At 41.7% G+C, this 71,895-nt stretch overlaps 2 protein-coding genes and 1 pseudogene across 3 annotated transcripts; 1 reads left to right on the top strand and 2 right to left on the bottom strand.

Moving 5' to 3' along the window:
- Positions 1-11,308: 11,308 nt before the first annotated feature.
- KBTBD3 (kelch repeat and BTB domain containing 3) lies at positions 11,309-23,641 on the bottom strand. Its single transcript, XM_049778558.1, has 3 exons — positions 23,633-23,641; positions 15,275-15,519; positions 11,309-14,150 (listed from the first exon to the last, which is right to left on the bottom strand). The coding sequence occupies exons 2-3, from the start codon at positions 15,505-15,507 to the stop codon at positions 12,548-12,550; spliced, it is 1,836 nt and encodes a 611-aa protein (XP_049634515.1). The 5' UTR covers positions 15,508-15,519; positions 23,633-23,641; the 3' UTR covers positions 11,309-12,547.
- A 333-nt stretch (positions 23,642-23,974) lies between these two features.
- Positions 23,975-39,323, top strand: AASDHPPT (aminoadipate-semialdehyde dehydrogenase-phosphopantetheinyl transferase). Of its 2 annotated transcripts, XM_049778581.1 has the most exons (7): positions 23,975-24,206; positions 25,323-25,548; positions 33,415-33,536; positions 34,224-34,385; positions 37,630-37,698; positions 38,358-38,502; positions 38,621-39,323. In XM_049778581.1, exons 1-7 carry the CDS (start codon positions 24,024-24,026, stop codon positions 38,623-38,625), a joined length of 912 nt encoding a protein of 303 aa, XP_049634538.1. In that variant the 5' UTR covers positions 23,975-24,023; the 3' UTR covers positions 38,626-39,323. The 2 variants fall into 2 exon arrangements, with proteins under 2 accessions (XP_049634538.1, XP_049634537.1); XM_049778580.1 differs by lacking the exon at positions 38,621-39,323 and having other exon boundaries at positions 38,358-38,516.
- An 18,541-nt stretch (positions 39,324-57,864) lies between these two features.
- Positions 57,865-58,700, bottom strand: LOC126016072 (vasculin-like protein 1; annotated as a pseudogene).
- Between the last annotated feature and the right edge of the window lie 13,195 nt (positions 58,701-71,895).

Here is a 71,895-nt window from a genome sequence, read left to right as displayed (position 1 = left end):
TTGACAGTCTCATCAGTTGGACTACCTAACCTCCTCAGCCCTGCTTGCAAATAAATGCCTCCCCAAAACAACCAAACTTGAGTCTCTCTTCCCATTCCTTCCTGAAAACATAACATCAAATTAAACTAAGCAGAAACTGTACATAAGTATCTTTAAAAATAAGGAAGCAACTGAAAAGCAGAAGACACAGTCTCAGCATTTTGGGAATGATTCAAAGAGGAAAATATGCATGAATATGGAATCTCAGCATTGCTCTGTGGTTAATTGTCTAACAGCCAGCAATGCACCATCCCACTGAGGACTATATTAAAAACTGCATTCCCAGCATGCTCTGTGTTGGCCATTAGATTACATTTGCTTCCATTCATGCATGCAGATTTTGGACATTATTTTAAATTATGCCATAAAGAAAGCTGAACATGATTTTTGTTTTATGCCAAAAACAAAATGATTTTGCAGCATCACTGACTAAAGTAATGACTATTATTTCAAGGCACTTCTCAAAAAGCATGAGAAAGGTCTTTGGCTGGGAAGCAAGGATATCTAAGGTCATTTGATTCAGCATAAACTCATCCAAAGGGATTTTCTTCCAGCCCACTAAGGAAGGGCCCTACTCAGCACTCTAACCAGATGGATTATATTTCTCCTACAGCTCTTACTCCAGTCAGTCTTTTTCACTTTCCTTCTTTACTGCTTCCTCAGAAAGATTCTATTCTGTCTCTTCTATGTACTAGCTCTCACATCATTTGCTTGTTGGTAAGAATGGCCTCCTAAATCACCCTCCCTGTTGAAATCTGTCCTTTTTTATTGCTGTCAAGATTCTCATCTTGAAGCATATAGCCCCTGTCACTCTCTTCCTCAGGAGATTTTGCCTCTCATTCTGATTTCTGTTGTACTTTTCCGCAACAACATCTCACCAAAGTCTTTTGAGTTCTTACATGTATTTTCATCTTATTTTATTGTCACTAAATTCTCTACCTGTCTATATCTTTTATTGGGATTTTATACATGATGGGATTTTTGTCTCTGTGGTTTTTGCTGAATAAAAAAGATAATGAGGGATTTAGTAGGTCTTGTATATTTTGGGTTTTTAAGCTTGTAAGTTTTTACATTCTGTTTGTTAAGTATGTTCCTGTTTCTTTGAAAGGGAAATGTTGCTTATTTTATTAACAGGTATCAAAAGTTGATAAGAAGATATATATATATATCTGGATATATAAGAGATATATAAATACATATGTATGTATTTTCGGGGTATTAGACTCTTACCCCAGTTTATTACTTTTCTCTTTTTCAGGCAAAACCACGCAACTTGAAATAGCTAGTACTGCCTCCAGTTAGAGGGGGAAATAAGGGAGACATCAAGACCAAACAGGTCCAAGACTACTAAGTAGTAGGTTAGATACAGAGGGGACCACATATTCTAGCCGCCCTAGAGGTGAGGGAAGAAGAAATGGGAGGGAAAACAAAAATGGAGGAACAGGGAGGACAATTTGGTGATGGGAATCCCCCCTGATTTTATGTAAATATGTACCTAAAATATTATTGTCAACAATATGTAAGCCACTATGATCAAAATAAAAAATATATTAAAAAATACATATGTATGTATACACACATATAGGCATATATATGTATATATGTATACAAAAATCAAGAGGACATAAGGACTTAGAAGGAAAAGAGTAACAGGTGACATAACAGGCAGAGGGTTATTTCATAGACAGCAAGCTGGGCCCCATTAAATGAGTTTTAGGATCAAAGCAACATAGGATTTACAGTGGAGGCTTTGGAAACTGGATATGTGCCATCTTTTAAGCATCAATAAACCAACATAGTTAAGAAAAGTAGTACAGGGGCCAGATCGATAGCACATGGAATAGGCATTTGCCTTGCATGCAGCTGAATGGGTTCAATCCCTGGCATCCCTTATGGTCTCCTGAGCCTGCCAGGAGTAACCTCTGAGTGCACAGCCAGGAATAACCCCTGAGTACCATTAGGTGTAGTCCAAAAGCAAGCAAACAAAAACAGTACAAGGTACTTTCCAATTTCACAGTATAATTCCTTGTGGCAGAGACATCACTCACTATGGAGATTAGAGTCCACATGAATTGGGGAAGACTGACCTACAGATCTCCTGCACCCACACTCTGACCCATTGTGATTCTGCCACCTCCCCATTAAAAGGAGTCAGTAGCTCACTGTGCTTGCATCCAGGCAGGTGTTATGACCACCTTGACAAAAAAGCAAAAACAAAACAAAGAATAGAATCACAAAACAAAGCCAGCACTAACCATGTCATTCTGATTCAGGACATGCCCATCTCCGGCATGACCTTTTGCAGGGTAGCCACCTTTTAAGCATCAGGAACATCCTGATCCAAGTGGGAGAGCAAAGTCAGTGAGGCCCTGAAGGATAAGGAGGGCCATGGAGTGGAAGGATACAACAGACACATAGGGAAGAAGACAAAATAGAAAAGGATACTCACCATCTGTCCCAACTGATGCTTCCTAGACAGGAAACAACCCTTCAGGGCAAACCCTTCTTGAAATCCTGACTCACAAAATGAGGGGTCAGGGAGGAGATACAGTAGAGGTGTGAAACAACTAATTTTGAGGCATTTTGTCACCCAATGACATCATCACCAAACCAGATTTTGGTTCTAATCCTGTCACTTACTCCTCCAGTGACTGAAGTACTTCATGCACTTCTCTCCTATGTGGACACTGATCTTTCACTGTTGCATCCTACACTTGCTGTGAGGTTCAAAAATAAGAGAAGTGAGGCTGGGGAGACAGTATGAGGATCATGACACAAGACGACCCAGTTTGATCTCAGAAACATGGTCTCTGGAACACCACCTGGTGTGGCCCTGGAGCCACAGAATGGGCTGCAAAACTTCCTCAGACCATTGGCTGAGGAACTGCTGGAAGCATCTCTGGTTCTTAACAAAACAGAAACAGATCAGGTAAATGTCTTGTGGAGGAAATAATACAGCTCCTGAAAGAGTGCCTAGGTGCCATTATATAACAGTGATAGTGAAATAGAGTGGCCACCACCTCATCACCTGTCCATTCTCCATGTAGTTTGAGATTGAGTTAATCTTTTTGCTTTACAGCCATTGAAGTAGCTTTCAATGGAAGTGTAATGTAAGTCTTTTATTAAACATAAGAATGACCTTCTGTTCTTATTTTAATAAAAATCTTCAGAGCAGTTACAAGCTTAGTATTTTATTTCCAAGTACATTTTGGTTTAATAGGATCAGAAAACTTCCCTGTATTTTAAGAATTATTAATGATGAGTTTGCAATCATTTGAACAATTCACAAAACCTTAAAGGAATTTTGTGGCTCATCATTTTCTGACTATCATAATTTGAAAGAGGAAATAAAAATCAATTGTGCTTCCCTGAATAACAAGAGAGCAAAGAAGATTTTTTTAAAAAGCAGTAAGATCATATTGACTGTTTATTTTCATTTCAACAGAACAAGCATCATTTTTTCTTTATAATCAACTGAGCAGCTCATCTACAGAATTGGTGAATAATGTAGTTAGTTCATTCTCAGACTTAGAGGTATGCTAGTTAACGAAGGAAAGACTCATATTTCAATAAAATTTCCATGGATGGGGACTGGAGAGATAGTATAACAAGTAAGGTACTTGCCTAGCACTTGGCAGACTCAGGTTTTGATTCCCAAATATCCATTTGGTCCCAACATGCCATAGGTTTCCCCAAGACCACCAGGTGTGATCCGTAGGTGCAGAGCTAGGAGCCATGAACACAACTGGATGTGGCCCCTGAAAAAACAATTCCAATGGAAGATACCCATGTAACACTGAACAAAAGCTATGTTTCTCTTAGAGAGAAACCATTCATCAAATAACATTTGAAAAATGATACATGTAGCAGATTTCTTTAGAAATGCAATATTGGCAAGAGAGTAAATGGTAATGGGGTATCGTTTTATATATCAACTCTATGTGGCAGAGAAAATTGATAGAATAAATAAAATCCTGCCCTAATAACTTAGTTTTCACTAGTGTCTATGTTTTTCCTCTTCAGGTCAACCACTAGTTTTCTGTTATTAACTGTGCAGCTGCAATTTTTGCTTGTTCTTTATCAGTAACACTTCTGATTCCACTACTATTTTGTTTTCTTCTCTCTTTGTGCTTTGAATCTTGGCAGATTCCTATGCATCCATAACTTCATGCCCAAATGAGAACTCCTGCTGCTCTTTAGTTCAGTTGTGGTCCCAGTGCTGATGAAGAATAAAGTTCAACAGCTGCACATGTAGAGGGTTCAGACAACCACATCAGAGATCACTAGAGAGGGATTTTTGGATCCTACTGTGAAGGTATAGCAGGGTTGAAAAGAGGACAAAAAAGTGACATCTGAAAGGCAGTCCAAATGAAAATTTGAATTTCTTGAATTTTTTATTTTCACAAAGTGCAATTCAGAATGAATTGCAGGATGAATCTGAATGAGCAAAATGTATATATTATTGTTCACATTCCCTGGGCACCAATAATCAGTAGACCTATGTCATGTTGGAAAGCTATCATGTGCCACACAAAATCTACTTTATAACTTTTTTCACTTGGTAAATTGTTTGCCACTGCTCATCTCTTCCCCCAAACACACATCTTCACCAAAATGGCAAAAGGTGAGGACTCTTGTATTCAATGACAAAATGACCAAAAGACATGAAATAGATGGAGAGAACAGCTTGCAGCCTTGGGGATTATCCATCATAACATAGTAATTCCTTTCATTCATAATTTAATATTCTTCCTTGGTACTGACATTAATTGATGTAGCTAATGAAATAGTTCAAATTACCCACTGCCTCCTGTGGTTAGTAAATATTTGTTGAGTAACAAATGAAGTTTCAGAAACCTGGATATTTTATCTATACAATATCAGGACCACACCAAAAATAATTTAAACGCATTATAGAGCTGCCTAATAACCTACATTAACTTTCCAGGTAAAGCAATTATCCTTGGAGGGTAAATCCTATCATTTTAAGGCCAGTGACAAGCCAAATTCCCAACAAAAATAAATTGTAGTTCTTATTAGATTGTTACCTGAATCTAGAGTTGACCAAATCAACGTCCTCTTCCCAAGAGGAAGATATACATTTAAAAATATTTTTAGTAGATACCCCTATGATTTAATTTTGAAGGAAAGCATGAGAAACATTATCTGAACTATTACCTAGAGCTTGAAGTCTTAATTTATCAACAAGAGAAATTTAGATGCTTCTCTCTCAACTATTAAATATTTTTCCTTGTAGAAGTTCTTAGAAAATGATGCATATAAATTTGCCCTTGTAAGAGAAATGTGAACCTCAGAGTTCATATGGGAGAATTCTGTGACAATAAATACTTTAGGAATAGCTACATGGTAAATTCTGTTTGTAAAAGAACAAAAGAATAGCCCCTCTAATTTCTTAAAAGATTATTTTAAAAAAGCGCTATAAATAGTTTGAATTCCAATTAATGTTTCATAACAGAAAAGGGTGGCTGGCTACTCTGTAAGAAGAAAACATTAAGGCTAATTGGATTTTTAAATCTAAACAGCCCAGAGGGAAAGGTTTTCCTTGATTAAAAATTTTAAACTCATTTTAGCCCATACTTTTTGGTCAGGGTTAGGAAAGGGTAATTAACTTCCTATGGAAGATTCACTAATTACCATGAGAATAAAATTAGGTTAAACATGCCCTGAACTTGGAAAAAATGCAACTATATTTTCGAGGTGCTGCAGAGCCTCAAACCAGAATGACTGTTGTTGGACCTCACTGTGTTGGAACAGTGCAATAAACAAATGGCCATTTACTACATAGGCCACAATTCTGCTATAAGGTAGTTCCCACAGATGTCATATGTTTTTTGTGACTGTGATTTATTTAGCTAGTATAGGTTTGAACACATTAAGATCTTTTGTCTGGGGGTTGAAGACAAGGTACAGAATTGAAGATACTTACCTTGTATTTTACCAAGCTCTGCAGTACATAGTCTCCCAAGCACAGAGCATTCTAGGGATTACCTGGGACACCCAGGTAGGGCTTGCCCCCAGCCCAGCCATATCTGCTGGTGCTCAGGAGACCTCCAGAGTTGCACCATGATGCATGAGAGACTTTATGGTGCTGGTGATGGAACCTGCCCTAACCCTCGTACTACCTCCTGTCCACCCACTCCCAATGGTGTTGTTTTGTTTGGGGGCCACAGCTGGCCATGCTTGGGGGTTAGTCCTAGCTCTGCACTCAGGAATCACTCGTGGAGGTGCTCGGGGGACCATATGGGGTGTCAGGGATCGAACCCTGGTCTGCCATGTGCAAGGCAAGTATCCTCTCCACTGTAGTTACTGAATTATACATGAAAATATATACATATATATAGTTTAAGGCTATTTTCATATTTAGAATTTTTTGATGTGTGTGTGTTGAGGCAGGGGCTTTTCCTGAGTCTGAACCAGGAAACAGTTCCATATAAAGAAAATAATTACTTTCTATAGTCTATCTCTGGCCCTGATTTTTTTGTGGGGCTACAGCTGGCAGTGCTCGGGGTGATCCCTGACAGTGCTTGGGAGACCATATGTTGTGCCCGGAATCCAACCAGGATTGGTTGCAAGACAAGTGTCCTATGCCTGTACTCTCTCTCCAGACTATTTTAATCATTCAAGACTTTTCATAACTGGTTAAAAACTGGAATGGGAGAAGGAAAAAAAAAACTGGCATTGATTCTAGTACTTTTTTCCATTTTGAATGTTGAATCTGTGGTTTAGAAGAGTTGTCTTTGATCAATGTATATCAATAACATCCTGTGATTAAATTCCCTCTTTAGATATTAATTTTCATTACACATCCTTATCACCAAATATAGCTTATAATAAAAATAACCAAAGTTGTTTTGTTTTTTTTTTAGGGACACACCCAGCAGCACTCAGGGGTTAGTCCTGGCTCTGTGCTCAGAAATATCTCTCAGGCAACCATATGAGATCCCAGGAATCGAACTACTGTTTGTCCTGAGTCGCCTGTGTGCAAGGCACATGACCTACCGCTATACTATTTCTCCAGTCCCCCAAAATACCCAAAGTTTAAAAATTGTCTATTAAATTGCAGAAGCTTTAACTAGAATCACTATATTTATCTATAGTTACATTTACATAAAATAATAATCCAGAAAAATATTTAAGAACTGGTGTTTTAATTACTATCCATTATGAAAAATGTCTGTCCACTTAGGGAGAAGAAAAAGTCTCAGCATCATTTATAGACTTTTTTTCTGGATGATAAAAAATAAAAAAGAAACAAAAATTCCTCTTCAATAAAACTGCTCCTGGGGCTGGAGAGATAGTCAGCTGGGGGGAGGGGGGCCCTCTTGGGCATGACTGACTCAGGTTTGAACCTTGAACCACTTATGGTCCCCCAACCCCTACCAGGAGTGATCCCTGAGAGTGTGTTCCACTCTCCAAAAAAACTGCCCAGTCCTTTTGGCTGTCATCCATCAGAGATGTCTGATCCTTGGCCTTAATTCTTTGACCCACATCTTCCAGAGAGATGTACTTTCTTCTTTAGAATGCTTTTCCCTGTACTTGGGAATGGTCCATACATTCCTCTTTGTGATAGAACTCCCTTTTCTATTCTGGAGAAATACGAGTTCTTGTTTGAGTATACATCCCCGTATTTCCCCTGACATCTGTATTTCCTGAAAAAAATTGTTTTGTATTTTTTTTCCCAAAAAATGCTTTAAAATTGATATAATTTTCCGATTTATCCTATGAAATCTAATTTTGTAGCATCACTGAAGTTAAGTGTAAATACTCAGTGTAAATTAGTGTAAAATTTACTCAGTATAATTATAAAATGTTAAATATATGGAAGAAGCAATTAGTTATATACAAAAATGTAAAAAGATCAAAATAATTATGTAAAGTGTAGAAATCTTTGGTTGTGAATTCCTATGTAGTCAAGTATTGGGAAAATAACCTGCCCTGTGCTACAGTCTTTTGTATTTTTTGGAGGGTGGAGAGCATATCCAGCAATGCTCAGGGCTTACTGTTGACTCTGTGGTGCTACCTGAAATGATACCTGAGCATATAGTCAGTAATAAGACTTGAAAACCACCAGGTGTGATCCAGAGCTCCCTCCCTAAAACAAATGCATAAAAATAAATGGAAATTATGGTCTAAAAATAATATTATATGGACCAGAGAGATAGTACAGCAGATTGGGTACTTGTCTTGAGCAGCTGACCCAGGTTCAATTTCTGACACTTAAATATGGTACCCCATGCCCACCAGGCATGATTGCTGGATGCAGAGCTAGAAGTAAGCCATAACCTGGTATGACCCCAAAACTAAAATCAAATTAAAATGACACTACATACTCAACTATATATTTATATTTAACTGCCACACCGTGACATAAGGCGCCTCTAAATGTATCTATGAATTTTCCTGGAGCAGTGAGATGATAAATCCCCAAGAAGTATTTTAGCCAGTAGGCCCATTGGTAGACGTTAATTATAACCCCTGCATGGATTACTGGTAATATTTCTGAAATTCATGACATGATAGTGACATTACAATTTCTTTCTTATTATCTGGCACATTCTCTCCCTTGTAAAAATATGACCTCAGTCAATGACTCTGCTCAGGGAAAATTTCAGCACCAAAAGTCTACAAAGAGTTTCCCCTCTGGCCAATAAATCTGCATTTCTAAAGCAAATTGGTCAGCTAAGATGCAAACCAGCCTTTCAGGTTTCAGCTTCTAAGTAGTAAACAAACAGTTTCTTCTTGCTAGCTGCCATCCGGCCATCCCCCAAATTCAAGTTTTTCATCTTTTGTCATAAGATCTCCTTTCTAATATAGCTACATCCTCTTCTCTTTATTATGCTACTTTCCCCTTCCAAGTGTGGGATTCTTTTCACCTGTACTGGCTATTTTAGGGCCTGCTGTCATTGTGTCCATTCTCCTGTGATTTCTGCCTTTTGTCAACACGGAAATTCCTTTCATGCCTGAGACTGGGTTGGCTATGTATAAATACTACCAATATGGGAGAATAAAATTGTCCCATGTCTATAGAAGATGCGGGTCCCCATACAATTTATTTTGTGTGGTTTCACTATTTCATATTTCATATTCTGCCCGGCCACTCCTGTTACCTGCTTTCCTCTCATGAAAGCTATTTTCCCCACAAGAGTTGCTGAGAAGCAAGACGCCTGCAGCATTTAATAATTAATTTATTATTCACAAATTTAAAAATGCTAAAAAGCTTCCTTCTATATATATATTAAAAAAAACCGATTCTCTTATCACTTTCAAGTTGTGTATGCCTTGAGCCTACGTTCAACTTAACACATTCAATTATTCTTTGTTCTGGGAAAATCAGAATTATATTATAGCTGTCAAAGAAAAAAAAATTTGCTTTCAAGATGCCATTTAATGAATACTGCTGTAATAAAGATATTTTCCCTCCCAACACCAGCCACTGAAGCATTATTGAACTATAGTTTTGCTTTGCAAATATTCTTCCTACTGGTAAGTCTTATACTTCCTTATACTTAAGGAAGTAGATGAACCAAAGGTGTCCTACATTTTAAGTTTGAAAAAACTTTCGAGGGATATCTATTTATCTTCAAATATGTAACTACTGGGTTTAGTATTTTTCATATTTAATAGTACCTTCTACTTCCTTTTGTGGTGCCACACCCAGCAGTTCTCAGAGTTCCTCCGGGAGCTCTGCACTCAGGGATCACTCTTGGTAATGCCGAAAGCTGAAGTCAGTCACAGGAATACAAGCACCCTGCCCATTGTTCTGGTGCTCCGGCCCTGTCTATATTTGATTTTAGGACACATTGCAATATAGAATGTTCTGTGTGTTTTGTGCAGAATTCAAATTAGCAGAGAGAAGTAAATGATAAATGGTTGAGAAGTGTTAACTATAATTTTTTTGTAAGAAATAAAATATGGGGGTTCAAAATGCAATCTGTAATTATTTGGGGGGGCATACTCCAGTGGTCCTCCTGGCTTATTTCTGATTCCTTCTGTGCTCCTTCCTTCATGACTTACTTCTGTGCTCAGGGATCATTTCAGCTAGTGCTCAGAGCCAGAAATTTAACCCTGGTCAGCTACATGTGAGTCAGGCATCTTACATCTGTACTATCTCTCTGACCCAACAAGATCAATTACTAAAAACCAAGTCCAGCAAATTGTATAGTGCCAGCAAAAAAAAAAAAAAAAAAATAGCAAGAATTTGTGATTTTACGACAGAACAAACAGAGTATTTCCCCCTCATTATAACTGATGAGGAGTACTTGGTTGCAAATATTTAGTGAAAACTAGGAACAAGTAATCTGAAGCAACTGCAAAAAATAAACAGAAAATAAGCCCTGTGCTTTAGAACATCGACTAATCCAAATGCAGAGGGTCCCATGGAATCCTTGATGAAGAGAGAAAACTCAAGATGTATTTTCATCAAGAAATGGCCAATAATATAATGCTAGAAGTCAGGTATGTCATTATGAAACAAGATGAAGGAGAGATTCTATTTTGTTTGTTCTTTCTTTGTGGAAGAGGTTAACAATTTCTAGAATCACTGATTAAAACAACATTTATTTTAAACATACTTTATTTTATATATTTAACAGATTGGTAAAACAATCTATAGACCATCCACTTCATAAGTATTTCTCAGATAATTTGTTTTCAAAGTCACTGATACAGACATTAAAGTCTCCATTGAATTTTCTTATTCTCTCTGTCTCTCTCTCGTTGGTAGGAAGGCCACCGATTCTACATAGTAATTTTTAGACAGTCAGCTGTGTTCAATTAGGGAGAGTACCTAATTTTCAAATGAAATGAAAATTACATCTATTATTTACAATATTTTGAAAAATAAATCTAATTTTATTCTATACGTTTATACTGTAAACTGAAGGAGCTTCATTTAGGTATTTTAATATATTCCAGAATATGTGCATTTATAACATATTAATATTTACTATAGGGTGTAAAAACATTAATTTAAGAAAAATCCATTCTATACATTACCTGAAATGTAAAGCAGGGGTTTGAAGATCTACAATTATTTTATCTTCTAATCTGAACTGTCCAAAGAAATAAATCCTCTTGTAAGGCAGAATCATCTCAATGAGATCAAAACATATTGATATCCTTTGAATGGTTAAAAGATACTTAAATAACTAAAGTGATGGACTTATAAATATTCTTAATAACAAAGCCCGGCATATATATTTATATACACATATACCTATAAAATAATTTACTATATTTCATATATCATTAAAAATAGAGATGGTAATCTGATTTAAACCCAGACATTTCTTGTTGATATTTAAATTTAGAAATTTCAGTATGAAAGTGAAAAAATGATCTATTTACCTGGAGGACAGACCTTCTATATCCTCAATAATGCTTGACCTGACATCAGAATAGATCTTGAGGACCACTGAGGACCATCTTCTCAGAATCCAGAAACTTTACTCAGTTGATTTCATGCTAAGATAAACTCAGGCCAAGTGTAATTTAAAACTACCAATAACATTAAGGATGTTCATTTACTGAGCCTGGGTCAGAAAATAAATATTGAAATAGATATGCATACAAATTGTAACAAAACATAATCTGAAAACTAACTCAATCATCAAATTCAAAAGCATTCTCAGTAACGGTTGCTCGAATTATGGCATTCAACCTGATATCTTCTGCTTCTTTCCTAGTGCTCTATGTTTTTGTTTTGTTTTGTTCTTGTTTGAGGGTCACAGCTGGCTGTGCTCAGGGAATACTTCTGGTTCTACACTTAGGGTTCATTCCTGGCAGGCTCAGGGTGGGGAATATGCAGTGTTGGGGATAGAACCCAAGTCGAGCATGCGCAAGGCCAAATACCCTACCTGCTGTACTATTGCTCGAACCCCAGGAAAACTGAATCTTACATCATTTTAGAATACAATTTAAATGGCTCAGGAAATATACTGCTTTTAGAAAAAAAATCTGATCAAACAAATTAGGGAAAGGGCTTAAAGGAAGCCTACAAGAACCAGAAAGGATAAGACAAGCAGCTCTTCTTTATACTTTTAGTAACAAAGCAGGATTATGATCTCTTTTTAATTTATTTTCCACTTATATAATGTAGCATAAATAATTCTACTACCTAAAGAGATTTCTTCTATCTACAGCGGATAAATCTATAAACTTTGATTCACTACTTTAAGTCTTTCATGGATAAAATACTTTAAAAATCAAAACATCAACGCCTATGGGCTTCCTTTTCAAAAAATGCTATTCTGAATTCGAGATTAAACTATATTCAATATGGCTTTTCATATGATGTACTTTGTATTTTGTTTCTGTAAGATCCTAATTCATAATGGTGTAAATTCATAGTAATTCCCTAGGAGAAGGAGCATTTTACTTATTTATAAAGTAAAGACCTTTTTTTTCTTTACCAACTATTATGCTTAACAAACTTATTATAGGGCTCTGAGACTGGAGTAATTTCAGAATACCTAAGCACACACTGCTATTAGAAAAGATTGGAAAACCAGGGGTCTCTGTATTTATTAAACTGAATCACTTGGCAATAAAATTCAGTTAACGCTTTAGGCATTGAGGAAACTTCTTCCCATTCAGATCTGCTGCTGTGGTAGACCTGGACTTCATCTGTAATTTCATCTGGTGCATAATCACCACCTAAGATATAAATTTTATCTTCGATTCCAACTGCACCTGCATTAAAGCCTGCGCATTCGAAGGATCCTTCACCCTTCCAAACACAGGTATCTGGACAAAAACTATAAACCTTATAGGTAGAAAGGTCACAAATGTACAAGGTGCAGTTGACGGGGACGGCCTTAATTAGCGTTGCATGAAAGAACTGCCCAAACTCGGCTACTAGCTCAGACCATTGGTCCGTTGAAGCATTGTATTTAAAAAAACAGTCCAGTGATGGATTGAAGGCATCTGTAATTTCTACCTCTGACCCCAAAACGTAAATGATATTCTGACATGTGCTTGCCTCTGGGTAATAAATGCCTCTGGGTAATGGGCTCACCGACACCCATTCTTTGGAAAGGGGGTCATAAGATTCCACGTCTAAGAGGCTCTTAATGTCCTGAGCTCCCCTAGTCTTACCACCAATGACAAACAATCGGTTGAGTGCCATAACGGAGGTGTGCATGGTTCTTGGTGTTTTCATAGTAGATACCAAGAAGAAGTCATTTTTGACTGGACAGTAACACCAAGCCTGATCGGTGGCATCGTGGTAAGACTCTGCAATGTGAAGTCGAACCGTTCTACAGCAACTTCCCCGGCAGCCTCCAGTCAAAAAGATTTTCTCCCCGTAGCTTGACAGGCTGGATCCTGGCAAGTCAACCAGGTGCGGCTGGGGTAGTATTTTCCACGAATCATTTTTAATATTATAGCAAAATGTAAACTGCCTTTCTCCGTTTTCCTCAGTTTTGTGAACGAATATGTATTTTTCAGTTGTGGATGGTCGAGCGTCAGGGAAAAGTCCACTAGAACTTTGCACAGACTTTACGGCATCCAGGATGATGTCAAGACAGTTTGTGTTCCTGAGTAAAGGCTCTTCACTGAGCAAACATTCTTGAAGCATCTCTTCAGATAACTGGTGCAATCTTACTTTTTTAATCAAATGAGGCAGATACTTTTGCCTTGATTCTAAGTTATGTTTTGTCCAACTAAGGACAACTTTTAGTACAGTTTCTTCTTCGGGAACATTCAATTCGTCTGATTCCAGACATTTTTGCAATACACCAAAATTCATTTCTAAAAAGTCCTTGGATTTAAATAATAAAGAAAAGTGATGCTGTACAAAATATAATGCATGATCAAACAAATGCATAGATCCATAGCTATCTGATAAAGATAACAACTGTAAACAATTGACAAGATTAATGCTTTTTATTAAAAAGTCACTGCAAGCTTTGGATAGGAAGGAAACCTGAAGAAATGATGACAGTTGGAAGAACATTTCCACATTGTCATCTGTTATCTTTGTTTTTCCTGTATAGGCATAATCAAGAAATGCTTTTACTGCTTTAGAGGATAAATTAGTAATGGTAACACTTCCATCATCTCTTTCTTTCATGTTGACTTCAAACATAGCCCTGCAAAGTAAGGAATACAGAAGAACAAGTAAACAGGAACATTTTACTCAATAATTGGGGTATTTCTTCCCACAATGCCCTTATCTAACCTTCCTTTTGAGATGTCAATCCCACCTGGATGATGAGACCCACCCACACCTAAGTTGGACAGTCCAGTCTGAATAAAGAATAAGAGTGTCTGCCTGGGATAAGGGAGAGGAGCAGCAGCAAGGGAGACAGGCAGAGCTCCTGAGAGAAAGATATGACTTAGGCAGACATGGCACAGAGACCCAGGGCATAGGAAAGTCATGAGGGAATAAAGTGAGCTGACACTGATGAAACTTTAAGTGACTGTTTGTGGATTATTTCTCTGCCATTATCCTGACTCTTCAGGTCCGTTCACCTGAGGGGTTAGAAACACGGTGCCCGAGGCAGCCTCACCCAACACATGGATTTAATGCCTTGTATTTTATATTTTAATCAACAAATAATCATTTTAAATCTATTTTGGGGGAAAGGAGGACCCACACCTGGAGATGCTCAGGGGTTACTGAGGAATCATTCTTGGCAGGCTTGGAGATCATATGGGATGCCAGGGATTAAACCTGATTCATCACATGCAAGGCAAGTGTCCTTTCTGCTGGACTATCTCTCTGATCCAATAATTTTCAATCCCAAAGATTTACTTTACCTATAGGATACTTATTATTAATGTATTATAATCATTTCATTTATTTTTGAAATTTTTTTCTTTTTTTTTTTTTTTTTTTTTTGTTTTTGGGTCACACCTGGCTGTGCTTAGGGGTTACTCCCAGCTCTATGCTCAGAAATCACTCCTGGCAGGCACAGGGGACCATATGGGATGCCCGATCCAAACCACTGTCCTTCTGCAGGCAAGGCAAAAACCCTACCTCCATGTCATCTCTCCAGCCCCTATAATCATTTTAACAACTCCAGGAGTTATAGATAACACAATTCATCTAAAATGTTCTATGTAACTGCCACATTGGAACTACATAAATATAAAATAGCTAAGCTATAGCAGCTAAAAATGGCTATAAACATTAATAAAGTCACAATATTTTTAGTTATAAAAATAACTATATTATCTACAAAAAAGTCCAAAACACAAATAGACAAAATACCTGAAAAAGTCACTGCAGGCTGCTAACACACAACGATGGCATGGGATTATTTCATCCTTCATGATTATTTTAAAATCATAAAAGATATTTTGTTCTCTAAAATTCTGTAGTACATTTAAAATTTTCTGTCCATGATCTTCTGAGACAAGGAAGTTGTTCTTCTTCTCCGATGGAAGTCCATTACATGAGCTTTGTTGATTGAAATCGTAAGAATTATTCATAGTCGATTCCATCTTCTCTTGGAACTGGAATGAAAAAAACAAAATCACTGATACAAGTAGAGTCCTAATTAAATGTTCAGACTCCAAAAATTGCCCTTATTGACAATTACACAAAAATGTTCAATAATTATAATCATATGATAGTAAATTTTAAGCATGTTTTCATGACACAGTAATAAATTCACATTGATTTGCATGAATGTTGAGTTCGCTGGAGTAAGAAGTATGTTATTAAAAGATAATTGTTCAAGACTAATCATTACGTTAAATAACAAATTCTTTTTTTTTTTTTTTTTTGGTTTTTGGGCCACACCCGGCGGTGCTCAGGGGTTACTCCTGGCTGTCTGCTCAGAAATAGCTCCTGGCAGGCACGGGGGACCATATGGGACACCGGGATTCGAACCAACCACCTTTGGTCCTGGATCGGCTGCTTGCAAGGTAAACACCGCTGTGCTATCTCTCTGGGCCCACGTTAAATAGCAAATTCTTAAGATGAATAAATAGCTTATTTGGGATTTCAGCACATGACTAGACTTATCTGTATATACACATATATGTATATATGTAAGCATTACTATTTATGTAGCAGTTAGCATTAAGACACATACTAACCAAACTCTTAATCCTCCAGCCATTTATTTCTAGTTGTAAAGCAAATAGCAAAGTACTGATTTTAAAGTACACAAATATGCCTTCTAATATTAGACTTCAAAGGTAAGTAACTGAGGAATCAGGCATGTGATTGAGACAGTGGAGCAAATGCCTAGCACATGAGAGACCCCGAATTTGACCCCTGGCAGTACATGGCTTTCTGAGCACCATACCCACAAAAAGAAGCCCCATCTCCGAGTGAGCTTGAGGACCAAGTAGAGGCTTGGCAGCCCCGCCAGAGAGTGGAGACAGAAGCCGGAGCACTGCTGGCCTTTCAGGGCTGACAGGACATGGTGGTTCCAGGCAGTCAGGGCAGGATGGGTTGGAACCCTGGAGCCATGGCCTGGCTACAGGCTCCTGTGCTGGCCTCTGAGAGCTGTCCTGAGGAAGGATCGGGGCCAAAGATGCAGAACCACGAGGCAGGGGCATGAGCAGAGATGGGTCGGGCAAAACCCAAGAGACCAAGATCACAGAGGGCGCAACTGAGACAACAAGAAGTGGCCCTGTCGTCCAGTACTGCTGAGTATGGCACCTATTTAATATAAGAGAAGTGACTGATGGGGGCCGGAGAGATAGCATGGAGGTAAGGTGTTTGTCTTTCATGCAGAAGGACGGTGGTTCGAATCCCATATAGTCCCCGAGTGAGCCTGCCAGGAGCGATTTCTGAGCATAGAGCCAGGAGTAACCCCTAAATGCTGCCGGTGTGACCCAAAAAAAAAAAAAAAAAGATGAGAAGTGACTGAAATGACCAGAATGCTGGATTTTTATTAATAAGAAGTTGCCTTTTCTAAGAGTCAAAAGGGGAAAGACAAGCACTGGTACACAGTGGATGGATTTGAAAGCAGGAAGGAAAAGAAAATGACTTTATATGAAGAATGGTCTTTTCAAAAACAAGGTCAGGAGAAACCGAGGCAGAGCAGCATCAGAGTCCTGTTTGTCAGGACGAAAAGCAGGCCAGAAATTCAAGATCACGGAAGGTCAGATAATTACGGTTTTCCCAAACTATGGATTTAGTTCCAAGCATTAAAGTTTATACTAATAAATACAAGGAGTGGGGAAACAAAGAAAAATAATTAGGGAACTAGGGAGCCAAAGCAATTGGGAACCAGGATTCTATAGTATGCATTTCTGTCCTGATTCTCTATGGCTTTGCTAATCACCCCCCTTGGAAGCAGCTTTAGATAACCATGTTTTTAAATTGTTCTTTACTTGCATGCATTTGTGACTTTAGCTGGAGCTCCTGATGCTCTCTTAAGGCCAGTCAGAGGCGGTCTGGCTGAAGAAACTGAAGGTCTATCTGAAGTCCAAGTCCTTATAGCATCCTTAAGACACTTTTAGGCACTTTTCAGGGCTGGAGCACTAGTACAGCAGGTATGAAGCTTGTCTTGCATTTGGCAGACCCCATTTCAAGGCCTGATACGTCATCTGATCCCCAAAGGCCCCCAAAGCTTCAGGAGCCATCTTTCCTGAGCACAGAGCCAGAAGTAAGCCGTGATGTGCCCTGATCTCCCAAAACAAACAGAAACAAGCCAAATATCTGTGGTATGTCCACGGAGAACAGAGATGCAAACAATTTTAGCAAATTTCTAACAAATTGAATTGAGCCATTCAAAGAATAGGCACACAGCCACGTGAATGCCGGGATGGTTTAACATAGGTAAATTTAAGGATGCATCATCTTACTCGAAAGGTAAACATCACACGATCATCTCAATAAGTGTTAGAAAAAATGCAATAAAATTAAACTTCCATTTATGAGGAAAAAAGAGACCACAACTTAGTATAATAAAGGCCTATGTGATAAGCCTATATTGCAAGCATTATAGTCATTACCAGAAAATTAAAAATTTTCCCTCTAATCAAGAATATGGTAATGTCAACCCTTACACCACTCTTTTTTAACATAATATTGAAGTCCTAACCCTAGTATTTAGGGAGGAAGAAACAGGCATATCATAGGAAAAGGAAGAGGGAAATGACCCATTTATAGGTAAAATAATTGGTTATATAAAAAAAATCTCAAAATTACCACCAAAAAGCTATTAAGTAGTTCAACAAATTCAGTAAAGATACAGTGCACATGGGGCCGGAGCAATAGCACAGTGGTAGGGTATTTGCCTTGCACGTGGCCAATCCAGGATGGACCTTGGTTTGATCCCAGGCTTCCCATATGGTCCCCAGAGCCAGAAGCAATTTCAGAGTGCCTAGCCAGGAGTATCCCATCACCAGGTGTGGCCCAAAAAGAAAGAAAGTCACTTACTACTTAAAACCCTCAATAGGCTAAGTGCATATCTACCAAAATTCCTATAACATTTTTAAACAGAATAGTAAAAGTAATCAAACCACAAAATACATCAAATAACCAAAGAAATACTGAGAAAGAAAGAAAGAAAGAAAGAAAGAAAGAAAGAAAGAAAGAAAGAAAGAAAGAAAGAAAGAAAGAAAGAAAGAAAGAAAGAAAGAAAGAAAGGAAGGAAGGAAGAAAGAAAGAAAGAAAGAAAGAAAGAAAGAAAGAAAGAAAGAAAGAAAGAAAGAAAGAAAGAAAGAAAGAAAGAAAGAAAGAAAGAAAGAAAGAAAGAAAGAAAGAAAGAAAGAAAGAAAGAAAGAAAGAAAGAATAGCAACAACAAAAACTGGAGGCTTTACATTCTGATTTCAAACTATATAACAAAGCTACATTAGAATCATATGGTAAGGACCTAAAGGCAAATATATACACTAATGCAACAGAATAAAGAGCCTGAAAATATGGTCAACTAATATTTGACTTTAAAAAATTAAGTGGTAGGAACAAGTTGAATCTATATATACTTTATTATCGCATCACAGAAATGAATATAAAATCAATTAAAATTCTAGATTAATAGTGAGGTAAAAAAAATTGGGAGCAAATCTTGGCGATAATAGTTTGGATGTCATTCCTAAAGCACAAATAACAAAAGCACACATAAGCAAGTAAACTGAGCTAAAAAGCTCTACACAGCAAAAGATCAACAATCAGTGAAAGAAACCAGAAGGAGCGATCTCATTCCCTCCAGATCTCACTCATGTGGATCAAAGAGAAATTAAGCAAGGAAACAGAAACTAGGGATGATAAACTCGCTGGCTTTCACTACAGAACAGAGGTTCCCAAGAGGGAGAGAGGATTGAAGAAGGAGGAGACGGACCAGAGGATACCAGGACAAGAGTCTCTGTCTGGGATTATGGTGATGGTGGAAGTACATTGATTTTATGCTCTGAAGCTATGGATGTGGACACTATTGTAAACCAGGCTACCTCCACTACCGATATAAACCAAACCAAACCGAACAAAATAACAGCAAACGTTTTAAAATAAACATTAAGTATAAAACCATTGCATTTTACAGAGTAAAACATTTGTACCCAACTAAGGAGGAAAAATAGATGAAAATAAACAAGAAGCTTAGACAATGGGACAAAATATCTGATAAACCATTTAAAACTGGGATAATATTCTGCATAAGATTAGGAACTTGGGGCCCGGAGAGATGGCACAATGGTGTTTGCCTTGCAAGCAGCCGATCCAGGACCAAAGGTGGTTGGTTCGAATCCTGGTGTCCCATATGGTCCCCCGTGCCTGCCAGGAGCTATTTCTGAGCAGACAGCCAGGAGTAACCCCTGAGCATCACCAAGTGTGGCCCCCCCAAAACAAAAAAAAAAAACAAAAAAAAAACCAAAAACAAAACAAAACAAAACAAAAACAAGATTAGGAACTTATATAATTCAGTAGTACAAATGCCAATAATATAATTTTTGAAATGGGCAGATTAGAAAGTTTTCTTAAAGGTGTTCGACATTAGCAATTATCAGACACATACAAAATGAATCACAATGAAATGTCATCACATCTGTGAGAAAGGGTATTATTAAACAGACAAGAGACAAATCATGATGGTGAGGTTATGGAGGAAAAAAATCCCTTGTATCTGTTGGTGGCGAGAAAAATTGGTTTCCATTATGAAAATAGCATAATGACTTCAAAAGTTTAAAAAATAGAAAAGAAAAATAACAGGGTCTGGAGAGAGAGTGCAGATAGCAGACCTGGGTTTGATCTCCACTAACCTAAATGGTCCACTGAGGCAACAATGTGTGATTCCTGAATGCAAAACCAGGAGTAAACCCTGAGCACCACTCTGTATAGCCAGCTCAAAAAATTTTTTTATTTTTTTATTTTTTTGGTTTTTGGGTTATACCTGACAGCACTCAAGGGATACTCCTGGCTCTATGCTCAGAAATCGCTCCTGGCAGGCTCAGGGGACCATATGGGATGCCGGGATTCAAAACACTGTTTTTCTGCAGGCGAGGCAAATACTCTATCTCCATGCTATATCTCTGGCCCTCAAAAAATTTTTTTTCAAATCAACTACGATATGTCCCAGTAATTCAACTTCTGAGTATCCATATGAAGGACATAAACTCACTCTCCCAGAAATATCTGCATCCTTGTGTTCACTGTGTCATTATTTACTGCACAATATACTATATTTGTAATATATATAACTATAATATACTATATATAAATATATATATACAATATAACATGGACATAATCTAAATATCTATCTGCAAGTGAATTGTAAATGGGAGGGGTCATTCAGCCTAAAATAAATAGACACTCCATAGGGTGAAAATTTCTAAGTAGTAAAGAGTAGTATAATAAAAATGGCATTTTTTCCTTCGTTTCATATACAATTAGCACTTTTTTTTTAAGATGGCTTGTTGGTGTCTATAACTTTTTGCTTAAGGAAGTAAATCAATTCTCAAGTTACTGTTCTTTCTTTGAATATCTCCCATTAAAGTCTGAAATAAGTAAGTGAATCAATAAAATCACAGAAATCAAGCCTAAGATATAAAGTAAGAAAAGCCCCCCCCCACCTCCCAGAATACCTGTGTAACTTCACATAAATGGAATATTAAACTTGGGCTTGGATTCAACCAGTCTTCCAGTGATAGTTGTTTAATCACTGATGCTTCAAAATACAGCAAGATCTCTTTTGAGTAGATTTTGTATTCCATTTTAATTATAGAGTCTAATTATATGGTGGCTGCTACAGTAGACACTATAGTGAACAAGCAGTCATGAGTCTGCTTTCTGTAAAAAAGAAGACTAACATTTTAAATTTCTATAAATATTATGATGAGCTAACTCAGAAATGAAAATAAAAATGAGGGGAGGCATAGTTAGTGTCAGATAATGGTAAGAGTAGACCCTGAACCAGCCTTTCCACTACATGTGTTACATACTCCCATCTTCCAAATCCTTGTTTCATACTTTATATATAGAGAAAATGGAGCTCTAAGAATTTAATTTGTCCTCTGTCACAGAGCAAATAAGCAAGGTGCTAGGGTTCTAGGATGTAAGCCCAAGGATATTTGGGGGCCCATACCCCACAGTGCTTAAGGGAAAATGAAGCTGAGATTTTAATTTGTCCTAGGTCACACAGCAAATAAGCAGGGTGCTGCAGGTGCTGGGATGTAAGCCCAAAGATATTTTGGGGGGGTCCACACCTCACTGTGCTTAGGTGTTAGTCCTGGCTCTCTGCTCAAGGAGGATTACTTCTGGTAGGGCTCAGGAGATCATATAGGATGCTGGGGATCAAACTCAGATAGGTCAAGACAAACACCTTAACAATCTTTCCAGTACACTCACAAATTTTAAAGAATAGAAAAGTAGCTTAAACAATTATATACATAATCCATTTCAATATCCAAAGTTTATATTGATGACAAAAAGACATTCCCTGTGCTAATGCATATAGGCAGAGGGGCTAGTGAGATAGTAAGGTGGTGAGGGCACTTTTCCTTGCACACTGCTGGCTCAGTTTCGTCCCCAGTATAGCATAAGATCCCCTGAGCCCCTCCAGGAGTGATCCCTGAACACAGAGGCTGGAGTAAGCCCTAAGCATTGCTGAGTGTAGCCTCAAAATAAAACAAAACAAAATATATATAAGAAGAAATTTAAGTGCTACAAAAGGAATGAAGATCAGAGAGAGGAGAAAATTCCAGGGGGGGGGAACGAATACCATGATATTGTTTGCAGGTATATTAGGCATTAAAATTAAAAATAGGGAGCTTAACTGGTTCCAAGAATAGTACATCTAAGTAAAACTTAGTAAATCAAAGTTAATAAATAATTCCAAATTTTCTTACCTGTTTCACCAAAAGTAGTAATTACTGCACAGAATATGTAAGAGAATGTGCATGGAAGTGTTCTAGAAACAGACACTACACCAAACTCATAAACATCTATTCAAACTGGACAAAACTATGAAAGTTTTAATACGATGCTTTGATACATGAGGTTAAAAGTGGAACTGAGTTATGATGATTAGTGCTGTTAAGGATATGAATAGATGCCTTATACCTTGAGAATAAGTAAAGTACTTTACTTAACACTTTCTCTTCTTTCATCTTTTTATCTATGTTTTTAAAAGAAGTGGCAAATCTAAACATCACTGTGGAACCTGATCTAGGTTTCAAGAGATGCTAACCAAGTTGACATGTCTTGCCACTAATTCATTTCACAGTTCTTTTGAATATCTCTATATGGGAGTGTCCAAATTGTCATCTCTTTGGAAAGGATTGGAGGGCTCAGCTACATGCAAGAGCTATTGAAAACTGAATTATGAGCATAGGACCAATTTTCTGATGGCTGGAAATTACCCACAGGAAACAGGTAACCATTCTTGTTGGTCTTAGTTGGTGATCTCTAGACTCATCTACAGAGACCAATTTCCAACCTGGGGTCAAAACGCACACAAGACTATAATGGTGAGCACTTCCTTAGAAATGCCACCTACATCCCACAAGAAAAATATTTGGAAGCAGACATCTGTCCGGCCCTTCTGGATGTCTGGCAACTGACCAGAGGCATCTCGGAAGATCTGCAATCGGTACTGGGTTCTGCCACACAATGAGATGATAAAATTCCTCCTGCCTCCTGTTTGCTCACTGGGGCTTTGGCTAGGTTTTAGGCAAATGCAAAAAGTTTGGGGGTTTTAATTTTTGGTTTTGTATTGGGGGCCATACCCGGGGAGTGGGGTGAGTTCAGGGATTCCCCCTGAGCAACCAGGAATCACTCCTGGCAGGCTGGGGGTGCAAGGGCATGCATGCAACATGGACCTGCTGGGTGCAAGTCAAGCATAAACGTTGGAAGCTGCAACCAAGGTCAGCAGCAGCATCAGTCCGGATGCTGGAGAGCACTGGGAGCCTTCAAGTCCAGTTTCAAGGATGCACGGGTGTTATGGGTCCAATGTCTGGGCCCCAAAGGGTTGGGACGTTTAGGAGAGCCAACTCTCAGGGCCTCCAGAGAGCAATCATGCAATCCCTCATGCAATCCCTCCCAAGAGCCAAAAAGCTCCCAAATGTAGGCTCTTCCCCTTCCCCACGACTCCTGGGGGGAAGACCCCATCTTTTGGTACCCAGTACCAGCATCCCACTCCTCCGCAGACCCGGGAGCTCACCCACCTGCCTCTGCAGCCTGCGAAGACTCCGCCCGCCCTGGAGTCCCTGCCTCCAGGGGTCGCGAGGCTATTGGCTGGCGCGCCTGTCACGTTAGCACATCTCCCAAGATGATTGGCTAATATTTGTACGTAGCCCCGCCCTAGAGGGTCACAAGTTGATGCCTCCGAGTCGTCCCTGACCCCGCCCAAGAAGGTCACAGCCGCGGGCGTGACGCCTTGTCGCAGAGGCGGGGTCGCCCGAATCCACGCTTTCTATTGGCTGCTCGAGGTCACGTGCACCGGACGTCCGGGGGACGGGGCGGGGCTTAGGGCGGCGTTCCCAGCATTCTCTCCGGCAGCGGCGGCGGTGACAGCTGTGCGTGGCTCGGCTGTGCCCAGTGTCCAGTGCTCGGTGTATGGTGCTCCCTGGACGGTGCTCCTGCGTGTTCCCGGCCATGGAGGGCGTGCGCTGGGCTTTCTCCTGCGGCACCTGGCTGCCCAGCCGAGCCGACTGGCTGCTGGCCGTGCGCTCCATCCAGCCCGAGGAGAAGGAGCGCATAGGCCAGTTCGTCTTTGCCCGGGATGCCAAGGCTGCCATGGTTGGTGCTTGGGGGGCTCCCCCGGGGATCTGGGTTTCGGGGTGCACGCGGGGACCCTCATACCCGCTCGGGGCTGCCTTGGTGGCCGCTTCTCACGGGTGCACAGGCCTGGGCCTTGCTTGGGGGCCAGGCAGGCCCAGGTAGCATCACCCCCTTGATCTCCCCAGAAAGGCCTGGTTAGGAGCACCCCACCCGGGCAGCCTCGTTGCATGCATTTCCACTCTAGGTTGCATGTTTTCTCACATGCAAATCTTCCCAATATTATGCTGCAGATGGAGGCCACCCTGGCATTACCCTAAGACAGCTCAGTGGTTCCCAACCCCAACTTTGGGCCCTTTAGGGTTGACATGTAGGGGTGTTAGGGCGTTTTTGAGGGTACAGGGGTGAGTTTTTATTTATTTTTTGAATTCTAATGATGTTTTATTTTAAAAAAATGGGAGAAATTTGGATTCTTGCAGGCTTGAAAACTCAGTCAAATTGAAGGAGCAACTTCGAAGGAAACTTTGACACTATCTCTCTTTTGTCATCACATACTCTTGGTTATTTGGCTTGTGATTTGGGGGGGATTAAGAATAGACGGAGGGGTAGATAGCTGTTATGAGGCTTGCCCGTAGCTGGCGTGGCTGCTCTTGAACTTGAGAATACAGCACCAAGTTAGATGTGTACAACCCTATTACCAGCAACAAAACTAAAGGCAACCCTAAAATGTACTCCAGTCATAGAAGTGGTCTCCTGATCGTGTAATTTAATGCCACAATTAAAGTGTACCTTCCAGTCTTTAAACACGTGCAGGTTTAAAAGTGTATTTCTCTAGGAGGGACTCAGAGAGCTAAACCTTATGCTGGTAATCTATCTAGACGTGTTTAAGCAATGGGAAGGGTTACCTGCTTCCTTCCTGATGGAAGAAGAGAACAAGTAAGAAGGAACATTTTCTATCTTAGGGAGCATTGTTTAAATCATAATGCAGTCTTTGAGTATTTTAACAAAACACATTTTTTGAAATTAAGTGTATATGTGTTTAAAATTCCCGGAATAAGTTTTGTGTGTTAATGCCAGTTCCATAGCTACATATTAAGTAGATCCCAATGCATGCCAACTGTTTTATTTACTCCACAGGCTGGTCGTCTGATGATAAGAAAATTAGTAGCAGAGAAATTAAATATCCCTTGGAATAACATTCGTTTGCAAAGAACTGCTAAGGGAAAACCAGTTCTTGCAAAAGACTCCTCGAACCCGTACCCCAATTTCAACTTCAACATCTCTCACCAAGGGGATTATGCCGTGCTGGCCGCTGAGCCGGAGCTCCAAGTTGGAATCGACATCATGAAGACTAGTTTTCCAGGTGATGACCTTTGCATGCTGCTGGGGCTTATGTCTTGGTTTTCTGTCCTTTCTATTGCACTGTGAATTGTTCCAGCTTTGGGGACAGTACGCTCAGTGCACAAAGATAGTCTAGCTGAGAGAGTATATTTGTAAAAAGGTACATTTCTTTGGATCTTAACAGACTGTTAAGTAAAAAGGAGGTAAAAAGGTCGAGTTTCCTAACCTAGAGATGTTTTACTTGAGGCAAGTAAAAACACAGAGATGTTCTTAATTTATACCTGCGCTTGTTAAGTCAAAGTTGAAACACTCTTTGGCAGGTATGCTCAGGGGTTATTATTTCTGGCTCTGCGCTCAGATGGACTAGGGAACCATTTGGGCTGCCGGGGATCGAACCCACATCAGCCATGCTCAAGACAGGTGCCTTACCTGCTGTGCTAAATCACTCCGGCCCTAAAACAGTATTTTTAAAGACTTCGTAATGCAGTTTTAACACTTCTGTTTGCCTATTAAAAGATGTTAAGTCTAATTGGACTCAAGAGTAAGTTCATTGCGAATAGCATTTTAAGCAGATTTAAGCAATTCTGTGTCATTTTATTCCAGTATTTTCCAGAAATTCATCAGTAAGTTGTTGGTTTGTTGAAGAATCAAATCTTGATGCCGAAGTATAGCATGGTCTTCAGTTAGAGATGACATGTATTTGTGCTTAAAAGAAAATTCTTTGTAGAACGTTAAGATAGTTAAAAAAGTAATTTTCGGTGGGAAGAGATAGCACAACAGTAGGGCATTTGCCTCGCATGCAGCTGATCCAGGATAGACAGTGGTTTGAATCTTTTCAACCCATATGGTCCTCCAAGCCTGCCAGGAGCAATTTCTAAGTGCAGAGCTAGGAGTAACCCCTGAGCGCCACCAGGTGTGACCCTAAAACCAAAAACAAACAAACAAAAAAGTAATTTTCAGAATATTTATATTGTGAGATTTTGCCATAAAAGTTTGTTAATGGGGCCAAAGTGGTGGCACAAGCAGTAGGGCATTTGCCTTGCATGTGCTGACCTAGGGCGGACTGTGGTTCAATCCCCCAACATCCCACATGGTCCCCCAAGCCAGGAGCAATTTCTGAGCACATAGTCAGGAGTAAGCCCTGAGTGTCACAGGGTATGACCAAAAGGCTCCCCCCCCCCAAAAAAAAAAAGTTTGTAGCTGGTCATCATTGAAACTGCTAACAGTATGGGGTCTGAGTGGTGCCGACCTCTTTTATACGTGTGACCCACACATACACCCATGGACAGATTTAGGATTAATACCTCCTGTTCACAGAGGCTAGACGCCTAGGGGACAGAGGTTAGGATTTGCACTGCTTTTAGCACAGAGTTGTGTGGTCCATAGACAAGCCAGATGTCCCGTACATCGCAGCAATTTGATGCTTGTAACTCTGAGCCTTTAACAGGCCCAATAGCAGGTGGAGGTTGCTTTTAACTAATTTGATAAAGATGGCATCTGACAATGATAATAATGAGGGATCGGAGCCTGAATATGCATCTTGCTTTTTTTTTTTGACTGTTGGACCACCGGGAAGGACTTACTGCAATCTGCTCAGGGCTAGCACAGATATCTTGGAGCCTCAGGATCCCATATGTGATACCTTAAGACAGTCAAACCCAGCTCATTTGGTCACTGTATGCAAGGCCAGTGCCCAATCACTACTATGACTTGTACCATCTCTGACCCCAGGCCTTTCTCCTTTCATTGTTTCCTGCCTTTTATCTGAATGTGCTCATGTCCTTTTTTCTCCAGTGATGAATTGGTTTTCAGAAAGATCTGAAGGATCACCTTACTTTAAAAAAAAACTGGGTGAACTTGGGAAAAAAGCCCTTTTATTTCTGCATTACGTTTTTCTTAAGTGAACTTTTGTTTTGTCTTGTTTTATTTTGGTCACACCTTGTGGTGCTCAGGGATTGATCCTGGCGATGCTCGGGGACCATCTGAAATGCCAGGAATCTAAACCTGGGGCCAGAGATCAAACCTGGGTTTTCGGTGTGCTAGGCAAATGCCCTACCTGCTCTCCTGTCACTCCAGCCCCACATGAACTTTTCCTAAAGCCAAACATGATCGGAAAGGATATTGAACCATAGGACTTGAACCATATGTCTGTGCATCATTGGAACTCAGCATGTGTATGTGAAAAGTCTGGGTTTGTGGATGTGACTTAGTTTATTGTGCATCATAACTTCTAAATTCTGGGTTATCGCAGATGGCAGGTCTTATTCTTTAAGTCCAGCTGAGTAGAAGCGGGCATCCATCATTTCTACCATATCAAAATTGTGCCAACAATTTTCAGGGTTCCTCTGTGTGACTTTCTAAAGCCTGTATCATATTCCAAAAGCACTGTATATAGTAGGTGTAATTACAGGGATCACACTTAGCCAAAAGAAGATAGCCACCAGCCCGCTTCTTTTTTTGTGAAGAAATCACCTGAAAACCATTAGATGTTTGTCTCACAGTATACCACAAAACACAGTTTTTGATAAATAGACCAAAAAAACTTGATAAAACAGCAGACAAGAGGGTTTAGCAATGACCACACCCTGCCACATTATGGCTAACAGTGATTTTTAAGTCTTTCCAGGAACTTGACCATTCTATTCCTTCAGCCATCCACTCTTGGAAGCCATTTTTTAGCTAAGAAACCTAGTAAGCAATGCTAAATAGCATGATAAGAAAGTTTGGGGTGCGAACATTGGACTCAAGGGGCCTGACCCAAGTCTTGGAGAGTGAGTGAAAGCAGCTCAGGTAACTGGAAGCTCAGGAGGCTCAAACATCAAACATTCCTAGATTTGTATCTGAATCCATTTCTGAACCAATTCTTAGGCCTCAAGTTTCTTTGTATGCAAATCAGCACCTTGGAGTCGAAGCCTCTTTTCCCTTGGAGAATGAAACAAACTTTACTATGTTGTTGGGAGCCCCCAAGCCTATACGGGCCAGGCTAGACCAGTCCCCTCCTTACAGGAGACTGGTCCCCTCATCTGGCTGCTATTGTGCTCACACCTCACTTTGGGTTTGGAGGGTCTATGGGGCTGAGCTTTAAGCCTTAAGGTTTGACTTTAGTACGCCTTTTGCCCATAGACCTTCAGTATTAGCTTAAGGGACTTAAATCACTTTGAGGTAATTATTGCAGTAGGTGCCAGTCTAGTTTCTGTGTCCTGTTAGTCCATAGTTGCGAGGCAGCTAGTTTCCAGCTCTTTATTTCCCAGTGATAAAGCTATACGCCTGGAAAATTTGGTTTTTCAGACCTTGGTTGGTATCTCTGTAGCAGTAGGGTGCTTCAATTGAAGGTGTATGTATGTGTGGTGCTGTTTTTTATTCAGCACAATCTTCCAGAATGTTTACAATACAAATTCACTCTTTATTTTCCTACTATTTTGTTTTGTTTTGTTTTGTTTTTGGGTCACACCCGGCAGTGTTCAGGGGCCACTCCTGGCTCTCTGCTCAGAAATCACTCCTGGCAGGCGCGGGGGACCATATGGGATGCCTGGATTCAAACCACGACCTTCTGCATGCAAGGCAAATGCCTTACCTTATCTCTCCAGCCCGCTATTTTTTTTTTTAAATGAGTTTGCCTATTGTGTATTTTCACCATAATGCCACAGTGTGTCGCTGTTTGGCTTTGAATATGTGAAAAATCCTCCCTGTTGGTCAGGTCAGTTCCTTTTTGGAACAGATAAAATGCTCAGACCACTCCACATGCCAGGATTTCTGGGTGTTTGACTGGTATGTGGGGGGCTCTGGGCAGGACAGCTAGCCACAGGTCCCCTGGGCTGAACTCCTAGTCCAGGGGGCCAAGATCCCCCCAAACCTGGTGGGTCTTCAGGGCCACGCCTGGTTAATCGGGCCCTGGGGGGAGGCGGGGGAGAAATCCCGCCCTTTGCATCCCAAAACTGCAGAGGCACGGCTGGGCTCAGACCACTCCACATGCCAGGATTTCTGGGTGTTTGACTGGTATGTGGGGGGCTCTGGGCAGGACAGCTAGCCACAGGTCCCCTGGGCTGAACTCCTAGTCCAGGGGGCCAAGATCCCCCCAAACCTGGTGGGTCTTCAGGGCCACGCCTGGTTAATCGGGCCCTGGGGGGAGGCGGGGGAGAAATCCCGCCCTTTGCATCCCAAAACTGCAGAGGCACGGCTGGGCTCAGACCACTCCACATGCCAGGATTTCTGGGTGTTTGACTGGTATGTGGGGGGCTCTGGGCAGGACAGCTAGCCACAGGTCCCCTGGGCTGAACTCCTAGTCCAGGGGGCCAAGATCCCCCCAAACCTGGTGGGTCTTCAGGGCCACGCCTGGTTAATCGGGCCCTGGGGGGAGGCGGGGGAGAAATCCCGCCCTTTGCATCCCAAAACTGCAGAGGCACGGCTGGGCTCAGACCACTCCACATGCCAGGATTTCTGGGTGTTTGACTGGTATGTGGGGGGCTCTGGGCAGGACAGCTAGCCACAGGTCCCCTGGGCTGAACTCCTAGTCCAGGGGGCCAAGATCCCCCCAAACCTGGTGGGTCTTCAGGGCCACGCCTGGTTAATCGGGCCCTGGGGGGAGGCGGGGGAGAAATCCCGCCCTTTGCATCCCAAAACTGCAGAACCGCGCGGGGGCTAGCGCCCCCGCGCGTACTTCATATATTAAGTGTATTCCTACTGTTATGTTACTTTTTACGTATCCAGAATCTTTATTATGTATCGTGCCCTTTCCCACATCCCTACAAAGCTCTTTTTTATTCCTTTACTCTCTATCCCCCCCAAACATCTCTAATCTACATTACTCTTTTTAATCAGTAGTGTACAAGCGTTATCACAGACCAAAGCCGTGCATTGTGTGTAACAACCCCAAACTGTTTCAAGATACATAAAATGGACACGTATTTCTTTAGAATATTTTGGTTTTTTTTCTCTGACAGCTATAATTCTTACTAAATGTTGTCTTATATAGTGACGATTCTAACCGCTTTTCTTCTTCTCTTTTTGAGCTGTTTAACAAGGAATCTTAGAGAAAGAGTCCCCCAGATTAATGCTTATGATTGAACCATAATTGTTCTTATCACCCCCTTATGGGCCAAGAACACCACGTGGCATTGCTCCTTTTTTGCATAGGCACATTAAAATGGGAAAATACTATACATATAAATAAGATCCTATCTAATAGAGATTGGTACAGACTAATCTTATAGTGCAAAGGGACCTTACACCCTGAACATTGACATAACGACCTGGCACAGACCTCAGAATAAAGGGCATTCCCCTGAACCAGGGAAGCCATCCACAAAACATCCAGGCTGGTCTATAGCATCACCTGGAAGCAATCCTCTACCAAGGAAGACTCTACACTGCTCAGACATTGTCCTGCTCAAAAGAGACTTCCATTAACACTGAGAAGACTTAACAACAACAACGATTTGCTTACAGGACAGGGCTCCCTGCATTGCCCTTTGATTGTAAGGTGAAACCAGAGGACGCTCCACATCCTGACTTCAATGTTGGATATACAGATTCCAGGATCTTAAATACAGAAGCTTGATACCAACAACAGAGACTGTGTGAAAAATATAAGTGTGTTGGCACTACAGACAATGTCTTGGATTGGACGATCTAGCTTGCCTGGAGCCTAGAGTTGGTCTTGTGCCAGGAACCTTCAGGGGTCGGGTCTTTTTGTATTTAGGCCAAGGTTATTTCTTTCCATGTCCCTCATATTTTGGTGGGCCTATGCAAACAACAATTGCCACTCTAACACCATTTTTGCTGTGCTCCTTTGACTCTAATCCTTAAACAGAACCCAGTTAAGATTTGAGGTCAACTTAAGCTAATATGCATGAATATGGAAATGTAAAAAAAAAAAATGCTATGCCTGTAATGTTTAAGGAGTTATGTAAGTTTTATGGCTTTAGATTGCCTTGTGTGCTGTTAAGAAATATTATAGTGTGTTACAATCTTAATGTTCTTTGGATGAAATTTCAAAGTTGGGATATCAGCAAGGGGACTTCTGAGAATTATGTTATGTATTGTCCTTCCACTGTAACTTTACCTTGTCCTCTTTCTTTGCATCCTTGTTCTCATAATTACAAATAAAAAATTAAAAAAAAAAAAAAATGCTCTCAAAACAGGGTAGCTTTGTATGTCAGTTTCTTTTAGATTAGCGTGCGTGTTTAATTTTTTCGCCCTTTGGCTCGTCTTTAGTTAATAAAGTCAGAGGACTGCATGAAATTTATGAAATTATAACTTGAAAACTATACTCTTGAGGCTGACAGAAAAAGAATTTGGAGTTTGGGTTATTTGTTTCAGCAATGGTGCTAAAGCTGGAGATCTTCTCAAAGGACTCAAGGGCTAGCTTGGGTTGAAGCCAGGTTAATGGGCCCATCCTAAAAGGGTTTGTGGGCAAATAGACTTAATGTTTTTTCTCTATGGGAAGGGTGCCATAGTAATACTGCTAATATAGAAACTCTCTGCAAGCTGCATTGGGGGAGAAAGAGAGTGTTTCTTCTACCTGATGACCTTTTCGGTAGAGCCCACTTAGGAGTTCTAACTGCTGCTTTTCTGGGGTATTAGTGATTGTGCAGGGAAAGTATTAACTAAGGGGAGGTGGACATAGGTATTTTAGGAACTGGAGCTGCATCGTTGGGGGTCTCATATTTTGGGGTCTAATATTTTAGAAGTGCCTGGTTAGGCTTCCTGTGAGGTTTAAAAATCACAAATGACAGGCTACATTATCTGTAATGTTTGTACATGTTTTGCCTGTATACAAATAAATGAAAGATGACTGTGTCTGCCTAGCAATGAGTATAAACTTGGGGAAATGCAAAGGTATATAGTATATATTTAAGTTCATCTCACTGATACTTCTGGGAATAAGATCCTCGTGAGTTCTGTCATTTTTCATTTCTCCAAGGCCATATAGTTTTGCTGTTTGTGGAACAGTGAGGCTAAAAATATATAGTATTCATTTTTGTTTAAGTAAGTGAGTTTTTCTCATACCAAAAGAATATAAATTAAAATTAGTTTTCATTTGAGGACAGCATAATGGAAGATGTCAAGATCAACCTTGAGAGAAATGTATTTGCTGCTTTTCTAACTGATAGTTTTGAGTAAAGAAACTGCCTTGGATTTTTCCACCATACCTAACACTTGTAGCAAGCAGATGGTTTGTTTCTCTTCCTTCCTGTTATTTAACCAAGCGGAATTTTCACCCAGCCATGTAGGGGTGAATGGGGGTCCCCCATGTTACCAGTCCTGCACTTCTGGGTATACCTCCAGCGTGCACTTGCTCCAGGACTCTTCTGAAGTGCTCTTGAGTGCTGTGGGTTATGAAGTTCTGTCATCAAAGTAGGAGATGCCCCAGTTTTTGCTTAGAACTTTAAAAGACTTTGGTGTGACATTGATCAACTTGGGGGTCCCGGGCATCTGTTCCTGGAGGTCATCGGCCTTTTCTGTGACCCAGCGGGAGGAATGTCCCTGTCCCAGTGGGTTCTGCAGGTCTGTTGTTCTCTCAGTTATCAACTTGTATTGATCTGTTGGTATTTTGTTTAGGACTATTGGAAACAATAAAAGTAAGGGGCAGGGGCCGGAGCAATAGCACAGCAGTAAGGTTTTTTGCCTTGCCTGCAAGGCACAGATCTCGGTTTGATCCCTGGCGTCTCATAGGGTCCCCCAAGTCAGGAGCGATTTCTGTCTGCGAGCATAGCTGGGAGTAACTCCTGAGCGTCACTGGGTGTGGCCCAAAAACCAAAAAAAAAGTAAGGGATGGCCTTCTTCCCCCCCCCCCCCCCCTTTTAGTTTGTAACTTTTAGTACAAGGATATGTATTTTTATATTTGGTATTTTCCCCCTTTCAATTCTGCCTTTTTCTCATTTGACAGGCCGTGGTTCAATTTCAGAATTCTTTCATATTATGAAGAGAAAGTTCACCAACAAAGAATGGGAGACCATCAGAAGCTTTAAGAATGAGTGGACTCAGCTGGATATGTTTTATAGGAATTGGGTATATTTCTTTCTAGTTCTGACAGTAAATAGCTGTGGTGATAACTGTGTCAAAGTCGGAGCCAAAGGTATTTTATTACTCTGCAGTGGTTTCAACAGGATTAAAAGGAAACATGACACTCACTGGGAATCATGTATTTTAAAACATCTAAAAAGAGTCCAAGTATCGTCACTGTGCTGCCAGATGCTTCATAATCTGAAAGCAAGACAGTTAATCACTATCATGCTTCTTTCTTAAAGGGAGACACATACACAAGGCCTCACTTCACAAACATACTACTTCAAACTGAAGATATTGCTCAAACTGTGAGAGTGAGTGAGTGAGTGAGTGAGTGAGTGAGTGAGTGAGTGAGTGAGTTCAGTACTGGGATTCCCACTGGGATGGAGTCTGAGGAGGGAGGCTTCAGGGGTTCCCCTCAAATCCCACAGCTGGTTTGATCCCAGGCTACCAAGGGCTGAAAGATTGGCAACTATAAATGTAGCTACAAGTCCAGCTGTTTGGAGGTTGGGAGAGATGCCAGGCAGTGCTGGAAGATTAAAGGGGTGCCAGGGGTTGAATTGAGTTTACCACTTGCAGGTCAAGTGCCTTTTGTACTACTGCTCTGGTGCTCTCGATTTTCTGAAGTATTTGACTGAAAGCTCAAAGGCAGAAACATGTCTCTCTTCCTCTCCTCTCTCTATCTCTCAGGCCCTGAAGGAAAGCTTCATAAAAGCAGTTGGTGTTGGCCTGGGATTTGAATTGCAGCGACTTGAGTTTGATATCTCCCCGTTGAACTTGGAGATTGGCCAAGTGTATAAAGAAACACGCCTGTTCCTCGATGGGGAGGAAGAAAAGGAGTGGACCTTTGAGGTAGGGAACTTAGCCCTGTTCTGAGAATGTCCTTATTTTAGGCACATATGAAATGAATATGGAGAAGCTGGTCCTCGTCTTTTGAGAACTCTGAACTTTTAAGCTGCTGTTGAAAGAAGTGAGGGAAGGAGGCCCAGGGCTAATTCAGAGTGCTTATGGTCTATTAAAAACTATCCAACATTAACTTCTTTATTCATTCATCTGTTCTCAGGCACTTGTATTGTTTCCAAATTCAATTAAAAATAGTATTAAAAAATATCTTGACAACTGCTACCAAGACAAAAATTATCTTAATATATTGCAGTCCCTTATCCCTCAAGTATATGTCAAGAAAGCTAAAAGCTATTTCTCCCATGGAGGTTAAAAGGAACATAGATGTTGAGAATCTGTGGCTCGTCTTAAAGGACAGTGAGGAGGATTGATCGAATATGAATGTCAGGTTATAGCTTAAACCTTTATTTTAAGAAAGGAAAACTGTGAACAGTTTGCTAAAACTTAAAATCTAAACTATGTTTTTGTAATCGTTGCATCAGTTGGACGACTTACGAACTATCCTGCCTGCCAGAGCGATCTCTTTCTCTCCCTCTCCCTCTCTCTGTCTCCCTTAGACTCTCACTCTCTACTCTCTCTCTCTCCCACTCTGCTCTGTCTCTCCCTCTTTGCTCTGTCTCTCTCCCTTTCCTCTTTGCAGCTGATGCTTATTAGAGGTGTTCACAACAGGACGGCCGTAGGGTGGAGTTGCCCACTGAGCTTTCTGTGGTGTCATGATTGATTGTGACCGAGCCATTGTTAAACGGCCTGTCTAGTCGTGCTACCCGTGTCATAGACACTTCCTGCCACTGCAGTCTGAATTGCTTGTTGGTTGGTTGGTTGGTTGGTTGGTTGGTTGGTTGGTTGGTTGGTTGGTTGCAGTGAATTTTGACTTGTCACAAGGTAAGTGGGTAAATTGCAGAGGACAGCATTTACCCACTCTTTACGTTGGATTTCACAGGCTGAAAGAAAACAGTTCATTATCCCCTTGCCTCTGGTGTTTATTTGCCTCGCTCTGTGCTCTGGGACTGCTGATACAAGTGTTTTCTGAAAGAACTTACAGCCAGAGTATTTCTGTATGTTATAACACTTCCATTGTCAATATCTTCAGGGTAAAGAACAAGGGGAAGATCATTTATCAAAAAGAGTAATTATGCTTATTATAAACGCAGTGGGCTTATTATTTTTAGTTTAAAGGAAAATAACTCACCTATTTTTGATAGTTTTCTGATAGTTGGCTATCTTTTTTCCTCCTTAGCCATATTTTCCTATACTTATTCTTTTTTTTCTTTTTTTAATTATCTTTATTGAAACATCGTGATTACAAACGTGATTATAGTTATGTGATTACAGTCATGTAAAGAACACCCCCCTTCACCAGTGCAGTATTCCCACCACCAATTTCCCAGATCTCCCTCCTCCCCACCCCCCCACACCCGTACTCGAGACAGGCTTTCTACTTCCCTCATTCATTCACATTGTTATGATAGTTTTCAGTGTAGTCATCTCTCCAACTGTACTCATCACTCTGTGTGATGAGCTTCATGTCATGAGCTGCACCTACCAGCCCTCATCTCTCTTGTCTCTGATACTGTTAAAAATGTCTTTCATTTTTCTTAAAGCCCATAAATGAGTGAAACCATTCTGCATCTTTCTCTCTCCCTCTGACTTATTTCACTCAGCATAATAGATTTCATGTACATCCATGTATAGGAAAATTTCATGACTTCATCTTTCCTGACGGCAGCATAGTATTCCATTGTGTATATGTACCACAGTTTCTTTAGCCACTCATCTGTTGAAGGGCATCTTGGTTGTTTCCAGAGTCTGGCTATTGTAAATAGCACTGCAATGAATATAGGTGTAAGGAAGGGATTTTTGTATTTTATTTTTGTGTTCCTCGGGTATATTCCTAGGAGTGGTATAGCTGGATCGTATGGAAGCTCAATTTCCAGTTTGTGAAGGAATCTCCATATCGCTTTCCATAAAGGTTGTACTAGACGGCATTCCCACCAGCAGTGAAAAAGAGTTCCTTTCTCTCCACATCCCTGCCAGCACTGCTTGTTTTCCTTTTTTGTGATGTGTGCCGATCTTACTGAAACTTATTTTTACTTTTTTAAGATATCTTAATGTGTTAAAATACAAAGGAAAGGATAAAGGCTAATAAAAACTCTCTAAGTAATAGTATTTCCAATTCCTTTTTTTTTAAGTATTTCCTTTTTTTTTTTGGTTTTTGGGCCCCACCCGGCAGTGCTCAGGGGTTACTCCTGGCTGTCTGCTCAGAAATAGCTCCTGGCAGTCACGGGGGACCATATGGGACACTGGGATTCGAACCAACCACCTTAGGTCCTGGATCGGCTGCTTGCAAGGCAAACACCGCTGTGCTATCTCTCCGGGCCCAAGTATTTCCAATTCTTAACTGCCCACTTCAACTAATGGAAAACTTAACTTGCCTTGGTGGTGAAGTGACTGGCCAATGAAATTTATGTTTTCTTTTCATAGTTTTCTCATTTTTTTTCTGGGAACTGCATATATTTAAGACATAAAATTTCTTTTTTCCTGTCTCATACACAGGGGAAAATAGATAATTACATGTCAGTTCTTACCTATACAATTGCATCATGACTTTCTACAAACTATATAACTATAAGTCTGTATTTATGTGTGTGTGTATACACACACACACACACACACACACACACACATAAACTATAGCATGTGCTTAACTAAATGTCTATTAAAAGTGTTGAAATCTTTGTAATATACCGTAGGTTTATCTAAAAGTGACTTCACCAGTGACAACAGATTGCTATTTGTAGGTAGTACTATGTTGCTAATGTATAATATCAGTTAGGAAGAAACATTCAAGCAGTTTTGTCTTTTAAAGTGGGAAGAATGAGGCTGTGTTCTAAGAGAGCGACACCTGTGCCATTGAAGGGGGAAGTTACGAAGGACTTTGATGGCATCATCATGGTCTTTGGGATAGAGATAACTAGGTCTAACTATTTTTGAAGGTAAAATTCACCAAAGTTGTTCTTGTGCCTACGTGAGAATGTATTCCTTTCAGGAAATACAGTATTGCAGTATTTCCGAATAAAGGCTCATACATGGTTTCTTCAGTGAGGTAGGGGAGAAGAGAACTTGGTAAGTATCTAAGATTGTGATTTTTTTTTAAATGCATGCAAAAAGTACCTCTGTACCTCTTCTATTTCAGGAAAGCAAAATAGATGACCACCATTTTGTTGCAGTTGCTCTCAGGAAACCTGATGGATCTAAACAGGATGTAAGATTTCAAGATCTCATTGACTTGTTATTAGTATTAGTTTTATATTAGTCTTGGTATTAGTCTGTCTGGGATGAGTCATGAAAGCATCCACTCTCCAAGTGTTGAAAAGCTTAATTTGAGTTTAATATGGAATGAATCGTGCCCTGAACAACTGTTGTGATTTATTCAAGTTCCATTTGGGGGTGTTTTCAATTTGTTTTGGGAGTGGTTCCATCCGAGAAGTCCAGAGCAGAGAACTTGGGCTATCGCAGTGAAACCCCAGCCACATTGACTCTCATCAGGGCTCTACAGGACTTGTCCCCTGCTCTGTGCTCAGTACTCTTGTGGTGGAATTTGCCCCCACCCCCCACCTCGAAGCACAACCTGCCTTGGACCTCTCAGTCCCACCCAGGAATCTTGAACTGATGACCCCATGACCCAGTTGATATCTTCACCAAATACCACAGTTTAATCCTGTGTAAATTTCTTGTGGGGGAGGCTGATTTGTTATATTAGGAGCACTAATATAAGGAATAAAAAATTACCAGAAATATTAATATATTCAGTAATGTGTTCTGAAATAATGTGTCTTGTTTTTGTAATTATAAGTTGAGGGAACTAATAATAGCATGGTAACAATGAAGGCATTGTTTGTTTTTGTTTTCTTTCCAATTTAGGTTTCATCTCATTCTAAATCAACCCAGAGAGAGTTTACTGTCCTCACTTTTAGTGATTTAATATCATCGGCTGTGCCTATGACTCCTGAAGATCCATCATTTTGGGACTGTTTTTGCTTCACAGAGGAAATCCCAATACGAAATGGTACAAAGTCATGATAATAATTCCTTATGTCCTACGGGGAAATGAAAACTGTTTATAATCTTTTGTATTCACTAAAAAATAAATTCCTCATGGTATCACATTTTATTTCACAAAACAGTTTAAAAACAGCTTTTCGTACGAAAAAGCAGACTCCCAGATCAAGATAGCTCGCTAGGATACGTGCTTACCTCTTCCTCCCAAAATCGTGTCGGATGGACCGAAGAAATAGAAACCGTGACGGAATATCACAGAGTGCTACACGCTCATTGTACAGAAGTAGAAACTACAAACATGCAAAAAGAAAACACTTAAATCCCTATCTTTCAGAGGTAACTATTCCTAAACCTCTTATATCTTTCCAGACTTTTTTCTTGGTAAATGAATCTATATTAATATACTTGTTGGGTTTTTTTAATGGGGACATAATATAATTTTCTTGTAATTTTTTTCTCTTAATGCTATATCTACTGTTTATAAGTGTGCTCTGTGTCTTAACTTTTCGTGGCTTTACCATGTTCTATTATATGACTAATAATAGTTAGGATGCTTTTGACCAGAGATAACAAAGAATATTAATTGACTTTAGTAATCAGTAATATTTATTAGATCATATAATGCACGGTTGAGAAATACCATTAACAGTTTTTTGTTTTTGCCTCAGCCTTTGTTTTGCTTTATTTGTGGACTTCATGGTCCTAAAACCTGCTGTTAAATTCACAGCGTCACTTCTTCAGAATGGCCACAAAGACCTTTCTCCCTCCTCCCAGCTCAGTTTGATCAGGGAACGCTCTTCTCAAGAGGCCCGAAAGATAGCCCCTCAATGTTTATTGACTCAGACCAGGTCATTAAGCACCTGGCTTGTAAATCTGCCGCAAGTCTAATGGCCAGTAAGGCATAGTGGCTGTGAAAGATGAATTTTACTGCTTGGCAGCTTAGTTTCAGGTTTTGTCAGTCATTGGTATTCTTGAAATTCTGGTTGGAGGCCAAAGGGATAGCAAGCAGTAAAGCGTTTGCCTTGCATGCTGCTGACCTGGGATGGACTCAGTTTTGATCCCCAGTATCCCATATGGTCCCCAAGCCTGCTAGGAGTGATTTTGAGCACAGAGCCAGGAGTAACCCCTGAGCACTGCCGGATGAGGCCCCAAAACAAAAATTAAAATAAAATTCTGGCTGGCGGGCCTGTCATGTGGCCTGTTCTCTGAGCCTGTCACTGCTCCAGAGGCCACTAACGAAGAGCTGCCTCAGAGGACACTGGGGAGTGAGTAGTTAGTTGCTCTGCTCATTTAGTTACCAACAGCTTATTCTCTAACATCTACCAGTTTTATCCCCTAGGTTGAGGCTAAAATAGAAGCTTCCTCTTGGGGCAGGAGAGATAGCATGGAGGTAGGGTGTTTGCCTTGCATGCAGAAGGACAATGGTTCGAATCCCAGCATTCCATATGGTAACCCGAGCCTGCCAGGAGTGATTTCTGAGCATAGGGCCAGAGTAACCCCTGAGCGCTGCCAGGTGTGACCCAAAAACCCCAAAATAAAAGAATCTTCCTCTTATGCACCTGTTGGGGAAAAGGAAATAGCTACCTGCTTCTTGCTAAGCATAAATTCTTAAAAATGATTTTTCTACTCAGTAGTGGAAAATAAGAGATAGATTCGATTTGGGGCTTTGGTTCAGAATCTGGTGAACTAGAAGGACTGGGTATTGTTGGCACATTGGAATGACTGAGCCCAGGTAGGCCCTGCCACTCCTCTCCATCCTGTGGAATGAGGAAACAGCAGCCTCAGGTGCAGACACACATTGTAGTGTTGGCTGACTGACAGCTGTGCTGATGCTAAGTGGGAGAGAACTTAAGACACGCCCCCCCTTTTCATTGTGCCCTTTTTAGTTAATGTCTTTCTTAATTTTTAAGAATTTATCTTACAGCAAAATTGCCTCTTGCTCACTTTACATGGCAGGGAATGCTTCTGGCGAAAAACTAAAAGTTTTGTGTAGAGTCTCTGCAAATGCCACATCCAACAGTCCTGCTCTGTGGGGCTATGGTGAGGTGAGAAGAAAGGCATGAGTCAAACTGTGCCCTGGTTTCTCTCTGTCTCCGAACTCACCATTCTGTTTGCACTTCTTACTATGAAGTCACAGTGACTGGCTTTGCGACCATACTTAAAGGTGCATACTTAATCAGATCCTGGAAAAACGAATTTTTTAAGAAGGAGATGATTGGTTGAAAGGGCTCAAACACATCTTTAGAACTATTTGCCAGATTACTCTCCGGAAAGCCTGCTAAATTTACACTTTATCAGTATTTAAATGAAGTACTGAGTATTTGGTATATAACTGAATATTTCACTTATATACTGAAAGTGTAGTGAAGTGAAATTAAGTCTTTAATCCCCAGTCAGTTGTGAACTTTTTTGTTTTTAATGTTTGCCCAAAGAAGTGACATTCTAACTTGATTTTTATTTTATTACAAGTGAGGTTGATCGGTCAGTGTTGTTATTGATTGTATACATTTTTTTATTGACTGTTCATTGTCTTTGCCTGTTTTCATTTTAGTAAATAATACTTAATTTAATGTGGGAACATAATATATAAGATGCCAAGACCATCATATTGATGATATAATTTTATATAGTCATAGTGCATGTCTTGGGGAGTTTTACCTTGTTCAATATCAAGGAATGGAATAATTCCTTTGTTTCTATTACTGAAATTAAAGTTATGTGTAAATTGTATAAAATCACTTTGCTCAGTAAAATAATTGGAATGTTTTCTAATTTTTTAATTTTATTAAGCATGCCCACATATTTCAAGTATAGTAAATAATGTGTCTTTACAAAGATCTGGTAGCATTTATAACAAAGTGTCTTTCCTAGCATGATTGTAATAGTGCTAACAAAAATTTGTCATCTGTATCTCACTATAATAATAAAAAGACTAACTGGAAATATTAGCTGTGTACTTCATTAAATTTTGTCTATTTTTAATACACACAAATACACGAGTCATTGAATCTACAGTTCTAAGTTAAAAAAGACAACCACTTATTTCTTGTGGGGTTTTTTTTTTTTTGGTTTTTGGGCCACACCCGGTGGCGCTCGGGTTACTTCTGGCTATCTGCTCAGAAATAGCGCCTGGCAGGCACGGGGGACCATATGGGACGCTGGGATTTAAACCAACCACCTTAGGTCCTGGATCGGCTGCTCGCCACTGTGCTATCTCTCTGGCCCCACAACCTCTTTTTAAATGGTATTTTTATTACTATCATGTACCCACATAATGTTTATATTTTTTCACTGTATATACATTATATATATTAATATTTAATGTGAAACTTTTCTTTCTTTTTTGGCTTCTGGAGCATACCTAGTGGCACTCAGGAGTTACTCCTGTTTCTGCACTCAGAAATTGCTCCTGGCATGCTAAGGGGAGCATATGGGATGCTGGGAATCGAACTTGGGTCAGTGCATGCAAGGCAAAAATGCCCTACACTCTGCTATTGCTCAGGCCCCATGAAACTTTGCTTTTCTGCTTCATGACTATTATATATATTTTCTGTTGGGTCCCGTTTATACCTTGATTGTTTATCGATGAATCCTCAAAGAGCTCCTGGAATGAGAAATTGATTCCCATTCCCCTTCCTCCTTGCAGGGAGGAGGTCTTGGTAATATTTCTTATTATTATTAGCAGCAAATAATTATTCGCAGCAAATAATCCGCACACACAGGAGGGTAAAGGGACAAGAACGTTGGATGCAGAGTCCTTTGTCAGCCTACTACCAGCTCCAAACACACCTGGAGCCAGATAGTAAACTCTACCAAAATACCCCAAGCACTTCACTCCCAAACTATTTATTAGGCTCTCCACAGCACTCCACTTGGAAGGCAGAAGGTGGGACAACAACAGAAATAATAATCTTATGCAATGCTTTCATATATGTTTTCCTCCTTTTCTTCAGCACTTTTGTAATTTTGTTGTTTTGTTTTGTGGCCATACCCAGCAGTGCTCAGGGATCATTCCTGGAGACTGGACCATCTGGGGTTCAGGGATTAAACCCAGATTGGCCCTGTACAAGGCGGGCACCCTCCCCTCTGTACTCTAGCCCCTATATCCTTACAATTATGTGAAGCTGTGAGCTGCTGTGTTTTTGGTTATGGGGTTTGAGGGGACCATCCATTATCTGGATTTACAGGACACCGCTCCTTGTGGGGATGGAAGCTGGATCAGCCACATGAGAATTGATGTACCTTTTCAGCCCCATACTTTGTTTCTTCTGGAGTTGGTAATTGGTTTTATGGGGGTTTTTTGGTGTTTTTCGTTTTGTTTTATTTTTGCCTAAGTCTCATCGCTAATCCAATTCAAACTGCAATAGCTCCTCCATAGGGTTAGGTCGGACGCTTCCATCTTGGGAAATTTGCTCAGAGGACCCTACCTTGTCATTTCCCTGAAGACTGAGTTTCTATAGCGTACACCCTGAAATGTCACCACCATGATGGGCATTGCTTCTGCACTGTTTGCTTGAGTCCTTTGTGAGTGGGTCTTATCTTCAGGTAGCTTTTTGAGAATAAAGTGGGCGGGAAGAATTTGTGGAGGCTACCAAAAGGACAGCCCCTGCCTGCAAAGTGACATAGCTTTTCTCCATTGCCTTCATTTCTGGTACCATTTGAGAGATCTCTTCAGAGGCCTGAAACCACCACAACATTTTCTTATAGGCATATCGTTCCCAGGATGTCCAGGTAGAAAGAGACAAAAAGTCAGTAAAGACTTCGCTGAAGGTTAAAATCCTGAGGATACAGAGCCACAGGAGTATTGCAAGACAAGAGGACATCTGAGTCATCCCTAGAAATCAAGCAATCATTGAGTGTTGGGGTTCCTTGTGAGATGGTCCTGGGGAGTAGTAGCTTCAAGACTGCAGGGAGGGACACACTTTGCTGGGCTGGTGAGTGTGACCTTCCCCGCCTCTGCCCAGAGAGCCCAGGCTTCTGGCTTCCTTTCCTGACAGGTTCCTGAGAAGGGAGGCGAACAGACATTTCTCAGAAGTTCCTGGTTCGGTTGTCCCACAGCAGCTGGAGATGCTGATCTCGTGGGACTGCCATCCCAGGACGCAAGCATGTTGATGCCCACTAGGCTCACTGTCCACTCTCCACTCCTGGCTCACTAGTGTCCATAACCCAGGCCCACACAAGCATTTCATTGGTTAATACAAGCAGTTCAACCTTCACAGCATACATGATTGGCCCATTTCCATTTGCGCACATATCGCATCATTTCTTAGAGTTGATGTTTCAACTCTGATTCATCTGCAAGTGGGGAGGTTTTATTAGGTTGATCATTCTGAACCCACCTAGTTCCACTATCAGCAGAATAAGGGGGTCCTGACATTCCGCAGTGGTCCTCAAACTATGGCCCGCGGGCCACATATTGTATTTGTATCTGTTTTGTTTCTTCATTGCAAAATAAGATATATGCAATGTGCATAAGAATTCGTTCATAAGTTTTGTTTTTACTATAGTCAGACCCTCCAATGGTCTGAGGGACAGTGAACTGGCCCCCTGTTTAAAAAGTTTGAGGACCCCTGCTAGAGGGTACATTCTGCGGGTGTCCTATAAGCCCCCCGAAGGGGCCCGGCCAGCGGAGAGTGGACGAGAGGCTCACGAACAACCGCACCTTTATTTTGCAAGGCTCAGATCACACAATCGCACGTTGAAAAAATCTGAGAGAGGTTAATAACAAATGACCCAAGACAGAAAAATCCGTTCAAAGGCACTTTAATGTGATCCTGCATCCTCTTATATAGACAAGGTAGAGAGGGGCAGGCAAAAGGTAATGTCAATCACTCTTTTGGCGCGCAGGCCACTTCATTATTCCAAATAAGGTATAAACACAGTACAGGTTGGGTGGAACAAAGAAAGTAAATCATTCCCCAAATATGGAAAGTGGGCAGTGGGGTAGGGGGCAGTACAACTTGCAAGTCATGCTAGATAAGCAGTTTCCATGGAAACACCTTGTGACCCTGGGTAGGGTCTGCTGACCACATTCCCAAGCTCTTAACAGATTTATGGTGGGGCAAGTTCTTAAGAATTAACTTTGTAGGGGCCGGAGAGATAGCATGGAGGTAAGGCGTTTGCCTTTCATGCAGGAGGTCATCGGTTCAAATCCCGGTGTCCCATATAGTCCCCCGTGCCTGCCAGGAGTAATTTCTGAGCCTGGAGCCAGGAATAACCCCTGAGCACTGCCGGGTGTGACCCAAAAACCAAAAAAAAAAAAAAAAAAAAAAAAAAAAAAAAAAAAAAAAAAGAATTAACTTTGTAAAAACAATGTTGCACAGAACAATAATGAATACCTTGTTAACTCAAGAATGTGGGCCAGGGGAGTATAGTTCCATTCCTGGGAGTGGTTCTTCTCCCCTGGGCTAAGAAGTTATTTATTACTTTTGTGGCTGCATTTTTTTCCTGCTGGCTCAGGGGCCTTGTAGCAAAACAGCACGTAGGCAGTTTGCAGGTGCAAAACTGGAAAATGGCAGAGAGGCTATAGCAAAATGGTCACTGTCAAGTCACGGTAACCAACAACAATCTGTGGTTAATTTCTGAGTTAATCCCCCTCATCCTTAGAGTGAAAAAGTTCCTAAACTTTAAACCTGCCTCAAGAAAAATCACTTTACTGGGGGCTTGGAACTACCTTGGTCCTCGGCCTGAGGGGCTTTGGTTCTCACACTACAATGTATGATCAGTATTCAAGTGTTCTGTTCACCACAAAGGTGCAAAATAGAGCTGGCACATTTCCTGAGGCCATGCTGTTTCCAAAGGTCACTCTTCATGGACTTGAATTTGGTTCAGAAGTCGGATTCAGAAGGTCATTTTCTTCCTTTTGCTACTCCAATTAGGAGGAATAATGGTGCTGCCCAAAAGCTGATACCTGGGTTAAGGCACTTGTCTTATCCGCAGCAGACCCAGACTTTATCTCTGGTCCCGCATGTGATCGCCAAAACCCCTCCAGAAATAATGCCTGAATACCTCCATTAGTGGCTTTGAAACAAAAATGAAGGGTGAAGAGTAGGAAACAATACTGCCACAGTCTTCATATCCAGCAAAATTTCCTTTGAAGCATGGTCTCATATATCAGAAAGTAGAATTCAATTTAGAGTCTGAATCATTATGCGCACAAGCTGAATTCGACTATCATATCTTTTTAATCATTGCGCTGTCTGATAGTCTGATATTACTCTTTCATCTGCAGAAGTTAGCCACTAAGAATATTAACACTTCCTTTTTATGTGTCAGAATAATACAGTGAATCATATTGAGGCAATGGCTGTTATTGTAGTCTGCTATGCAGATCAGGTCACTGATATTTGATAGTGTTATTTGTGCTCTCGACATGAGTTCTGTTGCTAAAAACAATGACTGTAGTCTGTGAAAGTCAGTTATTTACCTTTTAAAGAGGAAGTCATTTTTCTCTGAAGTTTTATATAGCTGATTGTTTCAAATAGACAGGGATTTATTTACTCTGCAGATCTGAAGTTTTATAGTAGCTATGTTTTAAATTCTAGTCTGTTTGCATTGAGGTTTATAATTCATTGTGACTTGTGCTGTCTTAAATTTAAGTATAATCACTTGTAACCAACCCCTTAGTTTGGTAGATGGAGAGGCTTTAGTCACATGCCTGACAGTGAGAGAGAGAGGGGGGGGGGAGAGGAGAATATATTTCTGAAAGAGAAGAGAGAATGTATTTCTGTATAATACAGCTTCATTGTGTGTGTGTATTTCTGTATAGTGTATATCCAGGGTGTGTGTGTGTGTGTGTAGTTTTCTGTAATACAGCTCCAAGAGGTGTGTGTGTGTATGTGTGTGTGTGTTTGTGTGTGTGTGTGTGTGTGTGTGTGTGTGTGTGTGTGTGCATTTCTGCAGGAGATACAAAGGAAGAATTGCCTCACAGCCTGTGAGATTTCCTGGGTGAGATTTGGAAAGAGGAGGGTTAGGGAAGATGCCAGAGAGGCAGATCAGTAGGTGGTATATTTAATAAGGGAATTTACTTAGAGGACTTGTTTTGTGCAACTGTAGGAAGTCTCTACCCTGTGCCTTTCTGCCAAATGCTTAGAGTTTACATTGAGGTCTTCTTGAGCTTCTGTTCTCTGGATGATCCAGGGGGTCTTAGTGACAGACATGCTGCTGCTCTGTTGTGTGTCCCATGACAGTGTTCCTCTCAGTAATGGATCACGTAGGACATTGGCCCTACTGGTGACATCACAGCGCCTCATGCCGGTAGCTGCATCTCTCCTTGTGCTGTTTGATTCACCCTGGCTTCTGTGCATAAAACCACTGCTGCCGCTGAGAGGACACTTGAGGAGACAGCTGTAAACGGGAAAAGGGATGAAGGACAGTAGAAGCAGAGAGTAAATGATATTTTGTGCCTGCGGTGGGCTCATGCCTGTGCTTTTCCACTAACTATTGATGCCTCTAAACCCTTAGTGGACCCACAATGTCGCAGCTGTGTCTGACCAGCCAGCATTTATTCTCTGAAAACACATAGTACAGTACGAGCACAGAAGGTAATTATTCATTCCCCACCAGGGGGCCCCCCATTTCACTTTTTGACTTTAAGGCAGTGTATAAATTCATAATTCCTTCCTTAAATCTAGTTCTGCTGAGCTTTTGCTCTCACTGGTCTTGGGTTTTTTATCTAGGGCATTAGTAATTTCTCAACACCTGATCATTTTACTTTTCCAATGTCTCATTTGTTCCACTGCTATTAGTGAAGTGCTTTGTTTTTTGCTCACCAGAGTCAGAGCCAGGATGGAAGGGACATGTTTGATCTCTCTTTCTCTGTCTGTCTCGTCTCTATCTGTCTGTCTCTGTCTCTGTCTCTGTCAATCTCTGTCTGTCTCTCCGTCTCTGTCTCTCTGTCTCTGTCTCTCTCTTTCTCTCATATATCCTCTCTCTCTCTCTCTCTCTTTCTCTCTCTCTCTCTCTCTTTCTCTCTCATATGTCCACCAGAGGATCCTCTGTAATAGACTAAGAAGAAAGACCAGAGATAAAGCAGCTTGTAGGGTGGACATAGCAAATCAAAAATAATAATGCTCTGAGCTGCAGTAAAGCTGAAATAGGGCAAGATGAATTTATCAGATAGTGTATAGAGTTTCTGGAACTTAGACGTGAATTGTCAATAAAGGAAAAAATAAATTAAATATATGACAAATAAATGCCTTTCACAGCTGGCCTAGTACCCAGTCCTGATGTGAAAACAGATGCTCAGCTACTATTTTTTCAGTGAACAAATGAACAATAATTATTAGATCTTGAATATGAGTGAAAGAATTGTACTGTGTGTAAATTGAGAAGAAAACAGTTTTAGTAGAGAGGCTGATACATTCCACTTTTGGGTCCATTTTGTTGAAAAAAAGTCTTCAACATATCAGGCAAATACTGATAGTTTAAATGATTTAAGACCTAGATAAGAATTTAGAACTGGAGATATTGGAATCTTCTGGGTGAATGTCAGTTTTGATGCCTTATGATGAATTGAGGTTTCTGGTGGAGAAAAGATTCAAAAGAGAGGGTCAAAAGCAGGCAGGCTTGAGGAGGAGAGAGCTGGGGCTGCAGAGAATCCAGCAGAACATAACCAGCAAAGGTGGGAAGAGGCTCTGGGTATTGGAAGTGGGAGTTTGCCATTCCCTTAGCCATCATAATAGCTAACAGAACAGAGACTAGACGTGACTTGTAGGCAATGCGAGATGGGCTTTGCCAGCCACTGGGGCTCTTGCTCACCTCTGCTTTCTGTTCAGAAGGACCTTTGTCAGGTGTTTTTTTCAGAGATGAGACCAATGACTGCTTCCGCCTAGTGTGTGCTTTGTCTTTGAGAAACACTTGCTCCAATTCTTAGGTTCTCTTTCATTCTAAGAGCTGAGTAAGATTTGGACTGGCCCAACTTTGTCACTCAGTCTCCTCTGCTTCCTCACCACCCTTCTAAGTGAATCCTCATCCCATACAAACATGTTAGGCCTCATTTTTACTATTGAAAAAGGACCTGACAGAAAGATGAGGTGCCCAGAAGCATCAGAGAGAGGCTTATGATCTTTCCATCAAGGTTTACTTGGCTGTTTTTGTCCCTTAATCATATGTGGAGAGGATAAAAAGAGCATGAATTTACCAGAGAAGCAGCATTCTACTTACTAGAAGGGGGCAGATTTGGGGATCGATGGGGACTGTGTGGGAGACCTTCATAGAGAAGATCATCAGCCTCGGACTGTAAGACTTGGAGTTTCTGGGCCCGGGAAGGTGGCGCTTCAGGTAAGGTGTCTGCCTTGCAAGCGCTAGCCAAGGAAGGACCGCGGTTCAATCCCCTGGCGTCCCATATGGTCCCCCCAAGCTAGGGGCAATGTCTGAGCGCTTAGCCAGGAATAACCCCTGAGCATCAAACGGCTGTGGCCCGAAAAAACAAAAAAACAAAAAAAAAAAAAAAAAGACTTGGAGTTTCTGAGGCTTGTCCTTCCTGCCATAATAGAAACCTGCCCATCATATCCCTTTCCCTTTTTGCCTTTGCTACCATCTTCTTTCCAGCCTTTGCTCCCCGGGACTGTTACAGAAAGACTCTTCTCCCCTCTTTGCTTCCTTTCCTGTTTTTTATTTTTGCACACTGCTATCGGGTCAGCCTTTTGGAACTCTGCTCCTGTCACTCCCTGTGACTCAGAGCATGGCTATGTCTATTATGACAGCCAGTTACCCCCAACAAAAACCACCATTACTCTCAGTCTCCTTCCCTGACCCCCTAAGTCCTTCTATAAAGAAAAGTCCCACTTCTGTCACCCCCATCCATAACAGTGGGAGCAGCGGGGGAGGCGAGAAAGCATCTCCTGCCTTTTGTTCCAGTGAAATCCAATTTCTCTGTACATAAAAAAATTCATAACTATACAGCAGGACATTTTTCTCAGAATATTTGTGCAATCATAAATAAAACATATTCACTTTTGTAGAGAGGCAACACATCATTGCTACTATAAAAATTCATTGTAATAGCCCCAGAAAGGGAATAAAAAAAAAAAAAAAAACAAGCAACCCATCATCCTTCATGCCATTTTAACAAAATGTTTTAAATTACATTTCCTCCAGTTAATAGTTTAGAAAGAAAAATGGGGAAGCGCATGCATTTTACTAGAAAGGGGCATCAGAGATTTGAATAAACAGACCCAATGAGTTTGTTTAAATATTCCCGTTCACACAGGATTCCACGTTCTAATAACATGGTGTACATTTATTTGAATATGTAATCAAGGAGCTGTGCATAAGCATTCCTCATTTCCAAGAGTAGCATCCCTGTCTTATGGATGTGAATACTTTAATGTGTTGTTTAAGGAGAGAAAATAGTTCATCTGCCTTTGATGCAAATACGCCGGTGATTGCTACTATTAGGAACTCCATTGTTTTCCCAGCAGGGGGCACCTGTGCTTATTAGCAGTTAAGCTGCCATCAGGAAAGCTGGATTCAAGCCTCAAGATGTCTAAACCTTTGGGAAAGTTCTGGGAAAGTTCGAGTTCATTCATTCATTCCTTTTCTTCATTCAACAAATATTTGCTTGTCTCTGCTAAGTGCTGGTTATGCACATCTTGGTTACATTAATCTGAGAGTTAAAGAATATCCCTGTTGGTCTCAAACTGTTTGTGGGATGTAAACCCATTACTGGTTCAGAACCAAATGCTTTTAACTGACTTTTTAGGCCACTGTTTGGTTCTTAAGGAATGAGAAGTAGGGGCTATTCTATGCATGATGAAGAACAGCAGAGATGCTGTGTCCCGATAATAAGTGAATGCTTGAATTAATGAAGTATTTTTATTCTTTTTATTTTTGCATTATTTTGAACAAGCGTATTTCGTTTTTATTTAGGTGGCACCCACCCAGCAGTGATCAGGACTTAGTCCTGGCTCTGTGCTCAGGATTCACTCTTGCAGGTAGCCACCCAGGGGACCACATCATGCCAGCGGTTGAGCCCAGGTGCATGCAAGGCAAGCACCCTACCTATTTACTGTACTTTTCGGCCCAATGAAATATTTTTTAAGTGAGTGATGATGGTGATATTGATTTGATGATGAACATTTAGTGGGTGCTTAATGTCAGGCAGTGTTTGTGGGGAGATGTAGTAGGCCACAGCAAGTGGTGCTCAGGGGAAGTTTCTGACTGCTCAGGAGTAACTCCTGGCATTGCTTAAGGTGGTGTTGGGGATTGAATGAGAAATGTAGCTGAATGGCTTTGTGCATGGCAAGTCCCTTCCCCCTAATACTATCTCTCTGGCCCAAAGTGCTAATAAGCACTGTTTTCAAGATCTTGTATATATGGACCCATTTAATTTTAACAAAACTCAAACCAGATCAAATCAGTGAGCCCATTTTTATGCTAGTTTTCTCATTTAAATTTGCCCAGTGGGTGATGGGTAGGTCAAAATGAAAGATTTTAAAAAATAGTGAGAGTATCTAAGAATAGCAGTTAATAGGTTGAAGGCTTGTGTTGTATATTTACTTATTTCTTTTATTGACTCAGTCTCACTTATAAGGATGGGCCAGTACTTATACTGACTATTGAGAACCTCTTAAATATATAGGGCTATGGGGTCATGAGGGACGAAGAGAAATAAAGCATGTGTCAAGTACAAATATGAAGTCATACTTTCTATCTTCATGTGTGCAAATGCTGATATAGAACAGTTTATATCAAGTATTTCTGACTCTTTCCTTTGGAATCGAGCTATGAAAACTCTATTTTGTTTAGTTCTAAATTCATCTATTCTAAACACGACTTTCCTCTTTTTCTCCAGCAGATGGGGACAGGGAAGTGTTTTTCCCAGAGTCCAAAAGCATTCTGAGGTTTCTTTCAGCAGCTGCTTTATTAGCCCAAGTCCTTAGTATGGTCCTTAAGCCAACCTTATTAAATAAGAGTTACTATTCTTTATAGAAGGAAAATGGCTTAGCAAGTGAAGTGATTTGACCAAAGCTGCATGGGGCAGTAAGTGAGAGCTGAGGTTAAAATGTTTTGGGGGGGTGGAGAGGGGTGGAGAAAGGGCTATACTTGCCTCGGTGCATAGGAATAGCTCCTGGTTCTGCACTCAGGAATCACTCCTGGCAGGCTTGGGGAACCATAAGGGGTGCAAGGAATTATACCTGGATCAGTTGTGTGCAAAGCAAATGCTCTCCTCAATGTACTGCCCTTCAGGCCCCTAAATGAATTAAAGAATTGTGATTTATGAGGTTAACGATGAGTTTTAGGTATATAAAACTTCAATCCTAGTGTCAATTATCACCACTAGAGTTCACATACTCATTCTAATCCCCTCCCTCCCTTACGCCATCTGTCACCTTGGCAAGTACCTTACAAAGTTTGGTGGTTGCAGCTTAGATCTCATGTTTTCAATGCTAGTGAGTCTGTGTGCTTTGGATGTAGAGCTAGATCATTTACCACATTCCCAATATAACTGAAACCCTGACCCCTGCTCCCCCTTTCCTTCCTATTCTCATCATCTTCCTTGCCACCTGACTTCTTTCCTTCTTTGTCCCTCTCCTCCCTAAGATCTCTTTCTGAGACTAGTGGTTCTAGTGTTTCTTCCTTGGCATAGAAAAGGGCTGACTTCAGCATTGTTTCCCTGACAGAAAAGCTCTTAACTGTTTTTGGAGACTTCAGGTAATCCAGTGATGAAGCAAATTAATCAGCAACAAGTGAAGTGTAAGGATTTTAGCAGAGTTATACAGGCCAAGTGAGCTGTGAGCTGTAGAGTGGCAATAGATCAAGGGCTCTCTACTAGCTTCTCTTAGAGAACCAGAATAGAAAGAGGACAAGAGATCATAATGAGGAATAGAAAGTCCTGAGATTGAGGTTTCACAATTTGGATTTTCAGTGTTTCTGAAATTATTCTCTGGGGTCCCATTGGTGCCACCATTTTGTTTTCATAATTGATGTTTTAGCCACAAGTTCGCTGTGCGGGAGAAGCCTGCACTCGCTATCTGCATTAGCAGTTGGTGTGCTTGGTCACAGGGGCAGCCTTACTCTCTAGAACACCTGGGATACTAGGAGGAGCTTCTGGGGTGCTGGATGACAAGGAACCAGAGTCAGTAAGGATTCAGCAGGTTGGAATAGAAGGAGCAGCCATTAGATTAGAATGCCAGGTCCCGCTTGTTGATACTAAAGGAAGGATGGCCATTATCATTGAATTCCATTACTGTCAAAACCCCACAGTGTGTCAGTAATGGGAATAATGAAGATTGCATAGACTTGAGAATAAATAGGTATTGTATAAAGAGAAGCAACTTGAAAGTATATGTTTTCCTTTGTAAAGGTAATATATATATATATATATATTTTTGTTTTGGGGGGCCATACCCGGTGACACTCAGGGGTTACTCCTGGCTATGTGCTCAGAAATCGCTCCTGGCTTGGAGGACCCTATAGGGTGCTCGGGGATCAAACTGCAGTCCGTCCTAGGCTAGTGTCAGCAAGGCAGATGCCTTACCACTCTGCGCCACTGCTCCGGCCCCAAGGTAATATACATTTTTAAAAGCAAGAAGATTTACACATATCAAGCGAATAACCCATTTCCTAATTTCTGTTTCCCTTCACAATTCTTCTAATAGAAGTTTGATGGTAGTTACTAGCATTTAGTCTCTTGTCTATGCTTTCCCTCTAAAATTGGACTTACACTATGCCTCTTTTTGGTTTTTTGTTCTCCGTTCTTACTCCTCCTTTGTAAAATCTTTCCTATGTTAGTATGTTCAATTCAACCCCATGACAAAAAGCAATTCAAAAAGCTCATTTAGAAATAATGGCAGACAAAACACAAAGTAATACATTCCAAGAGACGTAGAAATGAAGAAAGAAAACTGAAGGGAATGACTGAGAGAAATAACAGTAAACAAAATGTGTTGGACAATTATTTCTATCTCTTTGTCCTTATTGGCTTTTTTTTATACTCTGATTTAAAAATGTTTAAATGCTGGGATTCCAGGGAAAATTTTTTATTCTAATAATTTTATAGGTTTACTTATGGTTAAGAAAGATTTTTTGTAAGGAATTTGTAAACAACAAATAGATTGAACATGTAGGAAACTAAGAGCCTGCAATTTCTCTAGATGCATAAGACTTTTTATTAGATGCAGCCAAGGATACAGCTATCTTTTAAGACACGGTATTTATTCACGTTATTTCTATTGTTTTGCTCACGCTAGAATAGAAAAGCAAACTGTGATATTTGTTATATAAAAGCAAGCAACACTGTGGAGAAACACTTTTCAGATAGTACTGCTACACAAGGAAAACTTAAAACTGTTTTTTTTTTTCTTTTTAAAAATGAGCTTTCTTGGTATAGAAATTCCTCAAAGATAATTTTGATGTCATTGAAGTTAGATTCTCAAACAGGCCTAAAGGCTAAGGTTGTTAATAGTTCTCAAAAGAGTTCCACATTGGCCAACTCAGTCTACTGAATTTCTATTCTTTGGGAATTACTATGGAGATAAGGCGAATGAGGTGTTGGAATTGGCAGAAGTGTTCTTTAGATCCCTTAAATAGAGCCTCCTTGATTCAAATTACAGAAGCCACCTTTACCACTGCCTTCCAGAGATTTCTTTCAAAGCCAGGTGAACGCTTAACACAGTTCTCAAACAGAGAGAGGGGCCATAAAGGGATGCATCGAGGTGTGAATTCACAGACATGATATAACTAAAGGGTGGTGTGGAATTATGTATGAATTGTCAGCAAAAGTTCAAGCAGCCTACTAACAGGCCATCAGATCATTCCTGTCTGACAAGGATTCACAAATTGGCTGGAAAGAGCAAACTAGATGGAGATTCAAATACAGAAAATTAACTGTGTGAAGATTTTTAGTAAAATATGGATTTTGAGATGATCAAAATATTGTCTCATGGTTCTGAGTGCAGTGGAAAGGTTTTATTTTTCTAAATTTATCATTGAGATTCTGTGATTTATAATACCTTGAATGATGATTTCCTACATACCTGGTTCTAACACAGCACCTATCATCAGTGTACCTATCCTTACCCCCAAACTCCAGCACCCCTCCTTCTCACCCTATCCAGATTTAATTGGCTGGATCAGTTCCTCTTTGGCCCCTTGCTTCTTCCTTGCTGTTTATCTGTAGGTTGCACATGTGAGAGAATTGTTCGTCATCTTCCCTGACAGTGGAAAGATTTTTAAGTTACCACTGAGATGCCTGCATCCTGGTAGTCACACATTAGGATAATCTCGTCTTCTTGAGTGTGATCAGGAATCTGGACTTGCTTCTAACTCATGGAAACATGGCAAGGGGCATGGGATGTGTGGGTATATGGTCACATGACATAAGATCAGAGCTTCTGTGTGTTCTCCATTTTAAAGAGAGCCAATATAGCAAGGAACTGAGTGAGTGCTGACTTTGGGCATTAGGAGGCTATGGCCATCACTTTGGCAATTTGCACTGCAGGCACTGAATACTGCTAGTGGTTTCTGAGCCTTTCTGAGATCTGGCCTTGCATCTGAGATCCCATAGTGATCTTATTTCTCTCTGTCTCTCTCTGTCTCTCTTTCTCTCTGTCTTTCTTTCTCTCCCTCTCTCTCCCCCATCTCTCTCTGTCCCTCTCCACCTCTTTCCCTCTTTATTCTTCTCCTCCCCAGTTTTGGGGCCACATTGGAGGAGCTCAGGGCTTACTCCTGGCTCTGCACTCCGGAATCACTCCTGGACCATTCAGGATGGAAACTAAGGACTCAACACAGTTTAGCCACATGCAAAGCAAACATCCTATCCACAGTCATTTCTCTCAGGCACCTCATACTTCTATCTGTTGTGTACCCCATGTCGTAAAATAATCTTGCATGTGTCCATCTCCTTCCCATGCAAGAATTCCTCTGAGGTAGGGAATTCTGTTTCCTTTCTCCTAAAACTGTCTGCTCTATAATTTAGTGCAGTGATAGTCTGGAGGATGGACTCCAGTGTCCTTTTCTTCAGGCTCATGTTTTTTGTGTCCTAGGCCTTAGAGGTATTTGCATGATTTCAGAGTAAGAGCTTGGAGGAATCTGGTGAGCTGGGGCTTGTCATCTAGGCAATAGAGACTTACCCATTTTGATTTTTATATTTTCCTGTTGCATCTTTGTGTTCCATGGGAGGAATTTTAGACTATTGGGGGAATTTCTAAACTTCAGGTGTGGGCCCTCTGCCAGAAGTTGACCACAGTGTTCAGAAGTAGGCGGGAGAGATTGCACAGCACTTGCCTTTCATGCAGCAGACTTGGATTCAATCCCTGGCACCTTCACCTGAGCCCTGAATACAGCTGAGTACTTAAAACCAAAATAAGGAACAAAAAGCAAGGAAAATAGTGTTCTAAAGCTGACTTTCAGTTCAGACTCTAAAGCGTAGAGATATAATGGGGGAGGGAGATCCTTGGAGGCACCTGCAGTGGCTGTGTATGCTTTGTGTATTTCTTTTTCTTAATAAATAATTTCTTTAATCACCATGGTTACAAATATGTTCATAATTGGGTTTTAGCCATAAAATGCACACCCCCTTCACAAATGCAACTTTCCCCCCACTATTGCCTTCCTATTTTCCTCCTCCCCAATCCCCTTCCTGTCTTAGAGACAGGCATTATATTTCTCTCTCTATTGTTGTCATGGTTGCTGTGCATATAGTTATTTCTCTAACTGCACTTACCACTCTTTTTTGGTAAGCTTCTTATCATGAGCTGGTCCTTCGGGCCCTCATCTCTATTGTCTCTGGGTATTATTATTATACTGTCTTTTATTTTTCTTACATCCCACATATGAGTGAGACTATTCTGTACTTATCCTTCTTCCTCTGACTTATTTCACTGAACATGATAGTCTCCAAATCCATCCATCTAAATTTTGCATAGTATTTCATTGTATAGATGTACCACAATTTCTTTAGCCACTCATCTGTTGTTGGATATCTGGGTTATTTTCAGATTCTGGCTATTTTAAATAGTGCTGTTATGAACATAAGAGTGCAGAGGGCGTTTTTGTATTGTTTTTGTAGTCTGAGTGTATATCCCTAGGAGAAGTATTGCTATCATATGAAGCTCAGTATCCATTTTTTTAAGGAAAAAAAGGCTGAACTAGATGGCATTTCTACCAGCTGTGAGTGAGAGAGTTCAATAGCTGTGTGAGTGTTTTGTGTATTACCTTTATTTTTTCTGATTTTATTACTAGTAATTCATTGCACAGGTTTGTTTGCATCAAAAAAGTCTCTGCTAAAAGGAGAAACAGGTGAGTCTCAATTCAGATTTCCCCCTCATATTCACCCATTAAAAGAATTCATTCATTTAATTTTTAAAGAAAACATACTTCTTACACAAGATGATCCAAACTGATGCAAAATATTTATTCCAAGTAAGTTGCTTTATGTAATAGTTTCCCCCCCTCAACAGACTTGTGATAACCATATCTTTTAAATCTGTAAATAATGTTATCAAAATAATCTTAATATTTGACATTTTACAAAAATTTATATTTTACAAACCTCCCTGAATATCAAGGCTTAAAGAATAACATAACATTTCTTATATACAAATATTTTACAGCTGTACCCAAAAAGGGAAAAGAAAGGAAGAAAACAACATATGCTTAGTTAAGGGCTGATGTTACCCTAGCCACCAAAAATAAAATGAAATATTCAAATTATTAGCATTTAATACAATTATAACTTAATAGTCACTTTGTCATTGACAATGATTGCTTGAGCAGAGGGGTGAGATCCCAAGGTCTGGTATAGAAGCTGCTGCAGCAGCACAGTGTCTCCCCTGCATACTAGCTCCTACCTGTGCATTGCCCCATCTATACTGTATGTGTATGCTCTTAAAAACCTTTCCCACCAGAAACTTCTATTAAGCAGAAAATGGGAAAAGAACAAAAGATTAACAAGACAATTGCTCTTTGAGATATGATTACTTCCCTTGTGCATGAAATATCCAGAACCTAGGAAAGGCAAAGGCAATGAATAATTCTTCTGTACATTCCCTAAACACTTGTTTTGTTTTTGTTTTTTGTGGTTTTTGGGTCACACCCAGCAGTGCTCAGGGGTTACTCCTGGCTCCATGCTCAGAAATTGCTCCTGGCAGGCACGGGGGACCATATGGGACACCGGGATTCGAGCCAACCACCTTTGGTCCTGGATCGGCTGCTTGCAAGGCAAATGCCGCTGTGCTATCTCTCCGGGCCCTGGTTTTTTATTTTTATTGTTTTTTGGGTCACACCCAGCAGAGCTCAGGGTTTACTCCTGGCTCCATGCTCAGAAATTGCTCCTGGCAGGCACGGGGGACCATATACATTCCCTAAACACTTAAGCTGAGTTTCCTGGACCATATTTAACTACCAGCATTTGCATGTCCTACTTCTAGGCATTGCCCTCTGATGTTTCACTGCTCCTGGTTTCTATGTCTCAGTTCTCAAGCTCTACTTTACAAGTATTTCTTCAAGGGGAGAAGAGGCTGAAACAGCAGCGATGCAAGCCATTCTTCCCAAAGCCATTTCTTCTCAGCCCTCTGTCTTTATGTGGAACTCTTTTAGTTCATCCTCTATGAGAGGAAGGCAATTCTCATCATTTTCAAGAGATTCTTGCCATCCCATTGCTTTCACTAACTGATGTTTTGCCTCCAGAGAGTATGAGAGGACCTCCCTTTCCTCATCTATAGGGTGAATTAGACTATCGATAGGATTGTCTTCCTCTCCATTTTCCTTTGGTTCTGGTGTGCTGTTATCCTCCATATCCTCCACCTTGCTACAGTCTCTGTTCTCTGAGAAGTCTCCATTCTGGTCATCCTTCAGAGTCTTCAAGATCTCATTCTTCCTTTCAGAATTTTGGTGGGTCAACTTGGTTAGACAAGAGGAGCTAATTTCAATTGGGGGTGTGATGCTGAAGGGACTTTCTTTGGGAGAACTCAGAATTGAGCCACTAGCCAGTATTACTGGTTTGGTACCAGACATTGGACTGGTAAATGCGGACTCCTGACTAGAAGAAAGGGATCCTGACTTGTGTTCCATTCTGTTAGCTTTCTATTCTGAGCTTGGAAGGAGGTGGTGCAGGCATAAGAATCAGGTTCTTGCATATACTTGGAATCAGTTTCAAGTTGGAATTTGTTTCTATTTGTATGATGAGATCCTGGTGAGGTGAATGCAGCAGAGAAGGTAGCAGCAGGATCCTCTTTGGAAACTTTTTTTGATGATTTGCATCTTAGGCAATGGGTTGGCACAAGCTGGATTTTCCCATCCTCAGAGCAGCCTCTGGCTTGAGTTATGGGTAGGTGGAGGCCTGCCCTGTGAGTCTCCTGGTTTCTGGACCGAGTGGGTGCATATAGCACCCAGTGAAAACATGTCTCCTTACATTTCTGTAGCACTCGTGTCAGGGTACACTGGAGAATGAGGGCACCATCCTCCTCTCAAACCACTAACCTGCAGGAGCAGCAGTTGTCCAATCTTCACTCCAATTGCCACTCCAGTCTCCACCTCTCTTCTCCTCTGTTCCCTCTTGGCCAGGTTGCTTTCTGCTATTTTTGTTTCTCTCTTCCATTTTTCCTTTTCCTTTTCTTTGCTGGGTTTTTCCTAGACAAATAAAGATAAGCCAGCTGGGCTCCAGAGTTTGATGCTTGGGGCCTGAGATGCAGCACCACCTGGGCCATACTGGAGTGGGATGGGGCAAGGTATTTGTGGTTCTGGGGATCAAATTCAGGGCCTTGCTCCCTTCCATACATGAACTGTAATCATGAACACTATCTCCCCCACTCATTGTGCCTCTCTCTCTTTCCCTTCTCTACATCACTCTTACAAGACACAAGTTTAGGTGTTCTTAAATGTGGCCACACTGACACTTTTTTCTTGAATTCCTTGATTGTGACTTTTGTCATCAAAGGTTATGTCACTCATTGACCATGCAGGTGAACCCTAGAAATCCTCAGGATCACTGTATAGGCTTGTCACCCCTATATTACTGTAGAGGATATGGCTACTGTCTGTCTTCTGCACAGCTCTGGTGGTCATCATTGTTTGCTGACACAAGTACAGTAACACATCAGCACAGTGTCATGGGACAACTAGACATTGGCTGGTGCTTGCTATGAAGCTCCTGTCCACAAAGGGACCTGGGAGGCTTCCGTGGCCATGGCTCATGTCTTCCCCATCCTTGGGGACCTGGCTCACCTGGACAGGTTCTTTGTCCTGGACAGAATGACTGCAGAGTGCTTGCTTCTCTGGGACTTTGACAGGGAGATAAAAATTTTAGTTCATAAGTTAATCATCACTGAGCCGAGTCATTTTATTTTTGCCGGTGGCTAGAAAAGGTCCCATCTGAATTTTCTGAAAGAATAACACTGTCTTCTTGAGTGCATTGCCTTCAATTACTCTAGATTGTCGTGCGATTAAAATTCTAAAATCATACCAAGGTTATATCCATTGTATTTTTGGGCATTGTCCTAAAACAGTAAAAACCAACCATTTAAAATAATGTTTAGAAGTTTAACATGACATTATAATTTCTTTTTGGATCTGTATCGACATCTTTTGTTTTTATTTATGTAATTTTGATTTAAGTTTCTTTGGGTTTTTGTGGCGGGGGGGGGGGGGTACTTGACTTTGCTCAAGGCTTTCTTCTGGCTCTGTGCTCAGGGGTCATTCCTGTTAGACTTGGAGGATCATCTGGGGTAATGGAGACCGAACCCGGGTTGGAAGGAAGTAGAGTTATCTCTCTGGTTCTTTTGTTTCCTTGTTCGGTTAAAACATTCTCACAGACTTTGCTAGTAGATAAATTGCTGTGAGGTGAGGTATAAATGCGATGGTTTGATCTTGACCCTGCCATTTTGTGATCATGTGACATTAGGCAAGGAAACTTTTATCTTAGCTCACTTTTTCTGCAGATAGTAGCGAGAGCCAAAAAAGACAAAAGTCAATTGTCTTCATACAGATTGTACTACAGAGTGAATTTTCTCTAGGTAATCTAGAGGTAGATGAAAGATTAAAGAAATTTTTTGTATTAATAAGGTTGAGTACTGTGAAATAGAAACCCCTGCTTTTCAATAGTCAGTGATACAAGATTAGCAGAAGGTAACGTCTGACTGTTGGCCAGATGCTTTCTGAGCACCAACAATGTCCACTTCAGATTATTTGTGCCCTGTCATCACACTGTGCCATCACTGGAGAAGAATAACTCAAAGGATAATCAGACTTTGTGGAGATATTTTTGGAAACAGAGACGGTAGGAAGCTCATTCAGTAAGAATGGTTTCGTTTCTTGTAGGAATTCACTGTAATAAAACAATTTTCTCTCTCTGAGTAAACTGCTTACTTAGCATGATACTTTTTACTAAAGCATTTGCTACAGCTAAAGGCCTCAGTGTGCTGATAAAATGTTCAAAGTGACCGAGAAGATGTATATGTTTGGGCAGACGAAAATGCGCATATACCCATCTGTGCACTTTACATTTGATTCTATGTGTTCCTCTCCCTCCCCCTAACTTTTTTTTTTATTATATCTGATTATTTATATAGTATTTTGTTTTGAGTAATACTGGTGCTACTCAGGGCTTACTTCTGCCTCAGTGATCAGATAGTGCTCGTGCACAATAAGGGGTGCCAGGTCAAAATGGAATTGGCAGCTTGCTTATAAGGTCAGTGCCCTCCCCCTGTCCTTTGTTTTTTTTTAAATAAATATATGTATTTAAGCACCATAATTACAAGCATGTTTGTAGTTGGATTTTAATTATAAAAAAAAAAAGAACACCCTCCCTTCACCGGTGCAGCCTTCCCACCAACAATGCCCCCCATCTCCCAACTCCCCCATCACCTGCCTGTATTCAAAACAGGCATTCTACTTCTCTCACTCATTAACATTGTCATGCTAGTTGTTAGTGTAGTTATTTTTTTGTTTTGCTTTGTTTTGTTTTCTGTTTTTGGGGGGGTTCACACCCGGTTGTGCTCAGAGGTTACTCCTGGCTCTATGCTCAGAAATTGCTGATGGCAGGCTCGGGAGATCATATAGGATGCCGGGATTTGAACTACCGACCTTCAGCATGCAAGGCAAATGCCCTACCTCCATGCTATCTCTCTGGCCCCAGTGTAGTTATTTTTCTAACTGCACTCACCACCGTTTGTGGTGAGCTTCACATTGTGAGCTGGTCCTTCCAGCCCTCATCTCTATTGTCTCTGGGCATTATTATTATAATGTCTTTTATTTTCTTAAAACCCATAAATGAGTGAGACTATTCTGCATCTGTCTCTCTCCCTCTGACTTATTTCACTCAGCATAATAGATTCCATGTACATCCATGTATAGGAAAATTTCCTGATGGCTGCATAATATTTCATTGTATATATGTACCACAGTTTCTTTAGCCATTCATCTGTTGAAGGGCATCTGGGTCGTTTCCAGATTCTGGCTATTATAAATATACTGTAATGAATATAGGTGTGCTCTCCTATTGCTCTAGACCTGCCTTTATGTTCTTCTCCCTGCTGTCTAGTCTGCATTGCAAGAGGGGTACCCTCAAGAAGTGGGACCACATCTCATTTTTGCCCAATACTCATTCATGGGGGACACGAGTCACTGCTCAGAGCACAGTGCTCAATGGGAAATGGACAAGGGAGGCCAGGCGGTGTAAGAAAGACTTATTAGTGCTGACCATGGCCGAGTTGGAGTTAATTAAACCTGGACTGGACCCTGTCACTTGCCTCTTTTCAGACTCAAGCAAACCCCCAGCTCTTCAATTCCTTATTTCTAAAAGAATGATCATAATGCATATCTATTCATGAGCTGGTTTGGAAGGGAATTCCAGCTTTGGCTACTGTATTTGGCTCAGAACAGATGCCTATGATCTAAACCCCTTTATTGAATAGAAAATAAAGACAGAACAAACACATGTTCCCACAACAAATAAAAACCAAGGCAAACAAAGCTAGACCAAATGATCCAGTGCTGATATTCATTTCTTGCTACACACATCTCAGTGAGTTTTAGACAATTTTTGAACTAACATTAGATTACTAATGATGCTGTTAGGAAAAAAGCATCACAAGGATTAATATGACGTGCTATCAAGATTTGTATTGTTATTCTTAAGTTAGACACTGTGTTTATTGATGTGTTCTTTACTTATAGTTTTTATAAACCAATTTTCTTTTTAGATGTTGCTAATATTTTATCTTGCAGTTTTATATCCAAGGTTTTTTTAGCTTCATGGAACCATTTTAGTCCTGATATACACCACAGCACTGAGTGTGCCTTCCAAAAGATTTACTAAGTAGAATTACTGAAACAAACATTAGTTTGATTCTTTAATCCTTGTTATCTTTATTCTTTTATTTGTTCAAGCCCAATTGTTGAAATGGAGTCACTCATTTACTAAATATTTATTGAACACCTACAGTGCATTAATTACTGGTTACTGGAAAAGAAATAAGCATGCCATCACATTGATTCATATATTAGAGATATGTATATAATACATGAAAATCATTCATATATTTAGTATTTGTTAAAATATATAATATATGTCAAATATACTGCCCATCTTGAAGACAGGTTTGTTGAGCTTGCAGAAGTTGAGATTAAAAATCAATGTTTCTGGGCCCGGAGAGATAGCACAGCGGTGTTTGCCTTGCAAGCAGCCGATCCAGGACCAAAGGTGGTTGGTTCGAATCCCGGTGTCCCATATGGTCCCCTGTGCCTGCCAGGAGCTATTTCTGAGCAGACAGCCAGGAGTAACCCCTGAGCACCGCCGGGTGTGGCCCAAAAACCAAAAAAAAAAAAAAAAAAAAAATCAATGTTTCTGGTTCCTCAGGGGTCAAGTGCATGCAACTCTGGGATTTTAACCTAACGTTGCAAAATTGAATATATTTCAAAATAATAACCAATCAAGTATAATATGTAGCTATAAAGAGTGTGTAGTCAGACTTGTCTTGGTTTGACTTGGTAGAAAATTTATTTGCGAGCTCAAATTATGTGGAAGAATCCTAAGAGTGAGAGGACTCAGAGTCCTAAGAGAGTCAGAGAGACAAACAGGAAGAAAATGAGAGAGATTGTGTATATATATGTGCCTGTGCTTAAATTTTGATATATGTTTAGATTATAAAAAGATAAGGAAATTCAACTATCCTCTCTCCTCTCTCTCCTCTCTCTACTCTTCTTTCCTCTCTCCTTTTTCTCTTCTCTCTCCCCTCTCTCCTCTCTCTTCTCTCTCCCCCTCTGTCTCTCTTCTCTCTCTCCCTTTCCTTACTCTCTCCTCTCTCCTCTCTCCCCTCTCCTCTCTCTTCTCTCTCCTCCTGTTTCCTCTCTCCTCTCTCTCTTCTCTCCTCTCTCCCTCTCCTTTCTCTCTCCTCTCTCCCCTCTCTCTCCTCTCTCTTCTCTCTCTCCTCTCTCACCTCTCTATTCTCTCTCTTTTCCCTCTCCCCTTTCTCCTCTCTCTTCTCTCTCCTCTTTCTCTCCTCTGTCCTTTCTTTTTTCTCTCCCCTCCCTCCTCTCTTTTCTCTCTCTCTCCTCCTTTTTTTTTTTTTTTTTTTGGTTTTTGGGCCACACCCGGTGACGCTCAGGGGTTACTCCTGGCTATGCACTCAGAAGTCGCTCCTGGCTTGGGGGACCATATGGGACACCGGGGGATCGAACCACGGTCCGTCCTAGGCTAGCGCAGGCAAGGCAGGCACCTTACCTCTAGCGCCACCGCCCGGCCCCCTCTCTCTCTCCTCTTTCTCCTCTCTCTCCCTTTTCTTTCTCTCTTCTCTCTCCTCTCTCTCTCCCTCTCTCTTCTCTCCCTCCCTCCCTCTCTCTCTTCTCTCTCCCTTCCTCCCTCACTCTCTTCTCTCTCCCTCCCTCCCTCCCTCTCTCTCTCTCTTTTCACCTAGCCTGTGATTGGCGATTGGCGATGACAGTCAGTGCCTTAAACACAGTCAACACAGCTGGCCAATGAAATGATTCTTCTTAAATAACGATCCTGGATGAGTGCTAGTTTCAAGGCAAATAATCCAACACTCAAAATCCAAAAATACATATAAGAATTCAGATAAAGATTCTGACTTTGAGATTATGTTGTTAAAAATTCTAACCAGAATACTAAGCTTCTAGACCTTATTATGAATCTGTAGTAAATACAAGAAGGTCAAAGAGTGTTTTATGTGATAACGCAGTGATACAGTCAGTGAAATCCCAGCTGTGGAAAATTACAATCAGATAAGCCAGTTTTACCCACGTGTGACTTTTAAGGAAGAGAAAAAGAATATGAAAAGAGGAAGTCTATGGATTAAAATATAGACTCACAGATTATAGTTTATGGAGTGATCAAAACCCTGATTTTAATGGGTTACAGTAAAAACTATTTCTGAAACAGTAATGTAACTACTGGCTGAATATTTGCTGATAGGAATTACATAATTACTGGCAGGGACAAAGGCATTCTGATTGTATTTTTTAAGAATAATGACCATTTAGAGAAACACTACGAAGTATTTGCAGATAAAGTGATACTGATATGAAGAAATGGTTTCACAATAAGCTGAAGGAGAGAAAAATGGGTTAGAAAATAGAGGAAATAGATTATGCCTTAGGCTGGAGTTCTACTTATGACCCTTGCTTTACATGCTGCTGAATTTGATTCAGTCTGGATCCAGGTCACTGCATATAGTTTCTGAGCACTGCCAGTTGTGATCCCAAAAATAAAGTTTGGGTTTGAGTTAACCTTGGTGTAAGGTGATGCTGGATGAATTCATTTATTCTGTGCATACAAATATTTGAAACTTTCTATAATAATTGCCTTAGATAGGAAGTTAGAAAATAAGTAAAGCTTGGGGCCAGATCAATAGCACAGTGGTAGGGCAATTGTCTTACACGCAGCTGAGCCAGGATGGACCTGGGTTCAATCTGCAGCATCCCATGTGGTCCCCCATAGAGCCAGGAATAACTCCTGAGTGTCACTGGATGTGCCCCCCCCCAAAAAAAAAAAACAAAAACAGAAAATAAGTAAAACTTTTCCCCAAAAAGACCTCCAGATCTAATAAGATCAGTAGACATGCATGCAAATGCTTGCAATACAGTGAACATAGACTGTGGGAAACAGTACTGAGCATGAAGAGAGAAGGGCTATCCATAATTATAAACTGATAATTCTTAGAAGATATGATCATGCAACATGTCTGAACTCCCCAGAAAAATAGAGCCAACATCTGTATGTAAGCATCTTTTGTTAGTAACTTCAATATATCATAAAATTAAGCTATCAAGACCAATTTAATTACATCAATAGTTAAAAATATGGCGAGTATAAGAGACAAAAATCATACTCCTTGTCAGTGAAGCCATAGGTCTATCTCATTCATCCATATTCCGAATCCAGCCTGATCTTGCCTGAACTGCAATGGGCTCATGCATGTCTGCTACTGTAATCCAGTGTTTCTCAGCCTCTTTGAACCTTATTTCTTTCTTATTTATTGTCCTCCCTTTCTACCGCATGGTCCCCTAGTCTTGTCTGACCTCAGGGGCACCATGTATTGCCAAGGTGGTCCCAATAGGCCCCAGAAGCACAACTTCATGCTGGAGCAACAAACCCCAAACTGAATTGTCTGGTTATTGCCTTGGGTCCCTGAGCATCTGTAGGAACAATCTATAAACCCCCCAAACTTGCAAAATTTACTCATTATTTTTTTTTTTTTTGTATCTGGGAGTTTCCCTTAAACATTTTTTTTTTAATTTTTATTTTTAATTATGAGAACAAGGGTGCAAAGAAAGAGGACAAGGTAAAGTTACAGTGGAAGGACAATCACCCATAACATAATTCTCAGAAGTCCCCTTGCTGATATCTTAACTTTGAAATTTCAGCCAAAGAACATTAAGATAAATAAGACAGAATCCATGTACAATTACTTTGTTCCTCAAGTCCCCAGATTGTAACCCATTATAATATTTCTTAACAGTACACAAGGCAATCTAAAGCCATAAAACTTACGTAACTCCTTAAACATTACAGGCATAGTATTTTCTTACATTTCCATATACATGCATATTAGCTTAAGTTAACATCAAATTTTAAGTGAGTTCTTTTTAAGGATTAGAGTTAAAGAAGCACAGTAAAAATGGTGTTAGAGTGGCAATTGTTGTTTGCATAGGCCCACCAATATATGAGGGACATGGAAAGAAATAACGTTGGCCTAAGTACAAAGAGACCAGACCCCTGAAGTTTCTTGGCACAAGACGAAGTCTAGGCTCCAGGCAAGGTAGATCGTCCAATCCAATACATTGTCTGTAGTGCCAACACACTTTTATTTTTCACACAGTCTCTGTTGTTGGTATCATGTTTCTGTATTAAAGATCCTGGAATCTGCATATCTTACATTGAAGTCAGGAGGTGGAGCATCCTCTCCTTTCACCTCACAATCAAAGGGCAATGCAGGGAGCCCTGTCCTGTAAGCAGGTCGTTGTTGTTGTTAAGTCTTCTCAGTGTTAAGGGAAGTCTCTTTTGAGCAGGTCGAGGTCTGAGCAGTGTAGGTCTTCCTTGGTAGAGGATTGCTTCCAGGTGATGTTATAGACCAGCCTGGATGTTTTGTGGATGGCTTTCCTGGTTCAGGTGAGAATGGAATATGTCCTTTCTTCTGAGGTCTCTGCCAGGTTGTTATGTCAATGTTCAGGTTGTAAGGTCCCTTTGCACTACAAGATTTGTGTGTTCCAATCTCTATTAGATAGGATCTTATTTGTATTTATACTATTTTCCCATTTTAATGTGCCTATGCAAATAAGAAGCAATGCCACATGGTGTTATTGGCGCATATGGGGGCCATAAGAACAATTACAATGATTCCCAAGACATGGTTCAATCATAAGCATTAAACTGGGGGACTCTTCCACAAAAATTCCTGGTTAAACAGCAAGAAATCCTGGCATTCGGAGTGTCTGATCCCAGCCAAGCCTCTGTAGGTTTTGGATGCCTAGGAAGGAATTTCTCACCCCCCTCCTCCCAAGGCTGGATTAACCAGGCGTGGCCCTGAAGACCCGCCTGGTGTGGGGGAAATCATGCTCGCCTGGACAAAGTGGTCAGCCCAGGGGTCCTATGGCTAGCTGTCCTGCCCGGAGCCCCCAACATACCAGTCAAAAGCCCACGAAATCCTGGCATGTGGAGTGTTTTGAGCCCAGCCAAGCCTCTGTAGTTTTTGGATGCCTAGGGAGGAATTTCTCACCCCCTCCCCCAGGGCCCGATTAACCAGGCGTGGCCCTGAAGACCCGCCTGGTGTGGGGGGAATCTTGTTCCCCTGGACTAATTGGTCAGCCCAGGGGTCCTATGGCTAGCTGTCCTGCCCAGAGCCCCCAACATACCAGGCAAACACACCAAGAAATACTGGCATTCGGAGTGTTCAGAGCCCAGCCAAGCCTCTGTAAGTTTTGGATGCCTAGGAAGGAATTTCTCACCCCCCCCTCCCAGGGCCGGATTAACCAGGCGTGGCCCTGAAGACCCGCCTGGTGTGGGGGAAATCATGCTCGCCTGGACAAAGTGGTCAGCCCACGGGTCCTATGGCTAGCTGTCCTGCCCGGAGCCCCCAACATACCAGTCAAAAGCCCACGAAATCCTGGCATGTGGAGTGTTTTGAGCCCAGCCAAGCCTCTGTAGTTCTTGGATGCCTAGGGAGGAATTACTCACCCTCTCCCCCAGGGCCCGATTAACCAGGAGTGGCCCTGAAGACCCGCCTGGTGTGGGGGGAATCTTGTTCCCCTGGACTAATTGGTCAGCCCAGGGGTCCTATGGCTAGCTGTCCTGCCCAGAGCCCCCAACATACCAGGCAAACAAACCAAGAAATACTGGCATTCGGAGTGTTCAGAGCCCAGCCAAGCCTCTGTAGGTTTTGGATGCCTAGGAAGGAATTTCTCACCCCCTCCTCCCAGGGCCGGATTAACCAGGCGTGGCCCTGAAGACCCGCCTGGTGTGGGGGAAATCATGCTCGCCTGGACAAAGTGGTCAGCCCAGGGGTCCTATGGCTAGCTGTCCTGCCCGGAGCCCCCAACATACCAGTCAAAAGCCCACGAAATCCTGGCATGTGGAGTGTTCTGAGCCCAGCCAAGCCTCTGTAGTTTTTGGATGCCTAGGGAGGAATTTCTCACCCCCTCCCCACAGGGCCCGATTAACCAGGCGTGGCCCCGAAGACCCGCATGGTGTGGGGGGGAATCTTGTTCCCCTGGACTAAGTGGTCAGCCCAGGGGTCCTATGGCTAGCTGTCCTGCCCAGAGCCCCCAACATACCAGGCAAACACACCAAGAAATCCTGGCATTCGGAGTGTCTGATCCCAGCCAAGCCTCTGTAGGTTTTGGATGCCTAGGAAGGAATTTCTCACCCCCTCCTCCCAAGGCTGGATTAACCAGGCGTGGCCCTGAAGACCCGCCTGGTGTGGGGGAAATCATGCTCGCCTGGACAAAGTGGTCAGCCCAGGGGTCCTATGGCTAGCTGTCCTGCCCGGAGCCCCCAACATACCAGTCAAAAGCCCACGAAATCCTGGCATGTGGAGTGTTTTGAGCCCAGCCAAGCCTCTGTAGTTTTTGGATGCCTAGGGAGGAATTTCTCACCCCCTCCCCCAGGGCCCGATTAATCAGGCGTGGCCCTGAAGACCCGCCTGGTGTGGGGGAATCTTGTTCCCCTGGACTAATTGGTCAGCCCAGGGGTCCTATGGCTAGCTGTCCTGCCCAGAGCCCCCAACATACCAGGCAAACACACCAAGAAATCCTGGCATTCGGAGTGTCTGATCCCAGCCAAGCCTCTGTAGGTTTTGGATGCCTAGGAAGGAATTTCTCACCCCCTCCTCCCAAGGCTGGATTAACCAGGCGTGGCCCTGAAGACCCGCCTGGTGTGGGGGAAATCATGCTCGCCTGGACAAAGTGGTCAGCCCAGGGGTCCTATGGCTAGCTGTCCTGCCCGGAGCCCCCAACATACCAGTCAAAAGCCCACGAAATCCTGGCATGTGGAGTGTTTTGAGCCCAGCCAAGCCTCTGTAGTTTTTGGATGCCTAGGGAGGAATTTCTCACCCCCTCCCCCAGGGCCCGATTAATCAGGCGTGGCCCTGAAGACCCGCCTGGTGTGGGGGAATCTTGTTCCCCTGGACTAATTGGTCAGCCCAGGGGTCCTATGGCTAGCTGTCCTGCCCAGAGCCCCCAACATACCAGGCAAACACACCAAGAAATACTGGAATTCGGAGTGTTCAGAGCCCAGCCAAGCCTCTGTAGGTTTTGGATGCCTAGGAAGGAATTTCTCACCCCCTCCTCCCAGGGCCGGATTAACCAGGCGTGGCCCTGAAGACCCGCCTGGTGTGGGGGAAATCATGCTCGCCTGGACAAAGTGGTCAGCCCAGGGGTCCTATGGCTAGCTGTCCTGCCCGGAGCCCCCAACATACCAGTCAAAAGCCCACGAAATCCTGGCATGTGGAGTGTTTTGAGCCCAGCCAAGCCTCTGTAGTTCTTGGATGCCTAGGGAGGAATTACTCACCCTCTCCCCCAGGGCCCGATTAACCAGGAGTGGCCCTGAAGACCCGCCTGGTGTGGGGGGAATCTTGTTCCCCTGGACTAATTGGTCAGCCCAGGGGTCCTATGGCTAGCTGTCCTGCCCAGAGCCCCCAACATACCAGGCAAACACACCAAGAAATACTGGCATTCGGAGTGTTCAGAGCCCAGCCAAGCCTCTGTAGGTTTTGGATGCCTAGGAAGGAATTTCTCACCCCCTCCTCCCAGGGCCGGATTAACCAGGCGTGGCCCTGAAGACCCGCCTGGTGTGGGGGAAATCATGCTCGCCTGGACAAAGTGGTCAGCCCAGGGGTCCTATGGCTAGCTGTCCTGCCCGGAGCCCCCAACATTCCAGTCAAAAGCCCACGAAAACCTGGCATGTGGAGTGTTCTGAGCCCAGCCAAGCCTCTGTAGTTCTTGGATGCCTAGGGAGGAATTTCTCACCCCCCTCCCCCCAGGGCCCGATTAACCAAGCGTGGCCCTGAAGACCCGCCTGGTGTGGGGGGAATCTTGTTCCCCTGGACTAAGTGGTCAGCCCAGGGGTCCTATGGCTAGCTGTCCTGCCCAGAGCCCCCAACATACCAGGCAAACACACCAAGAAATCCTGGCATTCGGAGTGTTCTGAGCCCAGCTAGGCATTTGTAAGTTTTGGATGCCTAGGAAGGAATTTCTCACCCCCTCCTCCCAGGGCAGGATTAACCAGACGTGGCCCTGAAGACCCGCCTGGTGTGGGGGAAATCATGCTCGCCTGGACAAAGTTGTCAGCCCAGGGGTCCTATGGCTAGCTGTCCTGCCCGGAGCCCCCAACATACCAGTCAAAAGCCCACGAAATCCTGGCATGTGGAGTGTTCTGAGCCCAGCCAAGCCTCTGTAGTTTTTGGATGCCTAGGGAGGAATTTCTCACCCCCTCCCCACAGGGCCCGATTAACCAGGCGTGGCCCCGAAGACCCGCATGGTGTGGGGGGAATCTTGTTCCCCTGGACTAAGTGGTCAGCCCAGGGGTCCTATGGCTAGCTGTCCTGCCCAGAGCCCCCAACATACCAGGCAAACACACCAAGAAATCCTGGCATTCGGAGTGTCTGATCCCAGCCAAGCCTCTGTAGGTTTTGGATGCCTAGGAAGGAATTTCTCACCCCCTCCTCCCAAGGCTGGATTAACCAGGCGTGGCCCTGAAGACCCGCCTGGTGTGGGGGGAAATCATGCTCGCCTGGACAAAGTGGTCAGCCCAGGGGTCCTATGGCTAGCTGTCCTGCCCGGAGCCCCCAACATACCAGTCAAAAGCCCACGAAATCCTGGCATGTGGAGTGTTTTGAGCCCAGCCAAGCCTCTGTAGTTTTTGGATGCCTAGGGAGGAATTTCTCACCCCCTCCCCCAGGGCCCGATTAATCAGGCGTGGCCCTGAAGACCCGCCTGGTGTGGGGGAATCTTGTTCCCCTGGACTAATTGGTCAGCCCAGGGGTCCTATGGCTAGCTGTCCTGCCCAGAGCCCCCAACATACCAGGCAAACACACCAAGAAATACTGGAATTCGGAGTGTTCAGAGCCCAGCCAAGCCTCTGTAGGTTTTGGATGCCTAGGAAGGAATTTCTCACCCCCTCCTCCCAGGGCCGGATTAACCAGGCGTGGCCCTGAAGACCCGCCTGGTGTGGGGGAAATCATGCTCGCCTGGACAAAGTGGTCAGCCCAGGGGTCCTATGGCTAGCTGTCCTGCCCGGAGCCCCCAACATACCAGTCAAAAGCCCACGAAATCCTGGCATGTGGAGTGTTCTGAGCCCAGCCAAGCCTCTGTACTTCTTGGATGCCTAGGGAGGAATTTCTCACCCCCTCTTCCCAGGGCCCGATTAAACAGGCGTGGCCCTGAAGATCCGCCTGGTGTGGGGGAAATCTTGTTCCCCTGGACTAAGTGGTCAGCCCAGGGGTCCTAT

Source organism: Suncus etruscus, chromosome 8 (genome assembly GCF_024139225.1).
Source record: "Suncus etruscus isolate mSunEtr1 chromosome 8, mSunEtr1.pri.cur, whole genome shotgun sequence".
Classification (NCBI taxonomy): Eukaryota; Metazoa; Chordata; class Mammalia; order Eulipotyphla; family Soricidae; genus Suncus; species Suncus etruscus.
This window is presented reverse-complemented; position numbering and strand designations above follow the sequence as displayed.

Coding starts and splice junctions, on each gene's coding strand:
- KBTBD3 (XM_049778558.1), bottom strand. CDS start 15,507: ATGGAATCGACTATGAATAATTCTTACGATTTCAATCAACAAAGCTCA. Junction 14,151..15,274: donor GCCTGCAGTGACTTTTTCAG/GTATTTTGTCTA, acceptor CTTACTTTGCAG/GGCTATGTTTGAAGTCAACA.
- AASDHPPT (XM_049778580.1), top strand. CDS start 24,024: ATGGTGCTCCCTGGACGGTGCTCCTGCGTGTTCCCGGCCATGGAGGGC. Junction 25,549..33,414: donor CATGAAGACTAGTTTTCCAG/GTGATGACCTTT, acceptor CTCATTTGACAG/GCCGTGGTTCAATTTCAGAA. Junction 33,537..34,223: donor ATATGTTTTATAGGAATTGG/GTATATTTCTTT, acceptor TCTATCTCTCAG/GCCCTGAAGGAAAGCTTCAT.